This window comes from Limulus polyphemus, unplaced genomic scaffold (genome assembly GCF_000517525.1).
Source record: "Limulus polyphemus unplaced genomic scaffold, Limulus_polyphemus-2.1.2 Scaffold461, whole genome shotgun sequence".
In the NCBI taxonomy this organism is placed as follows: Eukaryota; Metazoa; Arthropoda; class Merostomata; order Xiphosura; family Limulidae; genus Limulus; species Limulus polyphemus.
This window is the reverse complement of record NW_013666071.1, coordinates 319998-392086: the sequence shown is the minus strand read 5'-3', so window position 1 is coordinate 392086 and position 72089 is coordinate 319998. Positions and strand designations below refer to the sequence as shown.

Below are 72089 nucleotides of genomic sequence, written 5' to 3'. Positions count from 1 at the left end.
ATGTTTTAGGGATTTTTTTAAATGCCCTCCAATGGCTTAGCAGTAAGTCTGTGGACTTACAACATTAAAACCGGGTTTCGATACCCATGGGGGACCAGCACAGATAGCCAATTGTGTAGCTTTGTTCTTAACTATAAACAACGCTGCGTACTACAATAACTAATTTACAATCAGTATCTGTATTCGCTAATGCTGAATCATCTCTATTGCAATATATCCCAATTGAAATTTTTGGTTGGTTTGTGTTTAGAGGTTCTACAGAACAATGTCTGTTTATAATAACATGTTTAAAGAACGTTATAAATAATACACCAAGAATCTTCCTAAACATTATGTTCAGTTTGACATAAATATAAATGTATGCGTTTTTATTCACTCCAGCAGCTCGGCAGTAAACTTGATGGTTATAGGGTTAATAAGGCTAAAATTCGGGATTCGATTTTCCATGGTTGACACAATGCAGACATCTCAGAAATGTTTTGGTTTTTTAGTGTTTACATATGCTATATTGTTGTTTTGCTCCAACATAACGGTTGTGTTTTCTCAATGTCGTGAAATGCGTGTTTTTACCTTAAACCTTTGTCATACTTGGTTAAAAACTACGCTGAGAAAGATGTAATGAATTTATATGGTAGTTTATTTTATAAATCAAACAAACAGTTTAGTTATTGTAATAATACAAATTGCACGAAACTAAAGTGACATATAACACTTTATACTTCATAAAATATTTTAATGACAATGACAAGGAAGCCTTACATGACTTGGCCAATAGGGTGCTCCACGCACAATCTGCGGATTATGGGTTCAAATCCCATTACGGAATATCAGTGCCCTAACAGTAGTGGAGGCGTTATAATGTGACGATCAATTCCATTATTGACTAGATTTGCCCAAACGTTAGTGGTGGGTGATATTGACTCGCTGCCTTCTTTCTAGTCTATCACCTTTAAATTAGGGACGGATAGCCCACGGGTAACTTTGCGCGGAATTTAACGAACAAATAGTAACACATTTCTTGTTTTGTTTTTATTACTTATTCGCAAATGTTTTTAATGAAATACCTCATCACATTGGAACGTGAAAAAATAAGAAATGGTTAAGAGGTCAATGTGATGATATCCAATTATTTTGTTTGGAATTAAGCACACTCCAGTGACTCAGTGGTAAGTCTAATGACTTACACGTATACGCTAAAATCCGGGTTTCGATACATGTAATGGGAACAGCACAGATAGCCCATTGTGTAGCTTTGTGCTTAATAACAAACAAATTAAGTAAATGTTCTTTCTTTTTGAAATAGGCGTAGTCTAGAGGTCAGTAGGTCAAACTGCGGTCATACGTTTTTATTTCGTTTGTTTGAATTAAGCACAAAGCTATACAATGGGCTATCTGTGTTGTGCCCACCACACGTATCAAAACCATATTTTTAGTGTTGTAAGTCCACAGGCGTACCACTTGGGGCTAACATTCCGAGACGTGAAGTCTCTGAACACGATCTGCTCTTTGGTCAATTCCATTATTCTGATGAAGATCTTGTGGCTGAAGTACGTTTGGCTGGCTGCTATCCCTTTAGCCCACGAGCGCCAGAAAACGCCACTGTGGTTGAAAATTCAGATTTTATATCCTTTTCACGAATAATATCATACATTGTATATTTCTAAATAATTACAGAATTTTAATGATAATTTCAATTAGGAAAACCATTTAACATCCTTTCAAGCAACGAAAAATAAAAAAAGATTAATATCATTTTTTTCTCAATGACAAAATGTAACACAAAACTACCACATAAAAACGCACTTTGTTGTCCGATTGAAACCATACGCACGTCATTTACGATGTCAGATATTTACATTCTGTCAACTTGGAACAAATGGAATAATTTAACTCCTCACATCAACTGGAATCACCCTTATATACACTAATGGAAATAACTATGGAAACGTACATACAATAAACATAAACAACGAGAAATTGTAATTAACTTACATTTGTTCATGATATAAAACTTTATTTCAGAAAATAAAAAAGATACGAGAATAAGTTATACAATACACTAGTATTTTGTGCATGAGTTCTTTGCTTTACATAGAGCATTATATCTTGTTTTAACGTTGCCATTACGTTTACCAGTGTACCATTATGGAATGTTGTACAAAATATCTTCATTTACTACCGAAATTTACCCAAGTCATTTGGTCACCTTGTGGTCTTCCCAGTTTTTACATGAGACCATACACTATCAAGTATGATCTTATGGTAACAGTAAGTTGAGTAATGTAGTTGGCTAATGTGTGGTAATAGTAAGTTTACTTGTGTGGTAATAGTAAGTTGACTAATGTGTGTTACCAGTTAGTTTACTGGTGTGTGTTAACAGTTAGTTGACTAAGGTATTGTTACAATAAGTTGTGTAATGTGTGGTAATAGTAAGTTGACTAATGTGTGTTACCAGTTAGTTTACTAATGTGTGGTAACAGTTAGTTTACTAATGTGTGGTAACAGTTAGTTGACTAAGGTATTGTTACAATAAGTTGTGTAATGTGTGGTAATAGTAAGTTGACTAATGTGTGTTACCAGTTAGTTTACTAATGTGTGTTAACATTTAGTTGACTAAGGTATTGTTACAATAAGTTGTGTAATGTGTGGTGACAGTAAGTTGACTAATGTGTGTTACCAATTAGTTTACTAATGTGTGTTAACAGTTAGTTGACTAAGGTATTGTTACAATAAGTTGTGTAATGTGTGGTGACAGTAAGTTGACTAATGTGTGTTACCAGTTAGTTGACTAAGGTATTGTTACAATAAGTTGTGTAATGTGTGGTGACAGTAAGTTGACTAGTTTATGGTGACAGTAACTTAGCCACAGTTTTCAGTCACAATATCGTTTAACCACATTTCCTCTATTTTTGAGATCATTGTCTTACTGGATGATGAATTCTCTGCCCGATGAATGCGTCGTATTCCTGATGGAATGGAATGATGTATCAGAATCTGCCTGTACTTGTCAGCAGTCAAGGTGTCAAACATTCTGTACATCACCGACACTGTTGACTGAGATTCGTTTCCAAACTTATAATGTCCCCACCATGCTTCACTAAAGATGTTGTCCACTGACAACTTTTTTCTTCTCGCCGCCGAACAAATTGTCGTTCCTTCTTGACAAACAGTTCGAATTTGTACTCATTAATAAAGAGTATACGTCCCCCATCTTAGTTTCTTCCAACGTTTCATGTCCAATGACCACTCCAACTTTTTAGTTTGACTGTTTCTACTCAGCAACGGTTTTCGAGGCAAGTTAAACGTCCGTTGGGACTACTTCGTTCTAATGTGTATCTTACTTTTCTCGAGGGAACATCCACTTCTGTATTTATCGCAAGGTCATTGGAGCGGTCTTTACCCGACCGTCGTTTATCTCATGATACCTAACGTCACATTGAGATTTATTAATTATTTCCCTCAACAACTTTTTTTTGTTAATAGTACCAGTTTGTTGTGATCTCTTCAGAGTCTTGCATACATCTACTACTTACTCATTGAGTCTTGTTGCAATTTTTCGCATGGGAGTATTATCCTTGACCAACCTAAATTTTTATATCCTGGAAATCATCACTGGATTAGGACCACCATTGGATTTTATGAATGCCTGTATTTTTATAGGTTGGCGTGGAACTTAATGATTGGATTATAACCAATAACCATATAAACTATAATCTGTTACTGTACATTTTCACAGACCAAAAAAGTAGAATTCTCATGCTTGCATTTAATAACCTTATTCTTTGCCAGTTTAAAAATTATTTCTATAACTATGTGTGTATATATATATATTGCGAGTCAGGTACAGATAATGTCCACCATACCTTTTTTGAAATTTACCTACAGCTCATAATCTGTGAAATGTCTTGCTCATGTAATTTAGATAGCTTCAACAAGCATCACTGTTAAGAAGGATACAGATTTCATCGCTTTTATAATAACATTAAAAAGTATTATTCGTTAAAACATAGGCTTTGTTTTCATAGTTGTTCTACTCAATAAATTGCATTCTTTATTAAAATATCACAAATTAAGCCCGAAATATCATCTTAAAATGTCCTATAGTAATTGGGTACATAAATACATACGCACTTCCCCTTGTCAGCATTGGAACTCAAAGTAAATTCAGTAATTATCATAAATGTAATAAATAAAAACGATATATTAGGGATCAAAACTGATTGTACAATATCATATACAAGGAATAATAATTTCTTGATCAATCAACTTATTTATATCGCAGAAATAAGTAAACAAAAGTTAATCGCTTCTGTTTATCAGAGCAAAGATGTTATTTGTATGTTCTTCGTCGATTTAAGGCCTTTTATAAGCGTGTACTTACAAACTGTAAATAACCTTTGTATTAAAAATATTTACTCTACTGAAATGTTTCCTTTAAAAGCCTATGATATCACATATCATAAAGTTCCAAGACAGAACAGTTCATGATTTTATACACCGTTTAAAAACGTGTCTGTGAGTATGTGTGTGCAAATAGATATATCTTAGAGTCCTGTGGACCCCAAAACTGAGCAGATGGTGACAAAGAAATAGAATATCTGCACCATTAATGACAAGTTAGCAAGATTATCTCCATGTATCCAAACTAATAAGCACTACAATGTATTCAGACTCTGGCTAAAATGATTCTTCTCTACAAATAAGACAATTGAAAACTACTCTAGAATTTCGTCATTTTAAAAAAAAGATAAAGCATAAACAAACCAGAAAATCAAACTTTTCCCTTTAAATTAGTAAGGATTGAAACAGAAAAAAATTACTTCAACTGAGAAGATTATCCAAATATTTGTCTTTAAAATAGTAAATAGAAAACAAAATAGAGCAAATCACTTCATCTAATAAATAGGACAGTAAATCAAGACAATTCTATTTAAATTAGCAAAGAGGTAATTGGAGCAAATTGCTCCAGCATTTGTTACTTTCAATTTAGGAGATATGAGCCTACTATAACAATTCAACCTTTTTGCCTATAGATTAAAAAAATGAGAAGTCAACCAAACTACTATAAAATTTCTTATTTCAATTTAAAAAAAACATATATTTCTATTCAAATGAACAAATAAAAACTGCTCTGTTGCTTTCCTACTTCAAATTTAAATAACATGAGCTGGTAATTACCACAGAATATCCGTATAATTGCATTTTTGATAACGCCAAATGTTTCCATAGTTTAAAATCTGTGTTGTATTTAATGTTCATATAGATAGAGCTACGGATTTTCATGTTTCAGAACAAATAATAACTTACCACAAATAGCACTAAAACCTTCTAAAGTAAATGAAAAGTTGTAATAATTGCAAGTCGATCACCCTAATTACCAGGCCCATTACGTCTTGAATACAACAACAGGTTGCTTTGACGATATTTTGACGTCAACTTTGTGTGAAGTAATTACAGAGTTTATCTCACAAATCTACGTCAGAAGTCTGTTTTAGAACGTAAGAAAACTATTTTTGTTATAAATCTGTTAGAGCGTGAATAAGGTGCACTATACGTTCATAAACAGGGAGAATACACCCTGTTACGCAAAACGTAACAAAAAGGAAGTATAAGCTGAGACAATCAGAGCTTTATTCTATAATTATCGTGCGTGTTTAAGCCTAAAACAAAAACTAAAGAATTGAATAAACATCATTCTCACCGGAGGTTTGTTGTAATTTATCACTTTCTGCTTAAGTAAGTTAATGTATTTTAATTCAAAGCCATGTAAACAATTCATATATTTCAATTTTTCGTCGCCCGGCATGGCCAGGTAGTTAGGGCGCTTCACTCGTAATCTGAGGGTCGCACCAAACATGCTCACCCTTTTAACCGTGGGGGTGTTATTATGTTACGATCAATCCTACTATTTTTCGGTAAAAGAGTAGCCCAAGAGTTGGCGGTGGGTGGTGATGACTAGCTGCCTTCCATCTTGTCTTTCACTGGTAAATTAGGGACGGTTAGCGTGTAGCTTTGCGCAAAATTCAAACCAAACTAGTTTTTCGTTATAATTTCAGCGATACAGTTGACTCGCCTACTTAAGACTAATTGATAGAAAATTGAGCCAGGTGTTTCTGTTCAATCGAGTAAGAAAAAGAAGATTACAAACAAAGGTTGCCTTAATAAGCCATTCAGTGATATCTGTAATATGTAAAATTCAACAAAACTCTGGTTAAATCCAGAGTAAATATCAAAAGCCTTGGAAACTCTTTCGTTTGTCTGTAATTAAGCACAAAGCTCAACCCACCACGGGTATCGAATCCCAGATTCTAGCGTTGTAAGTCCGCACACATGCCACTGGGGGCAACTCTTTCATTAGCTTTTTTTCTGTGTGAGAAATATAAAAATAATACATGTTATTTGTATAAGGAAGAGGTTATGAATAAGGTTGAAATGTGGCTATAAGACAGGGAGTATGATTTTTTAATACTTTATTAGTATTATATTTTAGAAATATGGAAGTTTATTCGCACCATGACAATGTTTTATATTCTGATTTTAAACTTTTATCGAAATTATCATTTCGCCTTGTGCATAAGAGTAGCGTATAGTGTAATGTAGTGTCGTAGTTCAAGTGTAATAGGATTTATTTGGAAATGTTGATTTAAGGCAGAATTTATCTTTCAAGAGAGATCTCAGATTTTTCAATCTGAATTTGGCTTGTCTGAGTTTGTACTTAAATATCTGCTCATTAAGTATGAATATGTAAGTGAACAGTAATTTTTAATTCTCACTATGTATTGTCTTGTTAACGCATGGGAATTTTTCGAAGTGCGAATGTAAACAGAAAATCATGCATCTAAGGAATAAACAGATTAGTTTATAAAAAACTTAATAAATTACTAAATCATCACCTAACCTTTATCTTTTGTATCTCCAACTAATGTGTGTTAACAATTAGTTGACTAAGGTATTGTTACAATAAGTTGTGTAATGTGTGGTAATAGTAAGTTGACTAATGTATCTCCAACTTCTGGGAAGTGATTACATTTTGTTTCACCTTTTCCTTCCATGTATGTGCATCAATGGGAAGATATTACTATTAGCACTAAGAAAAGCAAAAATGATATTTTCTCTGGGATCGAATCATTATATAAAAAAAGGATTTTTCCTAAATCATCAAACTTTCATCAAACGTTACCATCATATGATTTGAGGAGAAACACTGACAGAGGCAATTTGTTTGTTTGTTAATAAGCAAAAAGCTACATAATGGGCTACCATTGTGTTGTACCGAAACCCGACTTCTAGCGTTATAAGCCCGCAGACGTACAGCTGGGCTACCGTAAGGGAGGGAGGACACAGACACGCTTTAGCGTATTACTCATACATAAACACTGCGACAGACAGATTTTACCATATTACCCTTACATTAATACTGTCTCACACACAGATGTCAACCATATTACCCATACATAAACAGCTTTTACCCTTTTATACATGCATAAACACGACAGCTTTTTCATAACTACCATGACGTATTCCGTATTAACATCGCCATTTCAAAGTCCATTTTCCATAAGTACCATAACATATTCTGTATTAACATCCCCATTTCAAATGTACATTTTCCATAACTACCATAACGTATTCCGTATTAACATAACAATTTCAAATGAAAGAAAGAGTTTTCTATCCTTCTGTTTACCCAGATATTTTTCTTGACATTTTTACCTGACATGAGAGCCCTATGAATAACTGCTTCTTATTATTAGTAGTAAATTACATTATATAAACCTTCACAGAAACAGAAATATTTAAATCTAACACCTATTTTAAATCTGCAACTCCCATAAATGTATGTAAGAATATTTTTCCGTTCACTGGATTTGCTGAAATCATAATTTCAAATGTCCATTTCTCATAACTACCATAACGTATTCCGTATAACCATCACCATTTCAACTGTTCAGTTAATACGGAATACGTCATGGTAGTTATGAAAAATGAACAGTTGAAATGGTGATGGTTATACGGAATACGTTATGGTAGTTGTGAAAAATGAACAGTTGAAATGGTGATGGTTATACGAAATATGTTATGGTAGTTGTGAAAAATGGACATCTGAAATGACATCAGTCTACGTCTTTACCAACTGAAACACTTATTATCTTCTAGTTATATACATTCAGTCGGTATTCCCGCGGAAAGGCAGAAGTAAAGAACTGCACTCAAACTTTTTAGAGATTTATCTTAATGCATCAGTCTAACGGGTCTAGCGGTCATTAGCTATTCTTTTCAGCCAACTTTAATCTATGTTTGAATGCGAAAACCACATTTCTATCGGCTGGACTACTTAGTGTATTCGCGGATTTAACCCAAGAAAAAATACTGATAGCACGTGATAAAGCGCCAACTTATCTGAAAGCTATAGATACTGTATAAAGTTCCTTTATGGAGTTCTCACTTTGTATATGTAACATATAAACACATTTCAACATGTTCGGACTAATCTTCTGTTACGAAAGATTTCCCAGTGTTCAGATTAAATTAGTGAGAATACATCTTTCAGGATTCAGGATTTTCTTCCAAAACCAGATGGAAATATTTTACTTCGAAAAAATAATCACAGTTAACTGGAGCATAACAAATCAGTTACATACCTGACAGTCAAACTATATTGTTAAATATAATTTGGTTAGCAAGGGGACTGAACACATCTTTGATAAGCAAAATAATTAGAAGTAACTGATTGACCAGAAAGTGAATACTGTTGAATATTTAGAAGTTATGATAACCGGCTAATTTTATGTTAAAAATATGGAAAATGTAAACGCTTGTCGTACATGTAGATTTTTCTTACATGATCTATAAATGTAGGTTTCCATTACCCCAATAGCTCAGTTTAAATATCATATAAAGATTTATTTATCTATCTGTCCGTGTCTGTAAGATGGGTGTGTTTAAAAATGCATCAGTCGGTTACAAAGCTGTGATTACAAAACAAATCATTACATCATTTTTAGCGTTGTAAGTCCACAGACATACCGCTGTGCCACTGGAGGGTTAAATTTGTATCAGTATAACATTAAAGAAACGTTTACATTTAAAAAAGAAAGAAATTGCTTTTATTTACATAAATATCCAACTTACAGTATACTGTCTTTGTAGATAAATAAACCATCACATTTACAATGGCTAATGCAAATTTAGCAGGTTTTCGACAGCTGCAATAAACAAGAGAGATGCTGAAGATACAAGCAGATTTGGAAACTACAACATATCGATTGAGAATCTGGCGTCTGTTACATGAAAAGTTGTCACACTTTAAGCATTGCTTAGCTCTGAATGAACGTAAAATGTTGCTGGTTTTATGAGCCAATACCTTCCTCCAGCTGCGACAGTTATTATTACTCTCATTCTGGATGTCGTCAACGTCCAAAATTTTAGGAAAGAGAAGAGCAAGCTCAAAGCAGATGAATACCTATTACCGAGTGGAGGACCACAATACGATAAATTATGGATGGTTAAAGTTGTAACAACCATGGTAAATACTATAATAAATGAATGAGAGATAGTAAAATGTTAATTGAAAGATTGTATGAAAAGTGGTTCCAATGCATGGAAAGATGAAAAATGCATAGCAATAGAAACAAAGATCGTATGTAAGTACCAGAGTAGTCCATGTATATAAAGATGAAATAACGGACAACGTTGGCACTTAGCTATTGGGTGCTGCCAAGTTACGCTTTGGTGCTGGTATATTTTTATTATTATTATGTTGTTTATTACGTCATAGCCTAATGTTGGTTTTTAAATAGAAATTGGGCTACATTTTTGTATTAATTCATTTATTTCGTGTGTATATATATATTGTAATTTTGTGTATGTTTCTGAGTAGAAATTGGGCTACCCCATGGTACTGGTACGTTTATTTGATGTCTATATATTATAACTTTATGTAGGTTTTCCGGTGGAGCTGAGCTGTATCTTGCTTGTGGTATGTCCATATAATATGAACGATGTTTGTTATAGTTTAGCGTAGCTTTTTGGATAAGATTAAGTTATACCTTGGTGAGTCTACTTGACTTAAACTGTATCTGGACATCATGATAACTCTTATCACTGAAAAATAGAAACACGATAAACCAGCAGTAATAGCATTGTATGTCTTCAAAGTAACTATTGTGCTTAAGAAAGAAGCATGAATTATTTACGGTTTCAACTTTCAATGTTGCCATTACTCTTGGAAAAAAGAGAATTCACGTAATAGTACCGTCTGGTTTGTTTATTTTTAAATTATTGTGCAAAGCTACAGTTTCGTTTGTTTTGTTTTGAATTTCGCGCAAAGCTACACGAGGGCTATTTGCGCTAGCCGTTCCTAATTTAGCAGTGAAAAGACTAGAGGGAAGGCAGCTAGTCATCACCACCCACCGCCAACTCTTGGGTTACTCTTTTACCAACGAATAGTGATTGATCGTCACATTATAACGCCCCCACGGCTGAAAGGGCGAGCATGTTTGGTGGGACGGGGATTCGAACCCGCGACCCTCAGATTGCGAGTCAAGCTAACCACCTGGACATGCCGGACCCGCAAAGCTACAGAAAGGATTATTTGGCCATAGCCGTCCATAATTTTGAATGAATGAAATAAAGGAAGGCAGCTAACCAACAATAACCTGACCGGAATAAACTGTAATACAGTAACAGCTAAACCTTGCATTTAAAGGGAACAGTGTTTTCTACTATAGAAACATTCTTAAACAATTAATAAATAGCTCAGATGTGTAACTGAGTACAAGAAGTTATAGTACATGATTGAAATATCTGGCTGAAGCACCTACATGAAAGATTTTCTATAATTTGTTAAAAATTTTAAATCTTTCACTCTATCAAATGGTTTGCATGTTTCATTTTTCTCTCTCTCTAACTCCAACTTAACCATGAATAAAATTAGTTTTACTTTTAAACTTTCCTCATGTTTACTGGCATAAAAAAAAAAAAAACGTGTAGAAATTTTTTATGTTTCGTCACATTTCGTCGCCGATTGGTTGATTCTTTTGAAAGCTTCTCTACAAAGAGGCACGTGTGTGTTAGTGACAAGCAATATCCTGGAACAAAGACTAGTGGAAATTAATCTTTAAAGTTAATAATTAGTGGATACAGGTTGGTAACAAGTTACTGAATATGGCTGCTCGATAGAGTTCTAATTGAACTTAATGATCGTCGAATATTAAAATAACTATCTCTGGAGACAGGTTCACAGACAAAATAACCCGTCCTTTTATCTTGTCTACACTTCATTATGCCCAGCTAAAACTTTCCACGCGAACAACCTCAAACTTCCGATAAATTATCTTTATTCACTGGAAGTAATTGAGCCAAGTTGGTAAACATAAAATTAAACGAAGTTTCCTGGGATAGAATTACTAGCGGAAATAAATTACTAGCGGAAATAATTTATAGCTAGCACTTATTTTTATACAACTAAAAGAAGTGGACGCAGCTTTGTCCTCCAGACACAGTCTAGGTACATAAAATTTGTCTAGCTACTTCTCGGTAATAGCGAGAGAGAAATACTAGTTTCTTGCAAGCGTTTTGAATGATGAAATATATCAATTATTTCTATTGTATTCCAATTTGCTTCCATTAACAGGCGTTCGTCTAAAAGTCATCATTTTGTTACAAACTTCTAGAAGGATGACGCAGTTAATTATTGAGAAATATATTATTATAATATCTAGTTTTTTTCGTGCAACTTTCCTTTTATTCCGCTAGAAATCAGTGACAAGTTCTACGTTGGTAGTTTATGAAAGGACATAAAACATCAGTTCTAGTTTGAATTAGTACCTGAGAAGATAACATATCAGCTTTAGTAGTGTCAATAAAGATACGTTTGGACACACGTGAAATCCAGACAAATCAGTCAGAATGCTTTGTTGGTTTTAGTTATTTTTATTGGAAAATCATGCATCTAAGGAATAAACATATTAGTTTATAAAGCACTTAATAAATTACTAAATCATCACCTAACCTTTATCTTTTGTATCTCCAACTAATGTGTGTTAACAGTTAGTTGACTAAGGTCAACATCAGTTCTAGTTTGAATTAGTACCTGAGAAGATAACATATCAGCTTTAGTAGTGTCAATAAAGATACGTTTGGAAACACGTGAAATCCAGACAAATCAGTCAGAATGCTTTGTTGGTTTTAGTTATTTTTATTGGAAAGAACAACTTCGTGTACACAAGATATTACACTAAATACTCAACCAGGAATTAAAAAGAAATTACAAAAAAAAAGGATTTGTTAACCCAGAATAATATTTATTTTTTGACGTTCTGTTTTATTATTATTATTTCTTGCTCTAAGATTACGTACGTTTATAGAAGTGAACATAAGCAACGTTAATGTTGTTGTCGTTTCCTTAAAGTAAAGCTACAATATGGGCTATCTGAGCTCTGTCAGCCTCGGTGAACCGAATCCCGAGTTTTAGCATTGTACGTTCGTAAAATTACCGCTGACCCTCCCGTGAGCTACGATAATGATGTTTTCCACCTATTTTCTATGTTATTTCTATGCTAAACGTTTTAAGTTTTATTTGGGCAGTAGCTTTATATGTTATGTAGAAATAGAAGTTATGGGGCAATAGTTGTTATAACCTTGCATTAATGAATCTGGATAAGTAGAATGTTAAAATTGTTTAGCTAACTCAGAATTTACGTTTCTGCTTTCTTGAAAGAACTAAAACTCAAATAATGTCTACAGAAATAAAAGATGAAATTATGACAATTTAAATTGAAAAGCAAGTAAGAAATTGTTGTCAAATCAAAAGCGTCATTAAATTAATTTATGTAAAAACTAGAGGAGAATTTTGGAAAACAGAAAATGTATCTGAAGCATAAAATAACATAAAACAATAACATCAATACATCTGACATCATATTAGAAATAAGTTAGATCTCAATTGAAAAGTTTGTAAGACTCTCATTTAGCGTTTTATATCTGTTAGCACATTTACATATATCATGGACTTGTATAGAAATAATATTTCATTAGTTATCCACGTGTTCTACATCAACAATTACCAGAAGAGTTTGTTTAAAATCATGTGAATATATTTCATCTTATCATTTTAAAATCTGGTTCTCAATTTTATGTTTTAAACTGACGCAAAGTTCTAAGTTGACGGTAAGATAAAATATACAAAAGTTATATTATTACATAGAAGAACGCTAGAGCGGAAGGATACAGCAAGTGCTAAAAAAACTCCATGCATAAATCTTACAAAACCTGTTCAACGATAAACAAAAAGAGTTATTTTTCTTGGATGTAACTGGATGTAACTTAGTTACATTAAGTTATGCGAAGACAATTAACAGAAATATTTACAGACAAGTAATTACGCACGTTCACTTACATTTTTTAAATAAACACCTATGACTAACTAAATGAAACATTTATTCTATTCTTGCTAAACGTATTCTCAAAAACCTTATTCTTGAGCAAGAAAATATAAAAGTATTAACAGAAATAAAAATTATTTAAAAATAAATGACAGATATTATTCATAAAACCTCCCGTATATTAAGCATTTTCACGCATCGGTAGTTTGAACAAATTCCATATAAATACATGATCCACTTAATAATCAAACTAATAAAGACATAGAAATCAAAACAACTTCTATTACAATATCTGTCTAAGACAAGTGATTTTAAGTCGTAACTGATAACATACATTTTTAACATCTTAAAAGCTTTGTGTGTCACAACTATGAAACGAATGATTAAAAAGGGATAATCTAAATATGATAACAACATATATTTTCGATAATGAAAGGAACATTATCTAGAAATTAATACTTTGTACTTGTTTACATATATCTGCTGGTGTAATTCAAGTTACGTTGACGACGCTTATTAACCCAAATTTCTCATGAGTTAGGAACCCTTGTAAACCACGCTGCCATCCTTTTATGCGTAGATGTTACGCTACTTTAATTGCTTCGCGTGAACCGCCTTTATATATTTACTAAAGGATTTTGAATAAACTGAAGAAATTATTGTTTTTATAACGTTTATTTTAATGGTTGTTTGTTTTGAATTTCGTGCAAAGCTACACGAGGGCTATCTTCGCTAGCCGTCCCTAATTTAGCAGTGTAAGGCTAGAGGGAAGGCAGCTAGTCATCATCACCCACCGCCAACTCTTTGGACACTCTTTTAACAACGAATGGTGGGATTGACCGTCACATTATAACGCCCACACGACTGAAAGGGCGAGCGTGTTTGGTGGGACGGGATTTCGAACCCGCGACCCTCAGATTACTTGTCGAGCGCCCTAATCACCTGGCCATACCAGGTCGTTTATTTTAATATTAGTTCTTTTAGTTATGTTATTTTACAGGTAATTCATGATTATATAGAAGACGATAAGCTCGAATATTGTCCAGTAACTTAAAAACATAAAACAAGAGATAAATGCGTTATGGATGTCTGTTATATGTACGACCTTCAGCTGTATCGTTTTCGGAATCATACGTTTGAAAGAACGAAAACACTGATTTCAGTATCTCGTTCCTTTTGAGAACTGATAACTTTTCATCTAATTACTTCGGCGAATTAATCCCTCATGACTATTTTGTAGTTGTTTCCACCACCAAATCTTCGGTTTTCCTCAGCTTAAGGACCCGAAGTTCTTAAATTTTTAAGACATTTTTCAAATTTTACAGTAATAGACTACTGACGAATGAATGTTATTTCTAGCCTCATATATAGAAGTCATAATTTTTGTGTATGACAAAAAAAAAAAAACTAAAAGAAGAGAGAGGTGTGTTTACAAAATGATTCAAGTAATTCTCCATATATAATGCCCCCTCAGTGGCACAGCGATATGTCTGCGGACTTACAACGCTAGAATTCGGGTTTCGATACTCGTGGTGGGCAGGGTACAGATAGCCCATTGTGTAGCTTTGTGTTTAATTACAAACAAACAAACCTTATATAATATTTATTGTGCAGCCAATAAGGCAATTCAAAAATAAAAACAAATTTTGTTTGTAGAATAACATTAGATTAACCTCAATATGATCTTGATATATCTTGTCATAACTGATTTGGTAGAATGATTATATTTCATTTGCATACTTTGAAAGGGTGAATAAGTTACAAGTATTCGAGAAAAAGGTGATTGATTTAATTTTAAAAGATTAATGAATTATGTTAATCACGTAATTGAATCATAAATTATGTTAATCACGTAATTACATCAAACATATTTTCTGGCATCCAACAATAAACGATTTATGTTATTTTAATCAATTGTATGTTATATATATATATATATATTACTTTAGATATAACATTAGTATTAAGTTGTCATATCGATGATAATGGTCCCAACATGTTGATGATATTTCACAACACGTTTCATATTAATAACTCTACGATTAAATTTGATATAAACATCGATATATCTGGCCGTGCACCAATTTATCCGCAAGTTTCAAAAACTTTTTTTACATCGTGTTTTGATAAATACTTATTCATTTAAAATACAGAATTTTTAAGCTGTAGAATTTAAAATACAAATAACATTTTCATTCAGTAATGTTCTTCTCTAAATAGGCTAACATAAAACCTTGTCATCTGAAACTATGACGTCACAAAAATCCTCTATAGTAGCCACTGTCTATGAAATGGGAATACATTTTATCACAAAGTGAGAAAAATATCTCATACTTCTATTAAAGGTATGTTGGATTTCTTATACTTAAAATAGTGAACTTTATTTCTTATTGATTTTAAGATCAAAACATGATTTTAGGCTCCAAACATGGACATTATTTTCAGCTTACGAAGTTTTGGATAAATACTCAAGCAAGTTTTGTTTTGGATTCAGAGTAAAACATATACATCTCAGACCTTGTTTATAGTAAGATTGTACAAAACACATTGGATTAAGAGTGGAACAAGTACTTCTAAGATTTTGTTTATATTCAGATTGATGCAAAACACATTGGATTCAGGGTAGAAAATGCATCTCATGTTTTGTTTGTAGTCAGAATGGTACAAAACACATTCCCGAAAACGTTCTTACATTTAATAGCTATTTAATGCAACCAAAAAACGGAAGTCTAGTTGTGCTAAATTTTAATGTACCTACATTCTCCAATCTATAGTCCTTTTGATAAAAACATATAAGAAAAACAGGCCAGTCATTCTAAATCTTAATATGGCTACCACTAGCTAACACGTCTTCTATCAACCAAATGAACAACAAGAAAGTCACGTTACAGTTTAATGTAGTAACAAGCGGCTAACATTCTTCTATTGTACTCTAATCCTATCCTACCAACACACCGGAAGAATAAAAACGAAAACATGTTACAATTTAATGTGACAACATCCGGCTAACATCTTTTCTAAGATCTAATCCTATCCTTCCAACACACCAGAAAAATAGCAAAACAGTTGCGACTTATATTGTAGTGATATCTGACCAATCCCATTTTACTATACTGTAATACTATTAAACTAGAAGAACAAAATACCAGTCGTTTTATAATTTAATGTAGCTACAGCAGGCTAACATATTTTTCCCATGATTAATCCTATTAACACAGCGCCTAGACCGCTACTACATCTGTCGTATCCCAGCCGGCCTGATGAGCCCTGGTTTTAGTCAAAAGGCTTCGTCGACAGTGGATACGGCAAACCTAGTGTGGCTGGCATATCTTATCACATTGTTCTTTATTTTCATTCATGAGTTTTTAGTAGTTACTCCCTTAAAGTTTGCTTATTCATGACTTTTTAGTACTTATTCGCTTAAAATTTGGTAAAGAGCAGATCAGTAAAATAACATTTAGAATAATCAGAATACATCTACATTTTATGTAAGCTAAGACTGTTTAGATTCAATACCATTTATCTCATCTTTAAAATATAATACCATAGCATTACACTCAACATTTTATAAGATACGGATAGGTTACACTCAATCTCTAACAACTACGGTCCACCGTATAGTTGTGGTATAACTAAAACAAAAATTGCATAATTCAACCAGTAATCTACTTACACTTTTATCACTTATTTTCATCAGTCATCTTCCCTCTTCTCCCCTAAAAAAATGTCTACAAGAAGTTGCTCCTTATATGTCTTCTCTGTAGGTACCACTGAATTCCAGCTGATACCTGTCTCCCAGACTTTAATCCTACTAAAACTCCAAAAGAATAATAGTTTAGTCGTGTTACATCTTAATGTGGCCCGGCATGGCCAGGTGGTTAGGGTGCTTCACTCGCAATCTGAGAGTCGCGGGTTCGAATCCTTGTCCTATCAAACATGTTCGCCCTTTCCGCCACTATTCGTTGGTAAAAGAGTAGCCCAAGAGTTGGTGGTGATGACTAGCTGCCTTCCCTCTAGTCTTTCACTGCTAAATTAGGGACGGTAAGCACAGATGGCTCGTGTATCTTTGGGCGAAATTCAAAATATCTTAATGTAGTAGCATCTTGTTAACAGCTTACACCTACACTGTTATCATACTAAAACATTAAAAGGCCACTTTGCCAATAGTATCACATGTAGCTACGCAAGAATAACAACATCCTCTCAGACTGTAATCTTAATAAGGTACTAAGGGGACAACAGATCGTAATTTATTAGTTAATACTTTCTCCAATCACTGTATTCCTACTATCTCAAACCAATTAAAGGACAATCGAAATTTGTAATATTATAGGTAAGACAAGGCAAAACTGTTGTTAAGAGACATATGATGACCAGTCACGTGATTTGAAATACAAACGAGAGATTATTCATCCTATGAACAGTTAGTAGATATGATTTTATAATATGGAGTATAGTCACTAAGAGCAACGAGCACAGCTTGGCATCGAGGTAGCATGATGACTGACAAGGTCCTAGCTTGGCATCGAGGTAGCATATGACGATTGACAAGGTCCTAACTTATCCTGGAATACTCCTCCGAAATTGTTGTTTTCAAGGCATTTTTTCTATCTGGAGTCACTTGATGGAATGTGAAGCGTCTATAAAGGGCATCCTATACAGGCACAATTAAATTTAACCAATCTTGAAGTAATGTGTCAATTATCTTATAATGGTGAGGGTGAGAGTTGTTACCTGTAATAACATCATATGCAGAAGAATATGATGGAATACAAGGTCGTAGATTATGGCCCCTATCATGTGTTACACTTTAGGTACCATCCTGCTGGATGTAGAGATCGTTAGATTCACTAATACTCAATTCTGCTCTCATCATACTTCAACTACCGCCATATCTGTGATGTTTCAGTAAGAAAATATGTTGGGGATTGCTATTTTTGATATTGATATTTTAGTGGTAACAGGACGCGAACGCCGAATCTGCAAATCCATAATCAAGTACGTTAGCTACTGTGTATTGTACGGCCCCAGATAGACAAGAGAGAAGGTAATTAAGCAATATTACCCACCATAAACTCTTGCGCTACTATAATGAAATAGTGAGATTTGGCTGTCACTCTAATAACGCACCCATGACTTCTAAGTAGGAACGCAATTTTGTGGTAACAGAACGCGAACCATGGACCCTTTGATCCAGAATCTGTAATACTACATTCGTTCTGACAAGCATGGAAATGATATGTATAAATTATGTAATTAAAGTATCAAAAATATTACCTTCTGAAGGAAACATTATGAAATAGATGTATTAAGAAGTCAGTATATTTATCTACACGTGCTTCATCTTCAACAACAAAATTGTGATATTTATTTGCTAAGTAAAACACCTGTTATATTTCTGTTTTAAGTATCGTTTTATAAAACAATTCTCTTTATTTGAAATTATCTGAAAGTGCAAAATTAATATTTTAATTATGCAGCCCATTTTCAAGTGTTTTATTTAACTCGGTAGGTGTCGTTTAATATTCCAGGACTTTCGGTTGACACCTTAACAATTATGGCAGTTTTGCTTATTTGTTAATTTATTTTTTCGCCGAATTCACGACTCATCAGTGATGCAAATAAATAAAGTAGGTCACATATAGTGGTGGAATTTGAGTAGTTTGTTTGATTCAGATGTTTAGTTCTTTAATCGCCACTAATAATCTAAAATGCTTTAGGTGTTTAGATACTACTTCACTGGCAAAACGACTTATTGAACGAAAAGCTCTGGGAAACTTCAAAATCACAGTGCTCTTCGAATCTAAAATATCTAAACTGTTTTCTATGAAAAACAAAGGTTATGAACAAAAACACAGAATTTTAATATAAATCAAGGTTGTTTTTTCCAAAACACTTTTAATAAGATGACTTTCTAAAACATTAATATCTGTGTTTCTTTTAGACACCTACTTTTACATAGGCAGGCAAATTTCTAAACCATTCTTTAGCAATACCTTTGTATTTCTTTTACAGAGAATATAGAAAGACTTTCGCGTAAAATTACACCCTGGTGTCATAAACGGATACTAAAAAAAATCTCTGTATTTTAACCCACTTTTCAAAAAAGTATGTATGATAGAAATACAGTTACTGCATGTTTTATAATATCTGTTCTGGACATTATGTCAATATTTTTCAATGCTCTAGTATTTCTAGTTACATTTGTATCACATTCATGTAATATTGGTCTAAAGTTTATCGTTGTCTGACAGTACGTACCTTTATATGTATGTTACAGATTTCTTTTCTCTTTCATTGCAGGTAAAATTGAAGAGAGATCTAATGCATTCCCTGATTGGCTGTACCCTCTGCCGTGGACTGCAATTTCGCCTATTCAAGTCTTATGAGTACAGCTTGGGTCAGCAAACCAGAGGAATACAGTTAAGCCTCTTGTAAAAGTGATGCATATATAGGATTTAAGTGTTTTTTTTTAGTTCTTTTTAATTCACAAACCCTTAAATCTTAAGTACGTACCTTTATATCAAAGCAACTATCTGACATTAACCAAATCTATCTTGAACTCCAGGCTACGTTCTCGCTCTAACAATATATATTTTGAAACAAAGACACCTCTCTGACTCTAACATTATTTATGTTGATAACAATACCAATCTTGAAATCAAGGCAACTATAGTACTATAACAATATCTATCTTTAGATCGAGACAACTGACCAACTTATCTCACATTTAAACATCTCTTTCTGAGAAATTTTAACTATTTTTTTGTTGTTGGACTTTTCATTAAGAAGTCAAAACCATACAGGGTATGGAATTAGAGTTTTATCCTGTGTACGGGTGTGGTATTTATTTTAATTCCTGTAAGAACGTGGTACTTAAGGTTTCTTATTAGTATGGGACTTTTACTTGCAATGAATATGATGGGTCATTTCCATACCCAGAAACGATAGATGCACATTTACAAATTTTAAATATTTATCCTAGCCAATTCGATACTTTTAAACGCAAATAATTCTACATAGTTGTAATCAGAACGAAGGGACAGTCTTCCATCTTCAATTATTTGCGAAATTCATTAATAATTAGCCATGTAATAAAGCTATATTTTTTTTAGGTTTAAATTATAATTGAACATTCGTCTAAAAGCGTGCTTATTACGTGTATTTATCTATTCAGTGACGTATTTGTGTCCTAACACTTACATTTCGTTCATTATAGTGATCTGAGAGTTAAAACAATATCAATATATTGTAATTTATAGATTAAAAACTAACTTATTTAAATTTCAAGCTGCAGCTTACGATATATTGAAAACCAAAGAATGACAAATTAGCGTAGTTAACTTATTGAGTTATCAAATCAACGGGTATAACTTACTGATTTGTCATTATTTTGGTTTTCACAAGTGGTAAACGACAACAAGACCTACTGTGCATACGATTACTTACCACCAACGTATACCTACATAACAATGTTAACGTTACACGATGTTTTAACTGACAAAGCATTTTAAATGCAGTAAAAAATTTTCCAGAAACTATTTTCTCTCATTATCATGTTGTTTGTTTCAGAGTATGATGCACGTTGTTGTTTAAAAGCATGGTATATATTTTTTTACATGATTGTCTTATTTCCTGAACAATTCATCTTCTGAATTCGTCAGGACAAACAAGAGTATTTTGAAGACTAATACGCCACCTGCAGTGACTAAAAGTCTTCATTTTGTAAGATAATATGATGAAAATGTGGTTTGTTTTTAACATGTTAAGAATCACGAGTCTTTACCAACTCATGCCTATCGGTCCAGCTCCTCTATTGTCAAACAGGTAAACTCAAATACTTTTATTTCTTCCTTTCTAACACGTCTTCAAAATTTAGTTCCTAAAAAATCACTGGTTTCAGAAGTGTAAAATTTGGTTGAAAATAAGCCCCTTCTCAACATTTAGAATGACATTCGCACTTAACAATAAACATCACAAATTTTGACATCACTTGCGTTCCCTCTTCTTCGCCATAGCATCGAAATGGAACGTTGACCGTAGTTGATAGTTTAGGTGTACAACAAGACTTGTCTGAGCAGTGGCCACAAAACTTCGGACGATAGCGTTTTAGGCTGACACAGTTGTGACCATCGGTCAGATATATGAAGTCTAGATTCCGGACTGTAGCTCGACAGTGTTGATGATGCTTAGAGAAGAGAAAGGATTAAGAGTTAAAACATACATGTGTTAAATGATACTGAAACATATAATTAAGCATCCAGAAAAACGATTTATTATATAATATGTGTCTTACGCTATCTGTATACTATGATCAGGGTGTTGTGACACAAAGATTTATTGTATCATTCTAGCGCATATCCCTCATTGGTTGATAGTTCAAATGACTATAACTGTAAATTCATTTCAAAGTAACGAGCACAATAACATAATGAGATGACGAAATAAAAACTTCGTTATGATACAAGTTTATGATCTCGGATAAAAATGTTTTACAAAACAGGCAGAGAACGTAATCTCGCGAAGTTATACACAAAATGAAATATAATGTATTATATATATTAAAAATACGGTAATACTGAAAACATCTTTAATACGGACGTTTCGTAATTTCCTTAACTTCCATCATCATCACTTGTGGTAGCTGTAAAACTACCTTATATTGGTAAAACTACATGCCATCTAGAAATACGCGAACACGAGCACATGGTAATTTCAGCAAGAAGCGGATGTAAGCCAAGTAATCCACCCGAGTCTTGCATCCGATTGCACAATGAGAATAACGATCACTCCATACTTCTATGAAACTTTAAAATTATCGACTCCAAAACCATAGATTACGATCTCTTTATTAAAAAAAATCCTCGCCATTTTCAATGATTAACCAACACTAAATAATAACATAAACTCTGTCCTGTTGTCATTAATGTAATAAATTCCGGATTCCTAGTGTTTTTATTCGATATTTATTACTATTTCAAAGATACATTGTTTATACTTATATTTAAGCTTTTCTCTGTAATAGTTTCTCCTAACAATGTTATCTATTAAACATAATAACGAAATACTGAGCTAATATATTCTGGAGATATGGGTCGTGATTTTATTTAATTTTATAGAATGTCTCAAAATACTCTCCAGTTTGCGTTAAACAAAGTTAAGAATACTAATTCGTAACTCCACTTAACGTAAAATTACTTTTCAAGTTGTCTATACAGCTTCACTTTGCATTACTTAACAGGTTCTACTTATCAGTAATGCATTAATTAATAGGTTCTACTTATCAGTAATGCATTACTTAACAGGTTCTACTTACCAGTAATGTATTACTTAACAGTTTCTTCTTACCAGTAATGCATTACTTAACAGGTTCTACTTACCAGCAATTCATTACTTAACAGGTTCTACTTACCAGTAATGCATTACTTAACAGGTTCTACTTACCAGTAATGCATTACTTAACAGGTTCTACTTACCAGTAATGCATTACTTAACATGTTCTACTTATCAGTAATGCATGACTTAATAGGTTCTACTAACCAGTAATTCATTACTTAAAAGGTTCTACTTAGCAGTAATGCATTACTTAACAGGTTCTACTTACCAGTAATGCATTACTTAACAGGTTCTACTTATCAGTAATGCATTACTTAACAGGTTATACTTACCAGTAATGTATTACTTAACAGGTTCTTCTTACCAGTAATGCATTACTTAACAGGTTCTACTTACCAGCAATTCATTACTTAACAGGTTCTACTTACTAGTAATGCATTACTTAACAGGTTCTACTCATCAGTAATGCATTATTTAACAGGTTCTACTTCCCAGTAATGCATTACTTAACAGATTATACTTCCCAGTAATGCATTACTTAACAGATTCTACTTACCGGTAATGCATTATTTAACAGATTCTACTTAGCAGCAATACATTACTTCTTGTTTTGAATACAATTTTGAAAAACACAAAACTTGAACTTTTAAATAAAGCCTGGTTTTAACAAGATGTGGATTAAAGGTCAACGAATTTAAAGAACAAAAGTTATATAAGATTCCACCAAAAGTGAAATTCAAACACTCGCTGTGAGGAAAAGCTACCAACAGAGAGGTAGTGTTTTGACCGCTACGCCATTTCCAACTTTCCCCGTGTCTCTATAGGCTCTTAAGTTGTGAGTTTTAGCCTAGTGGCTGTGGAAGGCAACTCACCAGTAATATACGAGTTGCATTTTTAAACCATAGTTAAACGTTATATCTACCAGCGGAATTTTGTTTCGTGACAGTTATTTGTTTACTATACGTTTTGAATAATTATTCTATATTATTCTCAAATAAATATGAAGCTGTTATTTTTAATGTCATGTAAGGGTGTTTGAGTCTATTCAGAAAAATTAGAATAGTGACATTTTCAGCATTTGTAACAGCCGTGGCAACACCCCGGATTGACAAAAAGTCCGGTTCTCTAAATAGTGTCACTGCAGTATCATTCCACATCCTTCTAACTTGGCTGGAATCACTACAGTGCTCTAAACTTGAAGTAAAATATGACAATACTTAACATAAAAGTAACTCAAAAACATTACATCCGAGCACAATATTTACATTACGTATGTAAACTAAATGCTTTTCGGCATTAGCTAAGTTAAACACATGAGTGCCGTGTACGTTTCTAGCCGGTTTCTTGTAAGTTGTTGAGCACAAAACTACACCTGAAAACGAAAGGCGGAAGACTTTCAAAACGTCATCTTCTACATTTGTAGGTGTCTACAACAGGCAATTTTTGTCCATTTGAAACTTAGATTCTTTACACAATGAGTTATTTGTGCTGTGCTCCCGCAGGTATTGAAACACGCTTTTTAGCGTTATACGCCCTCAGATTTACCTTTTGAGTCACCGGGGGTAAGGAAGTGAGCAGGTTGTTGGAAAATAAGTGCACGATTACTTATAAAAAACAGACCAAAATTAAAAAAGAAAACAAAAGTAGCGATATCTCGATAAAATTACACGTGCAGAATAACCTTAATCGTTAATGATAAAACTCAAAAAACTTTTACAAAAATCAATAGCATATGATGATGGACACAAATGTATGCCCTTATTTTACAGAAGCACTTTTTCTGCTTAAAAGGTACATTTATAGACATTTTCAGACGCTGAGGTGTGCAATTCTCAAATATAGTGCCAATAGCGACTAATAAATTTCAGTTATACAAAGTTACTGTTCTAGTCATAACCACCAATAAGTTTGTCTGGATGAGATAAAAGACGTTAAGCTTCTTCTTTCAGACATTCGTTTCTCTATTTTAGGGGTAAACTAAAAGAAGAATTAGTTGGCTTTAACTCAATCTGAAGAGACCAATAAATAATCAAAAGACCGCTGCAAAGTTCCCAATTTCCACGAGCACGAAGCAGTGTATATGTCAATGATTTATTTTTAAAAAACGACAAAAAACGAATACAAGCTACTCTCATTTACAGACTCTTTTAAAAAGGTTCAATAAGAATGTTTTTAATAATAACACTTTCTTTCAGTGAGACCTATGTGAATGACGAATTAATATCCACTTTACACACTTTAAGTTGGATTATAAATGTTTTAACCCAACATTGTGATTTGTTTCGGCTTTACCGTGTAACATAACATAATCAACGAGATTGCAAAAGAATTAGCGAAAATCTCAAAGCCTGCTTATCAAACTAATAAAAAAATTCACAGCTTTATAAAGCTTAAGCTCCAAGAATGTTTTCCTGCTTGACAATAGAAGATCTTCGAATGTTGTAATTTAGCTCAGAAATACAGCGGCCTTGTTGTAGTTGTCCTGACGAGCTAGTAAAAGGACTTATTTGTTTGTCCTTTTTATATTTCTAGAGAATGATTATTATTTGATATATTGATCATATTAATAATATTGCGGAATGATAAAAATTGTATAAAGAACAAATAAAATAATTTTTATGCTTTTTGCGTCATTAAATATTTCACATAACCTTATAATTATCTATTGGGGTTCGTGAATCCCATCAGCTTCTTCAACATATTTTTATAAATTATTTATGCAACCAACTTGCTCGTGGACCTATGCATGGTTTGTTTGCTTGCTTGCTTTTTGTTAATCGCAATGCTACACAATCAGCTACCTGTGCTCTGTCAACTGCGAATATCGAAATCAGAAGTTGTAGCGTTATAATCCCTCAGACCTCCCACTGAGCTACTTGGGAGCAGAGTTAATGAAATTGTTGGTTACGTGACTATCAATAATGTATGTATAACACAAAATGAAATCTAGACAAAAATACCACCAATGATGCAATTAATCCCATTAATCACTTGATGGAATCCTTTATATACTTTACATTAAAAATGAGATATTTCACCCTATATTTTGTTCAGTTTTTTTACAGCGAGTGTTATAACAAGAAAGAAACATAAAAGTGGGTTATTTGAGGAGTAATCTCAGATACAAGTATTTGAAGTAAACAATGCCTTACTTCTATGAGAACAAACCTAAACTATTATCTAGGTTACAGGGCCAACTTGCTGCTTTTTATCATGAAATACTATGGAGAATGGCAAAATTATAAATATACCTTTGATCAAACGTTACCGTTCGAGGTGAAAAACTAAAGAATATACGTTTGTGTCCAATGTAATCATCTAATGATATCAGACCTTAAGCATAAACTTAGTTAAACTACGTTTTGAGTCTTGAAATACCTTTCATATTGGGAACATAAAATAAAAGGTATTGAATGTGTTACATATATAGATATTCAAACTTCTACTTTCAAAATATAAAAACACCGTACTGCCTAATTAGTTGTTTAATTTTGATATTTCCATATTCCACATTTTGTTTTCAATGCAAAGTAATTGTATCTTTCTGTTAATTTGTTTGTATTAAGTTTAAAAAACAAACAAAGCATTGTAAAGACAGCAAGGAATCGGGTGATAATTACTCACTCGTCTACTACGAGGACTGTGATTGGATGAAAGTTCACCAATCTGGTAATTACAAGGTTTAATCTGGCATAAGCGAGTCTCATTTCTCAGTTCACAATCATCGTTATCATTGGTCAATCGTCTGGATGAACCTACGCCACAAGTTGATGAACACGGTGTCCAATTGGTAGAGTACCGGTTACACGTAATTTTTGTATCTGGAAATGTACAATTTCTGTATATTATACATATTGATGTGAGTTTCGTAAAATAACTGTTATTTAACTGATATTTTTAATGGCACTTCAGAACATAAACTTATTTTTATTTTTGCAAATGAAAACACACCAACAATGTTAAACTTTACGATAATAAACTTTACAATAAATTGTTGTTGCTGTATTGTTTAACATTGTGGAGGTAATTCCAATGTTTGCGTTTTAGCGCAGAAATGCACAATGAGGTGTCCGTTAGAAGTACACAATTTCAAAGAGGAAATGTTCAAGAACAGATGCTATCAGAAGCACCAAACTTACAATGTTTTACGAACACCCTTGTGGGAATGTTAACGTGATCCCGTCAAATATTTTAAGTTGTTATGTCAGAGATTTTCTATCAAGTAAATAAACTAATGCTTAATATCATATTAGCAAAGTATTTAAAATTGCAGTGCCCTGTGCCCTTCTTTGGCTATAATAGTACTTACTGTCTGTTGTCTGTCCATGTAACTACTTATCAGGGTGTGGATGGATCTTCACCAAAATTGGTATAGAAGTTCGTGAGGTTCATGTGAGGGAGGGTAAATACAAATCTACAGTTTCATACTTTGTGTTTTGCACTTTTTATAGGAGTTTTTATTTCGTTTTTTTTAACACCACTTCGCCCCTGTTGATGAATTTTCACCAAAGTTGGCATGAACGTTTGTTGGGTCCATGCGAAGATACATGCACATTTGCGGTTTCATATTTTGTGTTTTGCAATTTTTATGGTCGTTTTTGCGTTTTTTTTACAATTACATACAAGGGAAGCAGCTTTTCATGTTCTAAGATAACATTTCATTCATCATGAATTTACATAACTTCCGTACAAGAGATGGGTACTCCAGCTAGTACATCTATAAATTACAAATAAAGACATAGCTGGATTTATTTGTATTCATGAAGTCAACTGTGTATCTAGGATTTTTATTTATGTCAACCATATATAATAAACTAATATTAATCTTTCAAATTACCCATTGTGTGAATTTTAACACGCTAAGGTAAAATTTAATTTTATTAATTCATTTATTGTTTGCTGGGGTAGTATTAATTGCACTATTTGCTGGTTCAATTATCACCATCATCATTTAATTTTCACTTTTATTGAATACTCCAATATATATTTGTATAAACGTAAGCATGGGCATATACGTAAGCTATTAAATATAAACAATTGTAGGCAAAGAAGGTCCATTTTTTTCAACCTCTTTAGAGTTTATGCCAAACTTCAAGGATATTAGTAGCTCTGATATTTTTGAAGAGGTTTGATAGTTACTCACTTTCTAAAGAAGCGGACATTTTCTTTAAGATAGAGAGAAAAGTAATTGTCTATATGTTAGAAAAAAAATTATCTCGCTACTTTGAATGAGACAAGAGTCTATATAACAGCTAATCTGTAGCTTAATCGTAAAATCTTATAGAAAAAGATGCATGCCAAACAGTAACATTGTACATATAATTTTGATAAACTGGCATAAATGGTTGCCATAAAAACAAGTTCGAAATACTTAGATCGATTGTGTTAACCTACTTTATAACTGAAGGTGCTAAATACAACTCCAATAAATAGTGCAAGTTCTGACCATCAAGAAGCAATAAGTAATTAACTGAAACATAATTTACTATATCACACATTTCTAAGACCTATCTACATAAATATAGAACTGTTAGAACAGAGAAACTCTGGTAAATTCTGCATCTCGTCACTCTGACAGCTTATTCTTATTCAAGATTACCTGCACAAACGAGAGCAAAATTCAGGAGACTATACAGAAAGCACCGTATTTTAGCTTATCAAGAAATTCGAAAGGTTAAAACTGCTTTTATAACTTCCTGCCTCAAGACTAACTATAACACATGTAAAATTATATATGAAAGCATATTTTTAATAAAATACTTAGTTCTTCGGAACATAAAGCACTAATGAGAGAGAATACTTTTCAAGACTCACCAATGATGGGTAAAACGAAGTGCAACTACACCTAACTGTGAATTAAAATATATATCTTTAGACAACAGTTATTTAAAGACAAAATAAGATCCGCTGATCTTTTATCTAGAAATTTCTGTCGTTTCATGAAGTATCATAAATACATTATTTTCATTTGGTAAGTTGGTTAAGTTTATATTCGTGTTTCATTTGGTATTTTTTTACATGTAAAGTGTAATGTATAAAATGAATTTATTGAGTACTTTCTTACTTTTTTAATCATTTTAGTGGTTTGAAACTCAAACAGATAATGTTTATTTGTGTTTGTGTGTGTGTGTGTTTTAGAGCAAAGCCACACTGGGCTATCTGTTGTGTCCACTGCAGGGAACCGAACCCGAGATTTTAGAGTTTTATATCCATAGACTTATCGCTGTCTCATCGGAGGACCGAATTGATAATAGTAGGTTCTGATAAAAGTTATATATAGATGTGTATTATGAAGTTAAAAAAAAAAGAACGTACTGCCCTAACATGTTACTTGAAAACAATTTAACCTACCTTTTATACCGATATATAAACATATCAAAATAATTGTCACATATATTCTCTGACAAATATACTAAAACTCCATAATGCATTTTTTAGGGCTCTCTCACTATTTGATGTGCAAATAAGCAACGAAATGTGCTTTATAAGACTAATGCAACAGTACATATAATGCAAGTAGTTTATGTGTCTATCTCTGTCTTCATTAAGATGGGGATGTTATGGAAGTGCCTTATTTTTAGGAGACACATTAGATGAATCCTCGATAGCAAAAGCAATGGAACTGACTAGAAAATCAAGACGATCATTTCACGAGTCTATTTAGCCCTGTAGAAATATCAACAAAACTCATCAAGCTGGAGAAATTATAAACAAAAGAAACAGCAAGTAGCAAATGCTTTGAAGGAAAATAGGCATTCAATAGTATAGTAACTACCAAATGACAACAGGACCATTAATTTTCAACAAGAACAGGAAGTTGCGAGGAATTAATTTTGGTAAATGTTAAACCATTAGTCTCAACTGTCAATAAAATGGTGCGTCCACAGTGGCGCATAGATCATTGGGATTGGATAGTTAATCAATGTAAATGTGTCGTGTGCTTAGATGAGTTTCGGCACACGATCTTCTTTACAAATGACCGAGAGTCAAAGTTTGGAAGCAACCACATGAAGCTTCACTGCACAAGATGCTGTAGATGGAATAATGGTGTGGGGTACATTATCATCACATGGATTGGACCCCTTAGTTTCTCTCATTAGTCGCATTACATCCTGTTAATATTTGAGTATCTGCGGGGATCACGCATACCCTATTATGTTCCCTTTTTATCCTCAAGGTGATGAATATTTCAAAACAACAATGTCACCATACACTGTAAATTTATTGTTCGTGATGTACTTGAGTAATCTGAGAAGTTCCACCATCTTATCTAGTCAGCACACTCGAGAATTTCTACCCAACTGAAAGCAACAGGTTATTCTAGAGTTTGCGTTCCTTCACCTTCAAGCCAGGAAGATTTGGACACAAAAACATTGTTTGAAGAATTGGTGAAAATCGATCAGAACTAGTATCGTCTATATCACGATGGAGTTAGACTGTGATTAAAGTTCTTGGTGTTCCAACACACTATTAAAACATTGTTTACATTTTTGTACCAGGCAGTGGCAAAGTGTCCTAAAATGAAATTGACAGTTGTACTTGTATTATTGAAAAATTGAAGTCGACTTAATCTTTATTGGTTGAATTTTACACTTTCAGATACTTCTTTTTAATTTTAACTAAAATCTACAGGCGCAGCTTTTGAGTGGGTTGTTTTATTGTTGAACTATATAAAAACGTTTCAACCACTCATGTGGTCACCATCAAGTAATTTGTCGTATATAGTATGAATTATTAGAAAGGTGTGCGAGCATTTTGTTCATATTTGAATTACGTTTTTGTTCACAACTTCTTTTATTTTTCTTCTATCAATGTTGTTCCCATTACATAATATTTGAAAGATGCTAATATTAATCCAGTTTCCAAGGCCTAGTTTAGAATTTAACCTAAAAGTAGCGTCTAGCAAATGTTTTGCGATGATTCTTATACAATTCGGTTTTGCTGATTCCAAATTTGATGATGCGTTGAGCGTTTCGTAATATTAAAGATGGCTGCCAAAACACACGTTTGACCATATCTCTGTCTCTACTTGAAATATCACAACCAAATATGTATCTACACTTAGGGTTTTGAGTGCCATTATTTCACATTTACCATTAATTTGTTCCTGGAATGATCATAAATCCAATATGGTGGCCAAGATGATTAAAAAATCGGATTTTAAGTCCTCGTGGTTAAATATTTTTGTATATAATTAATGTTTTTTCCCTTAAGATTAATTATATTATCAGCAGAACATTGTAAGATAATTATGTTTAATTCCAATACAAATGTAGGCTTAAAAGTGATAACAGTTAATATTTTTCTGTAGAAGATCTATAAATAGGCTAAGTAGGCCTATGATTTATGTTAAGTAAATATATGCATGGTATAGGCGTTATTTGTCAAACAGTTGAGGTTGTACATTATACAAGTAATTTAACTTAGATAGGCCATAATCATTTAGTTGAAATTCATATTATAAGCAGCACTACCTCCTATCCATTAATTTGAAATAAGCCTTACGTTCTAATGACGTCATTACAATTGTTGCATAGACTGATAGATGCACAGGTACATGTAGTGTATGATGGTCTTGACTGTTAAGCAATTTGACGAATTTACTCTATTTATATATATATATATACAAGGCAGTGTTTGTCGTAATATTTGGTGACATTTTGCAGGATGTTTTAAGCTAGCATCTTCAAACTGACCTGTGAGTATTATCAGTGTATTTTGACCATTGGTTACATTTCACAAGGTTACTGCTATGAAGGGTCAACCTACAAACTGCCCTACGAATATCATCAGGCACAATGAATTTTGATCTTTGAATAAGCCTATTATTCACAAGATTCCTGCTATGAAAGGTAAGCCTACAAACTGCCCTACGAATATCATCAGGCACAATGAATTTTGATCTTTGAATAAGCCTATTATTCACAAGATTCCTGCTATGAAAGGTAAGCCTACAAACTGCCCTACGAATATCATCAGGTACAGTGTATTTTGCTCTTTGAATAAGCCTACTATTCACAAGATTCCTGCTATGAAAGGTAAGCCTACAAACTGCCCTACGAATATCATCAGGTACAGTGTATTTTGCGTGAATAGTAGGCTTATTCAAAGAGAGATTCCTGCTATGAAAGGTAAGCCTACAAACTGCCCTACGAATATTATCAGGTACAGTGTATTTTGCTCTTTGAATAAGCCTACTATTCACAAGATTCTTGCTGTGAAAAGCTGAACCTTTAAACCGACGTGTGAATATCATCTGACAAAGTGTTGAGAAATTAAATTGCACTGTGCCTTTACCAAACGTTGCCATTATAGATGGATGTTCCCTCCTTTGGGTAATACATTGGGCATCCGCTGGCACAGTGCAGGACTATGTCGATGATGTTACTGCATGTGTGTTAGCAAAGTGTCACATTCTGATTTGTATCCTGTTCTTGGCCGTTATTATGATTTTAGCATCAAATGTATTTAGAAACAATGTCGCATAGGTCAACAAGTCTGACACCATGTATTAAATACAGTCTAGCTGTTCAATCTCAAGTCAACAAGTCGTGATCAGTGTTGCAAACAACAAGGTGCAACTTATTAACAGAATTTGCCAACACATGATAAGGTACGTAAAAGGACCACAAACAAGAAACGCTGATTATAACTGAGACAAACATTACTACAAGAGGTTCATCTAGGATGTATCATTGCCAGAGACGACTTGTGACCTACCCATTAAGAAGCAGATACTGTAATGGTACGACAAGCTGTGGAGATGGCCATGTAAGTTGTAAAGTGTATTACTGTGATTTCGAAAGATGCGAATCTATTTGTGTTGTTGTGGCATCATTATCACACCAATAATCTCACCTGTACGCTTCTCCTGGAACAAACCCATGCACAGCATACAGTCACTGACATTGGGCTAACAGCATGTAAACACACACACACACACAGATTACAAAGTACCTTTTGGCTGCTCATGCCATTTATGTAAATGATTCAACTGTACACATGAGGGAATTAGAAAAGCAACTGTTGTCAAAGTACTATTAGCGGGCTACAAACGTGATCATTTTGGAGATCCTCATGCAGACGTGAATGAGGTCATTAGAGAAGCAACTTTATTTGTAACTACATGCTATGGAAGTACGTCGGCTCATACCAACATGTCTTATGTACAATATGAACACTGATAAAGGAAACTTCCAAAAAAACAAAAAACAATGAATGCTAATAGAAAGTTAAAGCTGCTTCCACTCACATCAAAAGCCTTTGCTGAAAATGTCATGTATATGGATGGCAACATTAAACTAAGATCTCCCAGATCTTGATCCACCCGAGTTAGGATGGAAGACATATTGACAAAGGTTCTTGTTCATGTTATCAGTTAAAAAGCCAATAGCTCCACCTGAAATACTTCAGATGATTTTCTGTGGGCGTACAAGTGAAGGATCTTGTTCAACAGCCATGTGTAGCAAATCAATTGTCTTGTAGTGCCTTTTGTAAGTATAATAAAAGCAACAGCAAATAAAATAACAATTGGACTAGAACAGTAGAGAACTACATTGATTAAAGTGATGAGGGCCTTGAAAACGAAGAAACTACAAAGTAATATATACACTATATATATTACTACAAAGTAATATATATAGTGTACTTATGTTAGTTAGTGGTAAGCATATAGTGATAGAAATATTTCATAAATTTCCAATTAGTTAATATATGTACAATTTACATTGCACAATTATTACAATATGTGTTGCGTAAGTTGATAAGATAATTGATAACAGGTCATTTTATAGGGCCCTTAAAGATATGTGATAGTATATATAGTATAGTTTTATTTAAGTTACAAGATAAGTATATGAAGCAGCTAATTATCGCCAAGTACTAGGTAATTTCCATCCTTAGTTCTGATACCGAAGACCACTGTTGCAGGTATTGGTGAATTGAATATCCCACATCAGAACTATGAAAATAAGTATGATGAAATTAGTGTATCTAAATATATATATATGTTTTGGAAATATCTACATTGTACTTGCATATTGTTAACCCCTAAAAATGTTGATCATGAGCTGAGGTAGCCATTGTGGCCGTTATATTGGATAAAGAGCAATTAAAAATGCAAAATATTGAAATCAATGTCATTAAAAAGCTAGTTGTAGACATATATTTTGTTGTCATATTGCAAGTAGAAGTTGAGATATGGGCATATGCATGCTTTGGCTGCCATCTTTGCCGTCATCTTTAATATCTCGAAACACTAAAGGATGCCGAAGTTGCATCACCCAGTTTTGGAATCAGCACATCCAAACAGTATAAAATCATAAAATATTAGCTAGACGCAAATTCGAAGTCTGACCCTACTCTTGCTGTACAATATTGATTGGATGTTGATATCGTTGTGCTCTTTCGTAACTACCTGATGGAGGATGTCTATGTTCTTTGATCCTAATATTTATGTTGTATCCCGTTTCCTTCCCTATGTAAGTGTTATCGTATCGATCACAGTGATATGTATACATGCTTTTGTTGTTGAACTCGTCAGAATAAATCTTCCTCGGATGATCTTTGATTTCAGTGCTCAGGTTTTGAATAAAAATAATTTTACTGTTTAGATTGTATTTTTATATGTATTTCCAAATGCTTATGACGTTTTTGGTTCCATAGCGCCATTGTATAGTAAAACAACTATTAATGTGTCTGAGTTTGTTGATTTTTCTTTTCTTAAGTTTCTGGTGTTTTCCCTTTCATTTCTTCTGTGTGCGTGTTTTCTTATAGCAAAGCCACATCGGGCTATCTGCTGTGTCCACCGAGGTGAATCGAACCCCTGATTTGAGCGTTGTAAATCCGAAGACTTACTGTTGTCCCACCGGGATACAAAAAACAATCTAACCAATAAATGTATTTTTATTCAAAAATCGACTAATAAAATAAAAGGTCATTTAGTGAGTTTAATTCCAACAAGTTCAACAACAGAAACATCTGTAGATATCAAGGCGACATCACTTATAAGGCGAAACGGAACGCAACATAAATATTATTATCAAAGAACATAACAATCCCCATCACACATTTACGAACACAGCACAACGAATCAACATCAAATTAATATTAGCAGCTTTAACATATTATGTAAGGAGAACAACATTAATAGAAGAAAAATAAAAGAAGCGTTAATTATTCGCGAATCAAAACCTAATTTAAACCCAAACACAGGTGTCGCCCTATATGTTTTCTAAATTCGAACAAAATGCTAGCCCTACTTTCTGACATTTCATACAAAAGACGACAGTTTACGTGATAATGACCCCACGAGTGGCCAAAATGTCGTTATAAAGTTAAGAAAATTAAATAATTCACTAAAAAGGTGTATCTCTGGACTTTTTAAAAAATAAAGAATACAGTGGATTTCCTCCCCTTACAACAAATGTTTTATTTTGTTTTTTAATTTATCTATATAGATTTATAATAGGAGATTTTGTAGTGAAGTCTAAGATAGAAGCTGTTTGTTCAACGTTGAAAATATATGTGGGTTTAGGCACATTGTCCTCCTTCATGTTAGTCTTAGTGTAAGCAGTTTTCTACGTGTTTTAATAAATACTATGCTAAGCAAGCGATCACGCTGTGCTGAGTATTTGGATTGTATTGATAGCAGCGAAAGTATATTGTGTAACGCACTATGTGACGAGTAAATACGTATACGGATACTTTGAAAATTAGGAAATTTCTTGTAGCTTTTCACATAAGCAAAGTTTTAAACTCTTTCGATGTGATTCGTTTGTGCTTGTTTAAAAGTCGTTCTTAAGGTATTAAATGTTTAGCGGATTATATATTTAAAACTGCAGAATACGCAAGAATCTTATAAACTGATATAAGAAAATAAGTCACGTTTTCTTTAAATAGTTTTCAAGCATATTCTATGTTTTCGTCTGATAAAATAAATTGTAAAATACAATAAACATTGACGTATACAAAGTGCTAATTACACCTCATAAGAACGACTTGCACATACTAATGCAATGTCATGTCGCTGTAGATTCAGCCGTGACGTCACGGGCAACATGTAAAACTTCTATATATTTGGGTTACAGTAACTTTCCATCCAGTTTATGATAAGTGTCGTTACAGATAGGCTAGGGGAGATTTTTCACAGCCATTTTTCTGGAAGAAAATAGCAAGATTGTTAAATAATGTCCTACCAGAAGACATGGCGTTTCAAAGAAGAGAACGTTCAGTGTTATCTGTAAAAAAAACAAATCACACAGCAGAAGGTATAGAACAGTAAGGAACTCTGAAACCGCTCTCTAATCCAATACATAGCATTGCTCTCATCCGTAAAGTGAGGGCTAGTTAAGGTTTCGAAAGTGAATCCTATGAGAATTTAAAGATGGCGACAAGTCAAAAGTTCACAAGTTTCCAACCATATCTCGAAATCAGCAACAATTTCCATAAGAAGACTAGCCAAAGAGATTGGGCTCACAAGAATCCCATTCTACTGCATATCTGTTAAGTTATCCTATTCAGTTCCAATGCACTTTTCAGCACTTGGTCCGCTTTAATGTGGTCTTGGAAGCAGTATCTATGGAATGTTTGCCAAGATGGGTTACTACGACTGATCTGATCATCCATTGCAGAAGCGTGTTACAATATAAATTATGGCCACCAGAGTGAGCACGATCGACGACGATTGAAGTAGTTCCAAGGGTAATCCAGATCTTGAGCATAGTTCTCATAAAACAAATAATGATAATTTTATGTGGTAAAGATTAAAACAAAGTATATCAATTGCCATTTGAAATATACTGACGTAGATAGATTATTATGTCTCCACAAAGAGGCATACTGTTTTTCCATTGTTTCTTATTTTTCTTCTTCCAAACACTTTTCAATCGACCGCCATTTCTTGGCAGACTGACTTGAAACTTTGTGGGATCATACCTCCCCAGACACGTTTTTCATTTCTATTTTTTATTTAGGCCTTTCTAAGGACATTATGGAGTCAAGCAACCCAAAAATGCATATTTTGAGCTCCTGTAGGGTCATTTACAGCAATCAACATGAACATTGGCACAAATATAAATTTTCATGCGCCCAACATATTTACATACAAAAAGTTGGTTTGCTCATTTTGATTCTTTTTAGGGGGTCAGAGCTTACAAAAAATAACATAATTTTGGAGTTTTTGGTCAATTACTCGGCCATATTTTGACCAATTTACATGGAATTTAGCAGAACGATGCTCTTCTACAGGCCTCACAAAAACTAACAAAATTGGTGGACTTGCTTATTTTTAATAATTATAGGGGGTCAAGATGCCACAAAAAGCACAATTTAAAGGTTTTTTGTTTTTACAATTACTCCGCCGCATTTTGGCCAATTTACATGGGGTTTGTACAAAGATCCTTTTACATCCCCATATACATACATACAAAAATGTGGGCTATGCCCATTTTTCGTCATTTTCTGGGATAAAAGGTAAAAAAAGCATTATTTTAGGGGTTTGGTTTCACTTCTTGACCATATTTCGACCAAATGTACGTAGAATTTAGTACAAAGATACTTTTTGCAGATCCCAAGCAGAGATATAGACAATTTTGGAATTTATGTCTTTTGCTAAATTTTTCAGCGAGGAAACCACAATTTGGGGTTTTCGTGAGCTATTAATGTATATGTCAACCAACTTACATGGGCTTTGGTACAAAGATAACTCATTGCAGGTCCCAAGCAGTGACATAGACAGTTTTTGATTTTTTTTTATGTTGGCCTCTTTAATTTAATATATTATACCTACATAAAATCATAAAATGTACCTTTATAATTAGGCAATAGAAAGAAGTTAATACAAGTATCTAAATTTAATATTGTACTTAGATAAGTAAAGGCATCAAGTGTACTTTTACACCAATACAGCTAAAACAAATTGATACCAATAGATTTATTGATTACATACTTACATAAACAAAAATGTACTTGTACATCAAAGCAAATCATCTAAGTGGATACAAGTAAATATATTTCATTTTATGCTTTTCAATGGTACTTTTACAACGAAGATTCATAACCAACATTACTATATGTATTTTAATTTTTTACATACCTTAATGTGTAAGGACATAGAATGTTACGTTTTCATAAGTAATGTTTATAAGGATAGTTATAACTATTGATTTTAATATAGTGATATTCTTTAACTTTATGTCAGCTGCGATATATGGTTTTTGGTGTTAGATTTATGTTAGTAAGAACCTCCACATTACTTACTTGTATCACTATACATTTAGCTACTTAAACTTACTTTAATATATTTTCCAACTTTTTAAAATGCTTTTGATTATTGTTTTATATCGAGGAAGATTAACAGAAACTCAAAAAAATAACAACTTCATCCGCGTAATTATATATATATATATAATTATATCTCTATATGTTAACAAAAAAAGCATGATAGCACTAAATGTGTTGAAGTTCCTGGATAATTGGAGGCACTACTACGATATATATACATATATTTGCTCCATGCTACTTAAGGTCTCTAACACTATGTAATTATTTAATCAACAGCTCGTCTTTGAAGTGGCCACAAGATGAACTTTTTTCTAATTGCCACCACTTATTTTTCAATCCACTCACGTTTTCTGACTACTGAAGCATGGACAAAGAATCAGACATCGTTGGCCGAATGACCATATGAAATCATCAAATCGAAGATCTTGGTTAAATATTGATTGAGAGTTCCAGTTGTTTTATACACAACTCAATAACTTTAGTAACTGTTATTTTCTGACTGCACTTGGGTCACATTTTTCTTCCAAACATCAAGAAATGATGGTGCTTAAGACGACCCATAATTTCGTTCTCTAAGATGTCTTCCTTCAGGACCAATACGAAAACAGACAAATATTGTCGTATGCTATAACCTTCTATTACTGTATAAATTATAAAATAGTTTATAGTATTGTTAGATGTAAACAAAGTAATATGAACGTAGCGAGGTCGAAGAAATCGGTCGATTCTCAGTGTTTGGAAATGCATGCAATTAACATTATATAAAAAATTGATTGCTCTTATATTACAGCAAACTCAGTCGGTAGAATACAGTTTGGGCATCTAGGAGCGTGTGCAGCCTTCAGCTTTCGTAAGGGTAAGCGATTTATTTCTCCAGAAACATCGAGGACAAAAGGATAATCTAAAGATAAGTTATGTTAACCAGAATAATCCTGTATCGTCTAACTTTTCTGAGACTTTAGGCCATATCTTATGACATTTACCGTGGCATAATCTTATCTCCTAGCATGAGAACTCTGCTAGACGAGCTGGATTATCACAGGATAACAATTCGACAAACAAAATTGCATTTTCATTAGTACCCGAGAATATCAATTCACCATCTGCAGAAACATTTTTCAGAAATTAAATAACCAGCTTATTTAACTTTGTTATCATCTTAAAACGAAAAACATACCACGACAAATTGATCATTATTCCTTCTAAATGAATCGAAAATTTAGTTTACTATGTAGTGTAACCCAACTGACCATATCAAAATATGAAAAAAACATTAAAATATGCGAGATTAAAGGGGTAAAGGTAGACAGAATACAGGTCTACCTGTACAAAGCGTTGCAGTTTTATGTTTAATAAGACTTACCAAAAGTTTTCTCCTACGAATTGTTTTATACTATAATGAACAGGCTTAGCGATTATATTGTACATTGGGAACTAGTCTTGATTTTACTAAAATATAAATATTATATAGGAATCTAACTATACTTAAGAAAGAAGCGTTGTTTTTTTTTTTTTTTTTTTTACTGAATCACACCATTAAATCCCCCATACTTTCTCTATGATTTCCTGATCTCATCGGGATTTAGGTCTCTGGGGTGTTAGTCTGACTTTTTTCCTCACTCCTGAACTATTGTTAGTTGTTGACCTTTTGTTTGGTTATTAGGTAAGCTGGTTCGATTTGTTTTGGTTTACTGTTACTACCTTCCTTTTTAGGGTCATGTCTGTTTATTTTGTCTGATTATGTATTAGCTAGTATGATTATTGTAACTGTGTAGTTGTGTTCTGAGAGATTTGTGAATTTACAACTAATTGTATTATATGAGGATGTTAAGGTGTAAAGTGTTGAATAGCGATTTTTTATGACTAATGTAATACAGTCTTCTTGATTTTGAGGGTTTCGGTGTTATTTTATGAATTCGTAAAACAAGAATATGATTTTCTGCAACTTACCTTTCAATACGTTAGACTCACACTGCCACTCTCGGCAGCAGGCACCTGGCACATGCACGAGTTGCGCATTGTGACACTTGGCCGAAGGACGGAAGTTTTCGAGAGGACAAAGTGACACACAGCCATAAGTTCCATTTTGACAGGTGCACTGGGTCTTACAGTCCAGCTTGAAGGAATCACCATCTCTGTATCTGTTTCCTGCCACATAACAACTCATTCCTTTCTTTGCTGCACAAAAGATATTAACATTATGAAGATGTTTCAAATAGTACAAAAATCAAAAGTCTTGACAAACTATGATGAATTAGAGATAAAATCATGCAATTTTAAAACACTTAACCTACGAACTTGAAAATACATTTTATTTTGGAAAAAAATATTATAATATCAAAAAGTAGAAATAAAAGGGCACTCTCTAGTAAAAACAAAAATGCCACTTTGTAGAGCATATTGCAAAAAACAACAACGACAAAAAACAAATTATCATTAAATAAAAAATAGAGCTAGAAACTTGAGCACACTGAATACTGTAAACAGGTGTATAATGAACTTGTAATATCGAAAATAGAAAATTATATTAGAATGTTGGATCTTCACCTCATCGTTACAGTACAATTCACCAAGCCCGGTCAAGCTCTATCTGACGACTGTACATTTTGACAATAGGTTTTACAACGTAATTCCCATTGCAAAATGCTCCGTCGTAAGGTTTTCACGTCCAAAGAACACTCCTCCTCCCTGCTGCTTTCCATAAGCCATCTAGTGTACGAGGACGACGGTTTCCCACTTCCCGTTTGAAAAATCCGATCACACAGAAATCCAAAGGTGCCGTGTATCCAACGATTTGACCGGTATGCTTCGTATATAATGGCAGGAATACCGGTTTCATTCTCCAGCAAGCTGAAAGCCATTTGTGTACATGTGACTTGTCTCGATTTATCAGAAGGAGTTTTTTCGGAATATGTTGTGCACTGTAGTTAGGGGCGCATGGACAGATATAGCCATTGATCTTTGTGTTCGTTCAGTCTCACCTGTTACAAGATGCCTCACGTTTCTTACCACGAATGGGGTACTACTTGTTGCAGGTCTATTTCTGGATGGCTATAGTGTCCTAAGTTTATTCGTATTCTTTTCTTTTTTTCTCAATACCATTAAGTACACCACAATATATATCCGTTTTGGAAATTATAAATATTCAATATTCATTATCTGAATGTATGACTATTTTGCGTCGGAAAGGGTTGTTACGTACCCTTCCCAAAAGTGATCAATTTGCAGTGGCTTGATACTACCTACATAACTCCAGCCAATGTCAGCATACAGTACCAATACTTGCCGATTCACCCTGACTTTATGTTTTCTGTGGATGTCACGTGAACTACTGATTTTTGTCACACTTGAAATTATTATAACGTACTCAACCCTCTTTACACAGTAAGAAGTAGAACACTGTTATTCCTGTAGCTGTAAAACTACGAAAAATGCAAATATGTGGTATGTTATTGAAAAAGGTACGGTAACACGCATAAAATTAAGATTAAAATGTTAGCCTGCATGGAGACAAACAACATTCATAAAAATTTCAATTTTCGAATATAAAGTTTCATTGAGTAACAAAATATTAAAATAAAATTGAAAATGTGATACCTTGGCTACGTATAACATTATCACTTGAAATAACAATCAAAACTCCTGTAAATTAAAACAAACTGTAGACAGATAATTTAAGAATATATCAACTGACCATCTTGGAACGTGATCATTTAATTGAAACTAAATTCAAAATCTTAGGAACCAGCAACAACGATGAAGCAAAAAAGAAAGGTTTAAAAGATTTATGAGTGCATACAATGTAAAATTTGAATCTGTAACAGACACTTCGGCTGCATAGTTTTCTTCCTGTTGATACGAGATATAAGAAAATACAAAAATATTCCAATTCATTTACGCAGAAAAACAAAAAAAAGCGTCTCTGCTGTAAAACTGAAAGTACTATTTTATGTGGTGTTCCTGTGTAGATTTTATGTGAACCAAATTTTGATTGGTTCTATTTAACAGTATGAAAGTTAACCTGAAATCTTTCTGTTAAAGTAAGAGTTTACCATCGAATATCATTTATATAAAAAGAAACTCCTTTGATGTTAACAAAAAACAACATTTAATGGAATTAAAATTAATTTACGATAGAGAAAACTCACCAGTAATTAATTGCAAATTAAGTTTCAGTGACGTGTCTTTTTAATTCATACTGTTCTAATAGGTAAACTAATTGTATTACCTTTGTTATTATATACATAGTTTATTGATATACATTGCTTCTACAAACAAGATTAAGTGTTGGATTCATTTGCTAGGACTAACGTGTGTTACTACAAATGCGTAAAATTATTATTAAGCTACTTAATCTACTGTGAAATCATTAAACGAGAGAGTTATCTACATTTTTAAACCTCCAAGGAAAAATAATTACGTTTACATGTATTTTTCTCCACATCTTCGCACAGTTGTGTAATCTGAAATTAAACAACTTATTAAAAAATTTCAATGTTGACTTGCATAATCATTCTTGCTAAAACATATATTTTTTCAAGGAACTGTACTTCTTTTTGACGGTTAAGCTTTTCCATTTAGTTTTATATTTTTCAGTAATGTGATAATAACAAACAAATTACAACGTTATTTGAGGAGTATGAATGTTTACTAGCAATTACCTATAGTGTTGTTGTATTTACCTTTTGTGACATGAATTGTGTTCCGTTGCAGCAAAAGTGAGCTCTGCACTTTGGGGGCTGAGTGAGTGATAAGAGTTATGGTCAAACTCCACTAATTGATCAGAGTATCCCAAAAGCTGGCGGTTGGCTATTGACTAGATGCCTTCAGTCAAATCTATAAGCTCAAATTTAGGAGCAGCTAGCTTTTGGCGCGAATATCCGGAACAAACCAACAAAACTTATGAAAGGCCACAGCAATTTCTTAATAATATTTTCTACTAAGACCAGCTTCTTACAAGATATATATTTGTATAGCTTGGCAAGAATATCCGAAACAAACAAACAAAACTTATGAGAGGCCACAGCAATGTCTTGATAATATTTCCTACTAAGAAAATCATTGTATTTTCTAGAACAAAAATATAAAGTTTCTAAGAAACTATACCTCTGCAGATACCATAGTCTACAGATGGTGATGAATATACACACTGTAACTGCCTCGTGGTGTCACATAGCTGAATTATACCACACAATTCCCCTTGTTGACGAGCACAGATTGAACAGCAGCCACATCCGTCCATAACGACTGGAACGCCCTCTGGGCACAACGCCAAGTTCCGCTCACACTGGCAGGGATATGCACAAGAGTTTTGTACCTGTTTGGATTTCAATGAACACAGGAGAAATTTTATTTAAATACTTGCTGAGTTTTGTCACAATCAAGCCCTTCCAAATAAAAAACTATTAATTACTTCGACTTCGATAGATATATTTCTAGACACTTGAGCAAACGGTTTGTTTATTGTTAAGGGCAAAACTATCAATGAGCTATCTGCGCCCACCACGAGTATTGAAACTAGATTTTTAGCAACATAAGCCCACAGACTTACCATTGAGCTATTTGGGAGCTCAGCAAACGGACAATTTAAAATACATTCCTTAATATTTTCATATTGAAGCACAAGTTGAAATCAAAAATAAAGTTAAATTAAAGATATAGCAAAAACACTTCCACAAATAAGTTACTCAGCAAGTTGCATTAATACGTGCATATGCCTTAGAACGTATATGTTATATTAATTAGTCCTCAGACAAACAACAGTAAGTCTGAGGGTTTATATCACTAAATATCTGGTTTTGATACCCGCGGTGATGAGAACACAGACAGCCAATTTCGTAACTTTGCGCTTAACAACAAATAAACTAATCTAAATTTGGAGAATATCATATACTTCATAATATTAGCTTATACGCTAAATATTTACATATTTATACAAACAATAAAAAAACAGACTTTTGATACCCTGAAAGGATACCATACGAACTGCTCTACATACAGGTAAACGTTAATGTTAATCCAGTTCTTCATCACCTCTTAGACATTTTCTACCCGTCCTACCACGGGTTTAACTTTTATAGAACACTAAATTTTTCAAAGGGCAGGGATCTATAAGATGAGAATTTGACAACTCTTCGAATCTATTTATTTAATACATACTGTGTTCACCTTACCCCACAAATGTTTAAAACCACAAAATTACCAGCAAGTTGCCTTTACTCTTGTCCATAGATTACCATAAAAATTTCGCATGTTATCTTCCTCAGGTGTTAATTTTCCACCTTTCGTCACTGTACGAGTCATCGGAAGGATCAATGATGATTGTTGCAGCATCCCGAACACATTCTTTTGAACCTGTAACCGTTGTGCTGTTTGAACCCAAGGAATCTCTTGACTGATGCTATGTGAGCACACCACTCCATTGCTTTTGCACTTGCTCGACACAGGCAAGTATAAAAGTGTTAATCTCTGAGTGTCATGGTAAAGCAAGAGATAGTAAAATTTACTTGAAGCATGGTGAGACTGAATTTTCATACACATGTCGTATAGGTCATCTTCAAAAAGATGTTATTTTACGTCTGTCTGTTTATTCCGGTTTGTACCGTGCGTCAGTGACCACAGACAACTGAGAAAAGTCTAAAACAATATTATCTGCATTAGCCTTTTTTCCACTTCAATTGTTTTCGTGCTGAACTATCGAATTATACAATCTGTTGGAGTGTAATGGTTTTTCATCACTTCGATCAATAGAATCAATTTCAGTGCTATTGATTCTACCATAAAGTACATATTTGAAAGGCCATCGTCACCAAAATTGAAATTGTGCAGCAATTTTGGGGGCAAAAACCTTAAGCTTTTACCAACTCACCCCATTCCAAAGTTAAGAAAAATGGCAATAAACATGATAACCTTATGCAATTTTATTCAAAACTTGTTCATCTGGCCTTTAATAATCTATATTATCGAAAAAATGGTCCGGTCATAGTTGGACGCTACGACGGACTTGATTTGTAACAAGCCTTGAAAGATTGGATCCCTTTGTAGGATACAGGTTACATCCCATGTGCAGAACGAATGGCATATATATATCCAAATCTAGTTTGTAAAGAAGAACCAAAGCGTCTTTAAATCCTTTAACCACGACACCCACTTCATATGGTTGTATTGAATTACAAATGTTTTCAACATCATTTCAGAGCAGGCAATATGTAATTGTTACATCATTAATTTACCCATCAATACGATACGAACCAAGGACTAAAAAATTTACCCATCAGTAGTTACAACCATTACTGGTTTGATAAGTGGCTGCTGTTTCTGCATACTGTAACCTCACTTCTGGAATGCAAACTTTACAGTTTTTCGGTATATACACGTACGTGCCATCTAAAACTAGAATGGCAACTTCATTGTTCCATTCTACCAAACGGTCTCACGTAAGAGAGTGGTTTAGTTTGGATGGTTTTGAATTTTGCGCAAAGCTACACGAGGGCTATCTGCTCTACCCGTCCCCAATTTAGCAGTGAAAGACTAGAGGGAAGGCAGCTAGCCATCACCATCCACCGCCAACTCTTGGGCTACTCTTTTACCAATGAATAGTGGGATTATCCGTCACATTATAACGCCTCCGCGGCTGAAAGGGCAAGCATGTTTGGTGGGACTAGGTCAAACGCCCTAAACACCTGGCCATGAGGGTGGATATCGTTAGATACAAATTATTGGTGACTAACATGTCGAAATCAAAAATATGTACAACAAATTGGTCACCAAACCAAAATGAGCCGAGTATATTTCTCCCCTTACTGTTTTTCGGTATTTTGCAAACCCATAAGTACGTTGGACAAGGCAGTATGGAGTTTGAAAAGGAGATTCACATACGGGTTCTTACAGTTCTTGCATCAGTGAAAAATAGAATTCCGAACAAAATGTCACCAGACTGAGACTTGCTTAGTTCCGTTTCATTAAAATATTCATCAACAGATCAATTCCATCAGTTCTGCCACAACTGACAGGTTCTTACATCTTTGTACTTATCGCCTAGCGCGTGTCGGATAGAAACATCTTTCTGACCAGCTGACTTTTTTGGAATTAATAAATCCTATCGTTAATGCGTCAAGTGGTATGACAGTCAGTCGAGCACATAACACATTTGGCATGAGTCTTGCCCGTTGAATTGTTGTTCAATCTTAAGTTCTTAAGGTTTGGTCATCTTGGTTTGCTCGAGGCTATCTGGGAATAAAAAGTGTGAAAAAGCATAGCTTGCATCATTTCTATCAGTTTCACTGTCAGCTAGAAAGGGGTCATCAGGTACACAATACTTAGAATAACATTAGTTAAATAATGAAGATGAAGACCGTTTATAAAACACAAAACATTTTATTTACAAGGCTCGAACCTTTTCGGGATACACTCATTCCATCTTCAGCGAAATCTGAAAATCGTGTTATTAAGATGATTATTTACTAAAACTATAATATAATAATCACTAGTTTACTTAGTTATTAAGAGGAGTGGTAAACGGAAGGATAAAACAAAGGATTATAGATACAAGGAACAACAGTTGAGTTTAAGTGTGAAAAGTTAGAACGATTTTAGATCTAAAGAGCTTTGTGAGTCGTTAAGAGTTGAGCGGTCTTTAGCTACTAGTAAGCTTTCTTTAATGTAGAGTTTAAGATCTGAAGATACTGTGATGATGACAGAGAAATCGTTAAATGAAATATTGTGACCTGTGATTTCAGAATGTGAACGAACAGATGAGTGATTGGGTTTAAGTAATGGACGGTCGTTTCTGTTAGATACTCCTGAATGTTTCGTTTTGCCTATGTACATGACCGTACGTGACCTTACAGTCACTACACGTATATATATATATATATATATATATATATATACACACACACACACTGGCTGGTGGTTAAAATTTGTTGTTTAAGAACTTGTGTGTAATCTTCGTTAGAAAATTAGTCGGATAACCGTTATGTAACACGTGTTTGTGTATAAGGGTAAGTTGTTCGTATAAAATAGAATAATTCGAACAAAGATTAAAAATGCTGTTTAACAATGATATGACTAGATTACGTTTGAAAATTGATGTAGAGGCCTGTAAAAGTATTCTTAAGCTCCTTACCTTATCCTTAAACTCCTTACCTTATCCTTAAACTCCTTACCTTATCCTTAAACCTCTCGACTTGAACGAGTTTACAATTAACGATTCTTTTACCTTTGATTCTGAAATATCTAAAATTCCCAGTGCTGAACAATATGTTATGGGCAGTTTTGATATTGAATATCTTACTACCAATATTCCCCTTGATTGAACTTCAAATTTAAACGTGGACCTTATCTCTCCCACTGACACCGAACAGTATCTTGGTTTCACCTGTAAACAATTCCTGGAACTTCGTGTTCTCTCCACAAAGTTAAACCATTTTCTTTTTAATTTGTGGTTTAAGAACTTGTGTGTAATCTTCGTTAGAAAATTAGCCGGATAACCGTTATCTAACACGTGTTTGTGAGTCGTTAAGACTCGGGCGGTCTTTAGCTATGACTTTCTAGATTCCTTTCTAGCCTTAATTCTCAAAACCCCAATATGAAGCTCACATCCGAACTCGGAGAAAGTTATTCCTTACCGTTCCTAGACGTCAGGATTACCATAGAAGGTAAATATGTTTCTACGTCTGTTTATCATAAAATAACTTTTACTGGCCTTAACACCAAATTTAATAGTTTTATCTCCAACTTCTTCATATACATAGATCTACAATATTAATTTTCAAGGCAAATTATTTGATAAAGAAGATTACAAAGAACATCTGCGTCTTGTTTCGAGAGGGTCTAAAATGCCTGAAATGTTATAGACAGATTGCATTGGCTGATTTAACTTTTAATATTCAAAAACCCCTGTTATAAGATAATGTCAATCACTCTCCTGTAAACCCACTGTTATTAAAAGCAAGCGCATCTGATGATTAGTCTTGTGGTCTGAAACGCAGATAGTTCCATGATAAGCACATATTTATTTTTGGTTTTCATTTATAAGTAAAAGCTTCATCTCATAGACCCGTATCCGCTTTCTTTGTGGAGATGGTGTAAAATGTACTTACCAATATTTACTTAAAATATGCTCATGCTTTTACTTTTTTGTAAATACGTCTTTCCTTATTTAACGAATTTGAATATTAAAATAATACGTATACATATGTTTCTGTTTCATTAACCTCAGTTTTATATGGATAGAAATTGGTGTAGAAATTCATAAAGAATATAGACAAACAAATAAAAAACATTGGTATTTTCAATCTGAGCAGCACAATCTGCGATATCTAAGTTAAACATATTTCACCCATAACACATCCAATTAGCGCGAAAAGGTATTTGCTGAAATGACTGGGTACTGGAAAAAATGGTTATTTTTTTTAATTGTCGAGTCTTTGTTAAAATATTGACCGACTGTATGCTCAAAAGAAGACTACAATAGACAATTAAAAAATAAAATTTCTGTGTGTGTGTGTGTGTGTGTGTCTAATGGCAGGTTTAATTGCTTTATTCCTATTGGATTAATTTTTTTCTAAAAATCTAAAAATACAAATATCCATAGTCAAGACACAATATTTTCTTTAAAACCTCAATTCATTCAGCTGATCAGCAACTCAAAATTCCAAGTAATTAAAGATTTTTTGGACAATTTGTCTACATATGTTATAGAAATTAAAAAAAACTTATATATTTTTTACCATATCCAATGTTAAAAAAGAAATTTAATCGATAGTCTTAATAATTGTTTGATACATAGAAAATCACTGTGTTAGTCCTCAGAACATATGATCTTATGAATAGATCTCTACACTTCTTTATGGTCTATCCTCTTTCTGTTAACATGTTTTATACAAGGGCAAAGGTGAATAAGAACAAGGGATGGAAAGATCAGTGTAGTGTTGTTGTTGTTTTAACGCAAAGCTACACAATGGGCTACTTACGCCCTGTCCACCACGTGGAATCGAACCCAAGATTATAGTACATTGTACCACTGATCAACCGGGGAATTAGTGTTAAACTGTCGAGTGTCTTTCATAAAGTTACACAAACTAATCGTTTGTATATTTCATAACATCACCAAAACTATTTTTACTGAAGTTCTATTTTTTTCAACGTAGATATTTCCTTTTTTATATCTCAGCTTAACATTTTGTGTCTATAAGATATTTAAATCTTTTGATTATGAAACATTTCTCTTTTCACGAGTGTTGTATTCAATTCCTGCTTGGTCGTGGTTATCATTTATCAGAAAAACTTCAAATCTCAGAGTCATATAGTTTTCTTTATTTTATAGGTAAACTATAATAGTAAATGGATCATAGCACAAATATATAATACATTTGAAAATCAAAGATTTTGATCACAACGACACACGGAAGGTCTTTTTTAAACTTGCTCCAGTTTCCTATGATTCCACATTTGTAGAAATCAAAAAGAAAGTTTTTTCACTTACTCCAGTTTCCTATGACTCCATCTTGTTGGTAGAAATAAAAAGAGATAGGCAGACAGTATTATTATTACTATTTTCAACCAGAAAAACACCTTAGATAAGAGATGGGCTAAAGAGCCTGCTCAGACATCCCTAAGATTCAAATAGTAATTCTTAATTTAAGACTGCTGTACGAAGGGAGAGAAACCAGTCAACATTGCTCACCGCCTACTCTAAACAACTCTTAACCGAATATAAAGATTGACTGTCAGTTATCACATCCCCACCGCCGCGCACTCTAAACTACTCTTAACCGAATTGTCAGATTGATTGCCACAATAATAACGCCCCCATAATGCCAACATGGAGCGTGTTCAATCCCGGACTACTCAATTCGCAGTCTGGTATGTTAACCGCTTGGCCACGCCCGGCACCAAATACACAATCTAAGAACGTTTCCACGAAAACAGCTAATGATAACGAATATATTAGAAATTTGTAAGAAAGCCATATTCAAAATTAAACACGGCCCAAAATACGGGATACACACATCTGATTTTGAAAGCAGTATTTTATTTAGTTTTAAAAAGCTTAGTATGTAACTACCATATGGCTGCTGGGAATATCTTCGAAAAACTTTTCTAGCTCGAGATTAGCTAGGCCTAGAGCTCTGTAAGTAGGAAAAACTTCAAAAATGTAAGAGAAAATCGAAAAAGAAAACAATCACAGGAAATTTCTCGTCTGAGGATATATAGAAGATGGAGGCAGTAAACTGTTACGGATCTCGTTAAGAGTCCGTGTAGAGCAAGTATTTTTTTTTTATATACGACTATTTCTGCTTTAGCCTAATTCTTCTATATTTGGTGACCTACCTACCGAAGTTTCTGGTCCTGAATGGTTTGTGGTTTGAAAGCACCCTGGTGTTTGATAATACAAGTTATATGCGATAGCTAGATCATTTAAACTGATGAATTAGTATCGAACGTTAATATTTTATAATTCTATGTCTAATTCTTTTTTAACCTTTGGTATGGCGTACAAGTATAGCTAAAGGTAACATATATATATATACAAACAGGGAAAGTTTCATTTAACCTTTAGTGTGGCGTACAAGTATAGCTAAAGGTAATATATATACAAACAAGGGAAGTTTTATTTAACCTTTAGTGTGACGTACAAGTATAGCTAAAAGTAATATATATATACAAACAGGGGAAGTGTTATTTAACCTTTAGTGTGGCGTACAAGTATAGCTAAAAGTAATATATATATACAAACAGGGGAAGTTTTATTTAACCTTTAGTGTGGCGTACAAGTATAGCTAAAAGTAATATATATATACAAACAGGGGAAGTTTTATTTAACCTTTAGTGTGGCGTACAAGTATAGCTAAAAGTAATATATATACAAACAGGGGAAGTTTTACGGACTTAGCTGCACGAACAAGAGAAATTTTACGGAACCAACAGCACAAACAACGGTAGTTTTATGGAATTATCAGCACAAACAACGGTAGTTTTATGAAATTAGCGCCACAACCAAGGGAAAATTTACGGAATTAGCGCCACACACGTAACTTATCTTCCACTGTAAGAAGAGTAAGCTTGCTCTTCGCACAAATTTAAAACTACTGGAGAACAGGTTGTGAGTCAAAACCAGAACTGTTTATAATGTAGCGTTTCAAATTAATTAATTGGCTTGGATCCAGGGTTGGTAATCCGAAATGAACTGAGAATCTGGTATACGTGACAAAAACTATCTAATCTATTCATCAGTGTAAAACATTATCTCGGAACTTCAATGCTTAATTAAACAAAAGCAATATTCAAACTCATACAGATCTACACATATTCAAATTACGTTGCTCGATAAATCCTATCTATTTTATTAATTAATGCACAAAATATCTGTGCAGTTAATCTTTAATTAAAGAAAAACAATACTTGAATTCTTACAACACTCCTTTTAATTACGTTGCTTGACGCTTAAAAGAACATGGTACAAAATCACTCCGATTTTTACTCTTAACAGATTTGATTGTTATTCTCAACAGCAAAAAAGGCTTAAAGTGGCAAAAATAAACTTAAATATTTCCGAAACATGACGACTTTTTTTTACCTAAAGTAGATGAGGTTCACGCTATTTTCTGCAATTAAACATCTATACTAAGATACCAAAATGAAACATCCTTTGACTTTCATTATCAGACCGACTCTATGAAATTAATTCATGGAGTTTAAAGGCACAGAATACATCACTAATAACGCCAAAGATGAATGTCAGAACCACCTCTCAGCTCTAGAATTTAATATTTAATGCTAGAAGAGTCATCCGTGTAATGTTAAAAAAATTATAACACACATTATAACGTCATTATAACACACTGAAACTGCCAATATTAATACTGGAAGCATTGATTTCAGTTTAAGAATAAAAAAGTGTTTTGTTTTTGTTGTTGTTGTTGGGCTCGTTTGTCTCAAAAGTTTAATAAGAATTCTGACAAGCAAAGCAAATGATGCCATAAACCTCACACAAGATTTATGGAAAAATTTCATTCAGCTGAATATTAAAATTAAAAGAGTTTACAATAAATACATAGTGCCAACATCTGAAACGTATCCCAAGGATATAAACTTATGATATCATTTAATTTGACTCTTAAAGAGAAAGCAAGTACAGCAGTGCTTTGATTGATACTATGTGTAACCTTCACGTTCTTTAGTCAACACTCTCGTTTTAATGAATACTAAAAATTTATTCCATTCAAAGAAACACTTCATCGTACATATATGTTTGAAACTTTTCGAATTAGTGCATGCCATTCTTCTTTTACAGATAAATCTATCCATTATTTTGACAGGAAAAACACCAGATATCAATAAAAACATAAACCTCCTGATAAAGACTTTTGCTTTATCTGTTACATTATGAAAATAACTGAAATTTTAAAATTAAAAGCATTGATTTTATAAGCAGTAGTAACCTTTTCTGCCCATTGTTCCATTAACGTAAATGGTGATATAAAAAGACTGGTTATAAAGCCATGCAATCGGTTCAGGAAGGATGCCTCACAAAGCAAATTCGCCGTCAGGTGGCACAGCGATTATACATTGATTCTGCAGACTTGCCTTCGAGTTTGTAACAGAGTTTTGCTGAGGTTGCTACTTACTCAGCTGCCTATATAAGATAGAAATCAACATTGGTCGGTTCTGCTTTTATATAGGAACCGAAAGCAAGCCCAGTCCCACCTGTCAGTAAAATTGTGTGTGTGTGTGTGTGTAATCATGTCCCGTATCTCATGATGGTCACATACCCCGCGAGTTTCAACCCGATCTACACTGTAATGTCTGAACCACATCCCTCTGTTTGCTTATTTGTTTGTTTGCTGTTAATCACAAAGTTACACAATGGGCTATCTGTGTTATGCCCATCACGGGTATCGAAACCGGATTTTTTGTATTTTAAGCCCTCGGACTTTACCGCTTAGAAACATCCCTCTGAACCGTGTGGAAGACATTATAACCACCCTCTATATTCAGAAAATTGCATCTGTATCATTTTCTTTATTTCTCCAAAAATAAACAGTCAACTAATTAAAATATAATTATTTGTTTTGTTATGTCTGTATGACATCATTTTGTGTCAAGGAATCGTTCCCTGGTGGGTCAACGGTAAGTTTACGAGCTTACAACGCCAAAATCCGAGGCTCAGTTCCTGGTAGTAGGCAGAACTCAGATAATCCACTGTGTAACTTTGGGTAAAAACAACAACAAAAGCAATAACTCTAGGGTTCAAGACAAACGCATACAGAATACTAGGTTATACAAAACTAACGTGTAATATGACTCACTGACCAACATGTGAATAGCCACATGTGCTACAAACAGTTTTTGTTTATAGTTGATGTGATGAGTGTCACACACACACACACACATATATAGAGAGACCATTATTTGTTACGCCACTATACACATTGTTATGACACATATCTGTGTATCTTTTGTGTGTGAACAAACGTGTTATAAAATATCAATATCAATATCAATAATATCTGCAAAACTTATTTGTTTAATAATATACAATTATATAAAATGAAACTTCATTTTAGCGTAGAGCATAACTATACGATCTATGTGGTCACTTACAAATAATCTTTTGAATTCCAGAATGATGTGTTTATTTTTATTTTCCTCAAATTCAATATCATGTATTATGATAGCACTTTTTTAAGTTGTCTTTTCTCATTGGACAATACGTGTATTCTGATTTTTGATTAATGTTTAAAGTTATAATGCCTCTCCTAACAGAAGGTGTCATCATATACCACATGTATGGTAACCACATATGAACTGATTTTCCTGAAAATAAGGGTTAAAAGCAGCAATGTGATGAGTAAAGAAGAACTAGAAAACGGAAGACGACGTAAGAAGATAGAAAAAAAATAATACCAATAACAAAAAGACTGACAATAATACGAAACCGGATATCTAACAGAAAAGAAACTTCATACTAAGATAAAAAATATAAAAATAAACCACGCACAGTAATATGATTCACCAAGAGAAGGCTAAAACTATCAAACCTGAGAAGGCTGGATTCATTGTTAATAACGTTAAGTTTGGTTTTGGTTTTGGATTTTGCGCAAAGCTTCTCGAAGACTAACTGCGCTTGCCGTCCATAATTTTGAAGTGATGGATTAGAGGGAAGGCAGCTAGTCAACACCACCCACCGCCAATTCTTGGGCTACCCTTATACCAACGAAAAATGCTATTGACAGTTAACAACGCTAAAAACTTCAGTACTACTAACAGCAGTGGAAAACGTGAATTTACCACCACTAGCAGTACAGGAAGGGCCAAAACGCACACAAAAGTGACATCAACAATACTTAGAAGACTGAACCATAATCAAAAATACTGAGAATTGTGAAATAACCCCAACCAGCAGTACTGAGGGAAGTAAATTACACTGAAAATATTCTAATTACCATCATTATTATCTAAAAGACGAATCAAAGGGACTTAGAAAACTGATAATGTTACCAAGAAGTTTTAAATAACTAATATTTGCACTGAGAAGAATGTAACACGATTGCTGATAATAAAAAGATGAAATCCCTACAAACAATACTATGTCATCAACAGGAACTTCAATACACTGTAGGAAACAAATTGATAAAATAACGAAAACATATGAAATAATTAAGAGAATAAAATGAAAAAATGAAGATTTGGTTTCGTTTAAATTTCTCGCAAAGCTACAAGAGGGTTATCTGCGCTAGCCATCCATAATTTAGCAGTGATAGGCTAGAGGGATACAGATAGTCAACTCTTGGGATAATCTTTTTATCAACTAATAGTGGGATTGACCATTACTTTATAACGCCCTACTGTGACGAGGATTCGAACCCGCGACCCGCAGATTGCGACTCGAGCGCCCTAACGACCTTGGCCATGCCGGGCCAGGGGAACTGTGAGGAAAGATATGAAGATTTTTTGTAAACGAATTAACAAGCAAGCATGGTTATACGTCACATTATTCTTACACTTTATGAAGTACCGTGCAGTATTATTCTTGAGTATAATGGTATCACTCATCTTCATACTTTATTTCGATAAAATTTATAATATATGCTTTATTATATCCATTTTTAGATCATTTTATTCATTCCTGATAAATAAACGAAATATTTGGTACCAAAATTAACAACTAAAAATACGAACAAACTTTTTATTAAATAATTAGTGTCTAAAGTAAGTTATTATTAAATAATTAGTATCTAAAGTAAGTTAACTATATAGATGACAACTAGACATAACAAATTGCTAAGAAGAACATCATATTGTAAAGAATTATAGAATAAAACTAAAATGATCATTGGATCATAAATTTGACACATATCAAGTTTTGATTACATATAAGGAATATTATGTAAAAATTATTAGCGGTAATATTCAACATTTTATAACTTTTCATACGTCTTTGTTTTCCGTTTTTTTTAACGGTGTCCTGAAACTGTTTGCGTGTCTTGTTAGTGTTACCTTTGTTCAGTTTGTGTGCTGTGTTAATGTTCGTTTCGGAGATAAAAGAAGAAGTCATCCCAGTGTTATCTTCTTACATCTTGTTTACTACATTTCCTAACCGAATTTCTGCCCGAACGTCTTAGTAAAGCGTATGTTTTAATTTGAATAAACTCAGTCTCAAATAATTGTTTACGATGAATGTGTTGTCATTAGATTTGTCAGTGATCTTACAACGATATGAATGTTTGGAAGTAAATCTTAATTAGTAACGACGTGCGTGTTTGTACAGTTCATGAAGTTGTAGAAATTAACTTACCTCAACTATAAAATCACTCGAAGACCTAACAGGCTTCTAGTTCGTCAACGACATAGTTGGCAGTTCATTGTTGTTTTAATGATTTTGTTCTTAGTTTCATTAACATTCTTTAAGTGAGTGTGTCAAATATGATTTAAAAATTTAAGATTAATTAATTGATAACTTTGTCAAAGAGACGTTTGTTGTTGTTCTTTTGGCATTGAAATCGGATCAACGATTCATTGAAACAAATAACAGTAGGTTTTTGTTTGTTTTATTTTTTAGATAAAACAACTAATTTGTTTAAGTTATACATTATGTTAGCTGAATTCTCAGATTACTCCTAGCGGTCACGAACTTAGTCTGTATGTTATAAGAATTGCCCTGCAGAAACGCATTTTCCGTTTCCTTCACAGTGTGTATGACAAATAAGCTTATGTAATTGAGCTTCGCAATGAATGAATACTAAGGTCTGATGATGGAATTGATTGTATCCCCAGAGGTTAACGTGGTACTATATGTGGAATTTCATAGTTTACTTTAGCAGATCTCCGGTTCTTTAACCACTTAGGGCATAAGTAAAAGGCTTAGGGAAATTTTATCAATATACTCGTGCTGAGTCTAAAACATCATGCACCAATAAATATAACTAATTAATAATAACCACTAATATCTACGTAATGATGATTTTTAAGGTTCCTCCTAATTATCGACCTAAGTCAAAGCTTTTATTCCATCGATGAAGTCTTTTTAACTTACAACTTTCACAAACGAGCATTCTCTCGTTTACAATTTCCTCTACTATATATTCTCTAATTCAAAGTTCTACCAAACCATGTTTATTATTCTCAACATGCACTAATGCTTACGCCCTTATTTCCTAACTGTACCATTACACATATACTGATTTACAATTCAAGTCAATACAGAATCGATAGTAAGAACCAAGTGTATATTTTCTGAGTTTCAAGCTCCACCAAAACACAAGCTATATGTAAATCATATATACATATTAAGTTCGTCAATACTACAACTTGACTTTTTAGCTACATTAATACAATATTACGCTTCACTGAATTTGGTTTTAAAACTCCATCTGTTGATATACATATTTTTCATTAAAATCTGTAGAATTAATATCATACACGTTTTCTTTCAAGGAACTAGTGACATAGTAACAAGTTACGTATTTCATAAGTCTAAATATCACAAAAAAAACTGTGTTTGTTGGGGTATTAGTGCCCAGCCCACAGCGGGTATCGCAAGACGATTTGTAGCGTTATAAGCTGTCAGGTTTACGGTTGAGCCACTGGGGAGCGCAAAAACAAAAAAAAGATTATTGAGTTTTACATCAACGAAACGGAATTTTCTTTACCGCTGAACGAGGTCTCTAAAACTACTTCTGCATCGTAAGTGCAAGATATGTTCTTACCCAGCAAATTAAACAATCTTCTAAGTAAATAGATATTCTAATTGTTTTTATCTTCTGCCTCTTTAATAACGTAGCTATAAATTTTACTCCTTGCACGTTTCTACAACCACGAAAATAGACATAATTATAACGATCATGACATTTTGAAGCACAAGATTAAACCATGATAAGTTGACTTTACACCCAGTTTGCGAGACAATGAGACCGAATTCCAAATATTGGGTTGATTTATTGATTGTTTTAGAGCAAAGCCACATTAGGCCCTCTGCTATGTCCACCGCGGGAAATCTAACTTCGGATTTTAGCGTTGTATGTCCTACCGGGGGACTCGAGAGATTGGGTAAGCTACAGGGGTTTCTGTTATTCAGATTATAACCAGACAGATAAAGGGTTCGATTCGTTAGCCTCAAACAAGCTACATTTTACTACCAAAAGAACTCACCTCTCAGCAGTGCTCGGCCACAAAGATACGAAGTTTAGAAGATTAGCCAGACTGCGTTACTCTTGCACAAAGTAGTATATGTGTTCATGTTCAGGTAGGTACCAGCCTTAGCCACTTTTCAATGGCAAGTAAGCTTCGTTGAGCCTTTGTTTGCCACATATATCGATAAAACTCGCGTAAAGCGCGTAGAAAACGGTTTTATAGAACTTAGAAACTAGATCTTCTGTGACGAAACATATACGCCAATAACTGTTTTTTGTGTGGGATTTTGGAATGAGCTATATGTTTTACTATTGTGAATTCGGCCAGGCGTTTGGGAAATTCAAAATCCCACGAAGATGAAATCTCACTCCAGTATATATATATATATATAAGAGTACCGGAAAACTTTGTTTGGAATATAACCCATCAAGCATACCTCCATAACCCACAGACTAGGTGTTAAAAAGCAATGGAATCTGTGAAAGCACTTGATGAGGTTTGAATTTTTAAGCTCAAATCATAGAATATGCATTGTACAAAACGCATTTACTCTATCAGACTTTATTCATGTACACTTATGTCCCTGATTTACACAAACACGGCAACATTTATGTTCTAGTTCATGGAACATTTTCGTATTCTTGAATGGATCTTATAATAAAAACTGTATTTCATTTCCAGATAATCCAAGCCAAATTATATATCTTGTAATGATGACTAGGAATATTGCAGTCTTGTTAGCAAAGTGTTTATTCTCAGAACATGATATTCAAAACTAATGAGAAATATCTGCCTTGTGGCTTCTATCTTTCCAATACTATATCTGTAATCATATCCAAGATTTCAGGCTCCAGCAAAATACTGTGAGGTCTCTATATTTACATTCCTCCTTGCTGGATTTTCAGAGTGCAAATAACGTATTTCTTCAAAGCTCGCTTTAGAAAAGCCAAGTTCACAACATTACCAAACTCAGCACAAACGTTTGTAACTTGCTCGTAATGAGTGGCATCTTGTTCAGGTTAAAAAAGGGATAAAAAATTATCACTCAATGTTTTGACATTGTGGAGATTCACCTTATATGTCGAAAATATGCGTTTTAGTTTTATCTTAAAATTAGTTTAACATTTCTTCACACCCACTTCAAACTTAATTATATTTTTTCAGGGTTCTGTAACAACTAAGTATGAAAGTATAAATGTTTTTGTTGGATTCAGAAATCTTTTACCACGCGTAGTTACAGACTCTTATAATACTAACATCACAATTCATCTGTACTGTTACATGTCCCAGGCAGAGCTTTCAACATATTTGTTTATTTGTTGAATTTCGCGCAATGCTAATCGCTAGCTGTCTCTAATTTAAGACTTGGTGTGGCCTGGTGGTTAAGGCGCTCGACTCGCAATCTGAGGATCGCTGTTTCGAATTCCGTCACCGAACTGCTTGTTCTTTCAGCCGCAGGAGCGTTATAATGTAACAGTCAATCCCACTGTTCGTTGATAAAAGAGTAACCCAAGAGCTGACTAACTGCCTTCCCTCTGGTTTATCACTGCTAAATTAGGGACGGCTAACGCAGATAGCCCTCGTGCAGCTTTGCACGAATTTCAAAACAAACCGAACCCTAATTTTGAAGTGATAGACTAGAGGAAAGGCAACTAGTCAAAACCCTCCACCTACAACAATGGGGCTACTCTTTGACAACAAATAATGGGATTGACCTTCATATTATAACGCCTACACAGCTGAAAGAAATAGTATATTGGGTGAAAGGGGTTAACCTAGACCCGCAGATAGTGAATAGAGTGTCCTAACCACGAGATCATATTAAGCCTTTCGAGGATTTCTCTCTCCCTCTGAAAACTGTTTAGAAGAGAGTTCGTGATCTAAATTAAAAGTACTAACTGATTACAGTTATCACTTAATGAGCTAATGAACTTGTATTATCTGGTTATTTTACTCATAACTTCATATAATTAATTATTAACCATAATACTCTGGATTGGTGGAATAAATATCAATATTTTGTATCTCTAAATTTCTTCATAGTGCACAAAAATAAATTGGACGTTGTAATATCATAATTATAAGAAGGCAAAATTATTATTATGAAATAATAAAAATCACCCTTACTCGTATTACTGTTGTGCATATCAGGCATATGATGATAAGTCATGTGATCTGAAACGTAAATGATTGGTATTCAGAAGCCAACGTCTATATATAGTATTCTCATACAGATTATCTCAGTTGCCAATTTGAAGTTAACCACAGGTGCTTCAACCATGCAAGAGCCAACCAATCACGGGAGGTTGTTTTAAATTTCATACTTGTGTTTCAAAATGTCGCTAGTAGAATGTAGAACTGCTTGGAAAGTTATGTCGTAGTTGCTAAAACACCTGGGAAATGCAGGCAATCATTCGAAACGTAAGCAGACGATGGTTAGTTGTAGATCCTACTTTACCACAATGGTACGGAATCTGCTCCGTGACTGAATCAGGTGTTCGCAACAGCAAATGGATTTTTCTGAATATAAACTTAATCTAAACAAACGCTAATATTGAAATAAATATATATAATAATAAATTCGTTACAATCAACTTAAGGAAAGCAAAATATTGTTGTTCGTTTCCTTACGATTCCATAACATGGAAACTTACTAAACCCCCGAACCTCTTACAACCGGCTGGGCCTTTAAAATATTCATTTGCTGGTCTCTAGTAAATATTTTCTTATTTGTTCTGTAACTGTAAAACCTTTCACAAAGAATAAAGTTCGTAATAGTGAAATTTTTATTGTTATTTAAATATTTGCCTCAAGGCCTTCAGTTTTTGTTATTTGAAAACCTATACCGTGCAAGTTGTAATTATCTGGTCAGGTGATTAGCGTATCGAACTAGGGATAGGACGTGATGTTACTAAACAGGCTTCGCATGTTGGTGCATTATAGAAGGTACAGTCAATCCCTTTATAGGGTTAAAAGTAGCCGCCTCTAGCGGCGGATGGTACTGACTGGTTGTCTTTCCCCCAGTTCGCTCTGTCTAAGCCATATAAGTCTCTGATCCGGCCTTTTGGATTAGAGTATGAGTGAGGTATCGTTCGGGTAAACAAACAAACATATTTGAAGGTAATGTAAACGTTGTGTATAAAAACCTACATATATACATATTTCTGCTATTTCTGTTATTAAAACTTCTTCCTGTATTATCATGAAAACTTTATCTAAGAAAATGAACTTAGTTAGAATACTCAAGTTGCATTAGAAGTGAGAATTAGTAAGCTAAAGAAACTAAATAAAATGATAAACGAAGATACAAATAAACAAACTATAAAACTCCTAGGTTTTTCTTTTTCTTGGTATTCTATTAGCGCGATCTTCATGTCTAAAATAATTAACTGTATATGCAATATATAGATGAATAAAATCTCATAACCAAGTTCAAATGATATACGCAATAGAGCATCCTCATAGAAACTAGGTAGACAGAACACTTATTTAATTTTAAAGAATTTTGCTACGTCTTTCATTATTAGAACTTAAAAAAGTTAAATATTTTAAAGATCTATTACAGGATTCGTGAAAAAAAAAGTGTCTGTTAAAGTTTTCACTACACACACCAATTAAATGGATAAAACTAGATTGTGCCGTATTTGTTTTAATCTTAAAACGTTCGATTGGTTTCAACGTGCTTATATTTCGATTTTTATCGTGTTATTCCTTAGTAAGTTGTGCTCTGGAGAATAAAAGACATTTCTAACATTAAATATTAGCTGTTTTTCTTTTATTACTTAAATATCATTTTATGTTGTTCCCTGGTGGGTTAGCGGATGGTTTGCGGACATACAACGATGAAATCCGTGGTTAGATTCCCCGCAGCGAACATAGTGCATTTAATCTATTCTATAGCTTTACGCTAAAACAAACAAATGAAACTACTCTCTTTTCTTTAGAGGGAGGAGAGATATATCTGTTACTACTTTCTTTAGAGGGAGGAGAGATATATCTGTTACTACTTTCTTTATAGGGAGGAGAGATATATCTGTTACTACTTTCTTTAGAGGGAAGAGAGATATATCTGTTTATGCATTTCCTAAGTATAATGGAGTTTCTTTATTTCTAAACGGTTATCATGTCCATTAACGATCAGAAGATGAAGCAAAAAATCACATACATTTTGAATATGATGACAAATGTAAAATTAAAGATTTGATCGACATATCAGAAATCTCAAGAAATCAGTTGTGATTCACTAATCAAAATATTGCCTTTTCCGGTAAACTGACTTAAATTATTTCATACATTATCGTCAGCTCTTCAAATATTACTGATTTTGATACTCTTATGGAACGCTAATTGGTATTTATTATTAACAGGTTTAATAAAATAAATGCAAAAACAAATTTTTTCTCCAGATTAGAAACAAAAAAAGCAGTTTTCATGTACAGGATTTCTCTAAATAACTGGAACATGTTACTAATGTAGTTAGTTTTGATATTGTTTTGCCGAATAAGATGAAAAGCCATCCAGAAGTGAATGGACTTAAAGGTGAGTTTGATCAAAGGAGTACCTACGTTCAAGTCTTGAAAACATTTCTTTGTAAATTTCTCAAAATCTCAAAATTCTGAGCTTTGCTCAGGTGAAAATGCCAATTTATGTTTTACAGAAATATTAAGGTTGTGTTTAAATATAATATAGCAAATATATAAATAATGATATATAAACTACAAAATTACTATAATTTTTCAACACAAATTACCTATCAGTGTAAACCAAAAATAACCATCACGAAATTAAATTTTAATGTTTTAACAAGTTTCTAAATATCAATTAATAGTTTAAAAAAGCTCATGTATGGAAAGAAGTTAGTCGATAGTACCCACCTCCAACTTTGGAACTCTTGTCTCACCGCAAAATGAAATTTGACAGTCACTCTTATAACCCTTAACCATGAAGCCATCCAAAAGATAACAATATAGGTATTCTTGTTAGCCGTCTTTAGAAATTGCTATCACAAGAAAACTACAATTTTGGGAAACCATGTGACCTCACGATATAAAGTAGGTGAATCTTAAGTGAAACAATCACTTATGCATTTTGTGTTAAATAAATAATGACTTCGTTTCAGATAAAACATTACTTTCAAATTTTGCCAAAAGGTATTGAACAGTTTTAGAGAAACTAAAGTGCAGACTTTCTGAAGTTAATAATTAATATTATATAGAAGGTAGTTTTTTCCTTTTTTCTTTAATTCTACCGAATGGTTCTTATTGGAAAAAAAGAGGTATTTGTACATCCATTTTATATTGAATGCAAAGAAGAATTTTACATTGAATTTTCCATGAATTCTCTGTGTTCTAGTTTTAGTCTAATCCATGTCATGAAAAAAATCTAACTAGCATAAAATTTTATTGTTTCATCTTGAAACTAGATAAATTTCGGAAACCATACACGTACAAAAAAGTCGAAACGTTGTTTCTTCTAGATTCAATGGAGATACAGGCCACAAGTCAAAATCATCGAACGTGCTCATAGCCATCTCTAATTTATTGAATAGAGGGAGGAAGGGCAAACCGTCATCAGCACATGCCGCCTACACTGCTACTTTTAACTGATGAAAATGATTCGCTGTCACAGTTCAAACGACGTACAGGTTATTAACTGTTATAGCTAAAAGTGCGGATAATGTTTAATGGCATATCTCAAACCTAGGACCTTCCAATAAATAGTCTGGCGCTCTAATGACCGATCATATATAATCTTACATGGATTTAAAATTTCAAACAATTTTTGAATAAACATATAAGAAATTTGTTTTAATTCTAATATGATAAGCAGCACAACAACAGAAGTGATGAATAATAACGTATTTATTTATTAACTTATATATTATGTTCATTCGATCGTCGGTAATTTCCAATAGTAAATGTAAAACAGTTCTAATATGGGTTCGAGAAGCAGGTGGATAATACAAAACTATGTTGGTCAGTCAATTTCCACAAATGCAACATCAATATCCAAAATAATGTCATATCGATAGGCAGATGTTACTTTCACGTAACAATATCATTTTATATACTCAGGAATTTATTTTTGGTGAATTATTTATATAAGATAGTTTTGTTGCATATTTCATGAAATCCATATCTAGATAATTAATATTAAGTTTTTATTTGTAACTTTGGAAATAAAATAAAATTATGTTCTTTCAAATTTCAAGCTAATGCTATTAAAAATCCTACAATTGACACTATTTGTTAGGTTTTAAAAACTTCTGTTTGTTTTCAAGTGCAAAACTATACAATGGGTTATCAATGCTATGACTATAGCGGGTATCGAAACCTATTTTTGAGGGTTATAAGCCTTTAGACGGATGGCACTTCAAAAATGAATAGACGATTAAGAATTAAGAAATTGTCATCATCATATGTTCATAGTACTAATTGTACATGTAAATAAGGACATTAAACCATCAATCTGATCATTGCGAGTTTGTTTGTAATTAAGCACAAAGCTACACAACGGGCTATCTGTGCTCTGCCTACCACAGGTATCGAAACCCGGATTCTAGAGTTGTAAGTCCGCAAACATACCTCTATGCCACTGGGGGGGCCACTGCGAGTTTAAACTTTCTAGATGGATTGCTTTTTAAATGGAATTATAACTAATTTAAACCAATGTAACTACTTTCAAAGATTCGTTTTCAACGCAAAAAACCGGCGAAATAGTGAATAACCAATATGCCTAAAAGTTGTTATTAAAACAAGTTAATTTCAGATGTTCTTTATTACTTCCACATTCCTCTTAAGCTATACACTTAGGCTTAAAATCACAGGTGTGTAAAATAACATTTAAAATATTTTTTTTCGTCTCCCACAAGTCACTGCCTAAGAAGCTTTTCGTTCAATACCAAAAATAATTGTGCAGCCCAACTAAGGACCTCACGTATTGAACAAAAGATTTATTGGGAAGAGATTTGTGTGAGGCAAAAGACAGAACTGAAATACTACTTCTCACACCTTCAGCCCTAGCCATCACACCAAGCGGTTAAAGCGCTTGACTCGCAATCTGAGGGTCGCTGGTTCGAATCTCCGTCCTACCAAATATGCTCGCCCTTTCAGCCCTGGGGGCGCTATAACGGGGGCTCAACAGTAATTTCAAAGGCTTATAACGCTAAAAATCATGTTTCGATTCCCGCGGTGGGCACAGCAAAGCTTTCCTACTGCTCTTCAATATAACGAGAATTCATACAAATTTACATTTTTAATGTATTTAAGAATTACCTATGCTTATGTGAATGGAATACAGTTATAAAGGATTTCATATAATAATACTCTAAACATTTAGAATTAACTATGCTTATGTGAATGGAATACAATTATAAATGAGTTCATACAATAATACTCTAAACATTTAGAATAAATAATTCACAAAAACAAGGGAATAAAAATTTAATGAATGAAAAGTTTTGGTGAGCTAAATTACACTAACATGTACAAATATGTTAGTTTAAAAATAACTAGAAAAGGTATTAGCACCTCAACGCCTTTAGTAATTAAAAAGAAACAAATTACTATATACTTATTTATTTTACATTACATAAAATTTCAAAGCCTAATACACTGAGACAGTTCCAAATCATTCCTAATTCGCTACAATTATATACTTTTGTTTAGAGATATTTGCTGAAAAGAAATTTTAAAGGTACAAAGAGAAACAAATATAAATTATATTGCTTATAGCTCAAACATATAAATACTGTTGTATTAAAATAACTGAACTTGGTATAGACGAAACCCTCATAAAACGTTAGTAAACTGGGAATGCATCAGGTGGCAACGTTATTTGATAGAACAAGAGTCATTCTCGTTTTTGATAACTTTACCAAAACATTGTTTTCCTGAAATATCTTATGAAAATTAAAATTTCAACGCTATTATTTCGAATACTGATATTAAAAGAAACATAATATAGTTGGTTTTAAAGTTGCTAAAATGTAGTCCCTCACTGGGTCAGCGGTAAGTTTACGGACTTGCAAGCTAAAATTCGGGTTTCGATTCCAAAAACGCTAAAGATATCAAAGCATCCTGTGAGGCATTTGATAAATTCAATCTGATACTAAAAAGTTACTTAATTCACTCGTTTAGTTTGTTTGTTTGTTTTGAATTTAGCGCAAAGCTACACGAGGGCTATCTGCGCTAGCCGTCCATAATTTAGCAGCGTAAGACTAGAGGGAAGGCAGCTAGTCATCACTACCCACCACCAAATCTTGGGCTACTCTTTTACCAACGAATAGTGGGATTGACCAGCACATTATAACGCCCCCCCACGGATGAAAGAGCGAACATGTTTGGTGTGGCGGGGTTTCGAACCCGCGTCCCGCAGATTGCGAGTCGAGCACATACGTTTAGAATTAACAATTCTTGTAAATACATATAACCTTATGAAGAACAGCGATATTACTCTGTCCAATATTTTTACACAGCGACAGCCTCACGTAGTAAGATTTCTCGTGTCAATTCCAGAATGATTTTACTCCGAACTTATATATAAAAACCAGACTTCTTTTTCGTAAAGTGTTAAATAAATGTGTAACCCAAGTTCTACCCCACAGAGAACAAATTACAGTAAAGAGACCGTTTCACATAATCAAAGTAGGTCTATGAAAAATTGCAGAACAAAATATTCAAATAAACTTCTCATGAAACTAATGTTTACATTTATTTATCAAAAAGAAATTACAGTAATCAGTTGAATCTTTTTTATTGGCTCAATGTTCCACATTATTACATTGCTTGATTTATAATTCACATACTATCGAAATAGGAAAAAAACGTTTTACTATTTCTCTAGTAAAGTTTTACGACTACAGTTCTCAAATCGAGTTTCTGTCCTTATTATAGTTGTTCACCATACTTTATACAATGTTCATCTCGATTAATTTTTGGTTTTCAGAAAACGTGAAAGTTTTTTTATCATCTTCATTATATCTAGATTAGATGACTGGCTCTGTAGGATTCATATTCCTATAGCATTGTTCATTAGACCTCTGTCACTTATGTTTCATCATTATCAGATCATCATACTCATCTTCATTAAGTACTTAAGAGAACTTGTGCATTTCTGGAAACTGATCTCTGCTCAACGTCATTAGCCCCCACTGGCACAGCAGTATGTCTGCGGACTTACAACGCTAGAAACCGGGTTTCGATACCCGTGGTAGGCAGAGCACAGATAGCCCACTGTGTAATTTTGTGCTTAATTCCAAACAAACAATCAACGTCATTAAGCGCTCATTAATCGATCTTATACCTAGTTAAACGTTCTTTAACAACTGCATAATATATCTTTTTATCAGGTATTTATATTAAGAATTGCTAATTTTCTCGAGTATTTGAATCACTCAAAGCAAGTTTTCATCGTGGTATTTTCATTTGATATTTTTCTTCAGTACGTCATCTTATCCTACTAGCTGTTCACCAGTTGTTATACTGTTAACGTAATACCGGTGGGGGTTAACAGATCTTGCACTTACTGATTATTGACATTTCTCTATTTTATGGTGCAAAACATGCTATCTTGCTGAAAAAGCATAGTTACATACATGCGAGATGTTTTGATGCAAAATACAAGATTCTTGTAGCAATTTCCTAGGTCTAAAGCACTTCAAAGTTTTGAAATAAAAATGTCATTTTCATTTAACCCTTAACTAAGAGGATGGGTTAAATCATTTATATCTGTGATTTAACCCATCCTCTTAGTTAAGGGATATTAACAAGATATCATGTTTTACAGTAAAGTTACCCTACTGTCTGTTATATCTTGTTTTACAGTAAAGTTACCCTACTGTCTGGGATATCTTATTAATAACCCTTAACTAAGAGGATGGGTTAAATATGGCTCCAGGTGATTTTCTTCCTTTTGATAAATAAGTTTTGTATCTGTAATAGCATTAAGATTTTTTATCATCATACGTGAAAGTTTTAAGTATGAAAACAATGATGAAGCTTTTCTAAACAAGTTATAGTATTTTTTTCTAAAATGATTTCTGAGTTCTTTAAGGCTTCATCCTAGTAGTTGGGAGTTAGAAAATTTTGAATTTCTCTCACAGCAAAATAAATCAAATATTTTCACATTTTCATGGTAAACCTGAGATATTTATGTGCCTGCTAGTGTAATCATTACAAAAAGAAAACTTAATTTTTTTCTAAAACCAGCTGAGGTTCAGGTCGTCGGTGCTTTCGAGTAGTTTTTAAACTGCTTTTACTTTCCGTGGTTATTAGTCATTTCAAGTATCTATGTTAATCGTCTACTCTCAAAGCTGTAAGTGTTTAGATATGAAACAAAAGGCAATACACCTCGAATATTTTAAGCTACATTAAAAAAATTTACATCTAACAATAATCGAGTAGTTGAGAAATTTCTACTTGGCTGAACATTTTAAACCAACAATCTGCCTGCTATTATAATGTAAACTACAAACTGCAGGTACTTTAAAGAAACAACACCCATGAAACTGCAAATTAACATATCTTCCGAGAACGTTTAAACATTTACAAGAAATACCAACCAAACAAAACGTGTTAGTATATTCAATTCCATTCAGTCGTGCGTATATTAAATAGGAATGGATTTATACAAAATACGATATAAAAATGTTTTAAATTCTTTTTATAATAAATTATGTAAAACCAATAAAAAAAATTTCGTTTGTGACTATAACATGAATTTGTTTAATGATTTTTCTAAAAGTGCTCGCACCAAATGCGCTATGTTTCCGCCCTCGACTTAACCCTTTATAAGGAACCGGGGGACGACGCCCAGTTCTTGCTAAAGAAGCATTATTGTTTCTAGATGTTCAGTGAATATACGTCGTTTGAAACACTTTTGTATTTTTAGATTATCAGAAAAAGCAATTCATTTATACGTCATACAACGTTAGTGTTTTCTTGTACTCTACTTATGTGCAAATTAGACTGTGTTTTCAATTTAAATGAGAACACAAAATAGGTCTTCACTAGGTCTTCTCAATGAGAACAACAATTATATAATATGCTTACATAAGATCTGCTTTAGAACCTTTTGTATGAGCCTGTTTAAAATGACAAATAAAATAATATGTAAAATTCATTCAGTTAATCTGAATGTAGGATAATTTTCATGGCTAATATAGAGCACAGTGTTTTATAACACACCGATTACTCTCAGACTGTTGTGGAGGAGTAGGTGGAGTGATATCAATTCAAATATAAGTTTGTTGAAAACAGGACACTTTTCCCATTTTCTGTACAGTAATAATATATAATTTATAAAACATCGCTAACCAATGCATAGTAAACATTACAAGTTTTCTAAAATATTTCTCTTCTTTTTTAAATATAGAAGAAATATAGGTATTTTCAAGAAGAATGGAAAAAACTTTACAAATATTTCGTCGAGTTTTTTTTTGTAGATTATTTTTTTATCTATACAATTCCACTATAAAGTCCGCTTAAGTATTACGATCAATGTCTATCAACCTGCCAACACTTTCAACTACGACAAAATTGTATTTAGAAATGATCACTCTCTGTCTGCAAGTTGAATAATATCTGTTCTTTCAGCTTGAAATATAGGTACGTCTAGAGGGAATAAGATTTTGTAGTTGAAGAATAGAGCACATAATAAGTTTCGCCTTCTTCTGCCCAATGCGTCAGTTATGGATGTGCTGCTTCCGAATTATATACGATGTGTAATGGACAGGTCACCCGAACTAGGAGTTGAAAGATCTATTATTCTCTCTGCAAAAGCGTCACTTTCACGGATTTTGGGTTTTCCATTTTGACAGAAAACCAAGCGACAGGATTATGGCAGATTTTTCTTATTTTTTTTATCGTACATTTCTCTTTTTAAATTAACAGAATTAACTGAGATTCGCTTATTATATTTTATTTCCTCCTTTTTAATTCGATATACGTTTCGCCCAAGCACCACTTCTGACTGAAACAAGTATTCTCTCATGTTAACAAACGAAAGTTTGAATAAAATTTGGAAATGACAAATGTAACGTGTATGGAATTCTGAAGAGTGATTGTTTTTACAGTAGTCCAATCAATCAAATAGAGTATCAGCTCTACGCACCAATTCGTCTAATGTTGCGAAATGTTACTATCTCTACATATACTACTTGTAAGCTAAAGTAACAATAAATCTCATTGATACTTTAATACGCATTATTAAGAAAGTCCAAAATGTAGGTTTTGAATAACACAACTACAAAAATAATTGGTAGTAGTGTAGAAACTCAAATTTCTAAGCATTTCCTTGAACACAAAATTTTTCACTTTAAAGAAAGTAGCACTTCTATTTGTATATGTAACAAACTTGTGCTGTTTTACTTTTGTATTTTATTAGCAAACATTATCAGATATAACAAAGTATTGTTTTAATATTTCTGATAAAAATTTGAAGCAATACCTTACCTTTTCATATTTACTCGAAAGCACATTGTAGTCGCAGCTAACATGTGCCAGAAAGCTGATAGCAATAAATAGCACGAGACCATGGAGTACAATGTTTGCAGGTAACCGTTGCCATGGGCTTCCACGTGTTACCAGTACAGGAAAAATACTCGTGCCCATAATGAGGGCTGTCACTATACTTCGTTCAAGAAATATTCAACAGGAAAGCTTCGATGCGCATGTCGAAGGTACTTATATTTTAAAAAGTATATATTTAATTAAGTAATTTACTTTAGCATAGTTCTGCCTCTTTCATACTTACAATAATCCTCATGGAAAAAAAAATCTTACCAAACCGAATTTTCCTAACCACAAGTTTCAAGTCGCCCCACTGTCTGTCGAAACGCAGGCGCTTCTCTGAGACTAGAGTATTGATACTATGCAATAGCGCCATCTTCTGGATATTGGTGACCTGTCATGTGAAGGTTATTGAATTTTTCTGACCCATTTTTGTAATTGTGATATGTAACTAGCAGTACTGTGAATAAAATGAAAACCTTCAGTTATTTATCTAATTTCCTTGTCGTTCCTATATTACTTGGTTACTATAAATTTATTTATTTCATATACAATATTTTGTAAATTACTTTTCTATAAACAAACCTCCATTAATCGACAGCCCTTATTAGCAGAATAGATCAAATATCATTCACAACTGCACTGGTCAACTAACGCTAGTATTGTTTTATTACCCAAAACAAGTTAATCTGTTCCATATTTACATTTTATTACTTATTGTTCACTTATGTTTATACTCATTGCCCCTAAGCTAATCTACTGACAACGTATTTTTTACCATTTGTGAGATGGCTAGATGGTTAGGGCGCTCGACTCGTAATCTGAGTGTCGCGGGTTCAAATCCCCGTCACACCCTTTCAGCCATGGGGAAGTTATAATGTGACGGTCAATCCTACTATTCGTTGGTAAAAGAGTAGCCCAATAATTAGCGGTGGGTAGTGATGACTAGCTGCTTTCCTTCTAGTCTTCCATTGCTAAATTAGGGACGGATAGCGCAGATAGCCCTCGTGTAGCTTCACGCAAAATTTATAACAAACAAACAAATCTGTTACATTGCCTCTTCACGTTCATCTAGGTCGTGTGTTTTCTTACCGATGTGTTCTTCACATTAAGTTTGATATTTTATTGTTACATGATGTACGTGTGTGTATGTCGTCGTTTCAATTTGTGCTACTTGTGTTTTTCACACTATGACTGATGTTTCATTATAACCTGACCTACCTGTGTTAATTTCGTAATTTCAACTGTTTCTCTTGGATTTGAAACATCTGTGTTTTTCACATGATAGTTGATATTTTATTGTAACCTGATCTGTCCTTGCTAATATTCTAATTTGAACTGTTGCTCTGTAATTCTAGATATACGTGTTTTTCACATTATATTTGATGTTTTACTGCAATTTGACCTACCTGTGTGTTTTCTAGCTTCAAATGCTTCTATAAGATATAAGAATTATTTGGTTTTCGTATCATTCGTAATGTTTTATTGTAGCCTTAACTTTTATTTACTTTATTTTCTAATACACGCTACCAACAAACGTTCATTGTCCTGAACTTCAAGTGGTTTTAATTATAAAAAGCTTTATTTATCTGTTTCTTTACAGTTCAATCTAAAATAACTGAGAACATGAAAGCTCAGGAAATAATACATGTACTTTATGCCTCCTTAATTTAATGAGTAATTATTTTAGACTTAATAGACACTCTGTTTTGGAGAGAACCTTTCAACCAATCTTTATCACCTAACTCTGTTAAAATCGTGAGATCTGCACTTATTTTCCTTGCATCTAACAATAATAAAGACATAAACCTAATGATGGTATGACCACTAGTACTTAAGTGCCCTGATAAAAGTACCTTTTTTGATTATGTCATTACTGAAACTTAAAGGAAAGTCTAAGCCAGCATTCTCTACAAAAACGTACGTGATCAATCAGTGT

General features: G+C 33.3%; 1 protein-coding gene across 1 annotated transcript; it reads right to left on the bottom strand.

Annotated features, from left to right (window-relative positions):
• Positions 1-21288: 21288 nt before the first annotated feature.
• LOC106458423 (connective tissue growth factor-like) lies at positions 21289-70395 on the bottom strand. Its single transcript, XM_022384636.1, has 5 exons — positions 70094-70395; positions 43110-43320; positions 39954-40181; positions 26346-26542; positions 21289-21573 (listed from the first exon to the last, which is right to left on the bottom strand). The coding sequence occupies exons 1-5, from the start codon at positions 70250-70252 to the stop codon at positions 21322-21324; spliced, it is 1047 nt and encodes a 348-aa protein (XP_022240344.1). The 5' UTR covers positions 70253-70395; the 3' UTR covers positions 21289-21321.
• Positions 70396-72089: the final 1694 nt, after the last annotated feature.

What these genes read in the sequence shown, in the direction of transcription:
- LOC106458423 (XM_022384636.1), bottom strand. Translation starts at nt 70,252, where the DNA reads ATGGGCACGAGTATTTTTCCTGTACTGGTAACACGTGGAAGCCCATGG. An exon ending in TTTCGAGTAAATATGAAAAG is followed by an intron (nt 43,321 to 70,093) that starts GTAAGGTATTGC and finishes AAATCCAAACAG; the next exon opens with GTACAAAACTCTTGTGCATA. An exon ending in AGACTATGGTATCTGCAGAG is followed by an intron (nt 40,182 to 43,109) that starts GTATAGTTTCTT and finishes TCTTTTGTGCAG; the next exon opens with CAAAGAAAGGAATGAGTTGT.